The sequence below is a fragment of the Arvicanthis niloticus genome, chromosome 2 (genome assembly GCF_011762505.2).
Source record: "Arvicanthis niloticus isolate mArvNil1 chromosome 2, mArvNil1.pat.X, whole genome shotgun sequence".
NCBI lineage: Eukaryota > Metazoa > Chordata > Mammalia > Rodentia > Muridae > Arvicanthis > Arvicanthis niloticus.
Window position 1 is genome coordinate 84007135 of NC_047659.1, and position 59133 is coordinate 84066267.

Here is a 59133-nt window from a genome sequence, read left to right on the forward strand (position 1 = left end):
AAAGCAGATTTCGAGTCTCAGGTCTCTGCCATTTGCCACCACACCGCCCAGCCTCTCTTGAGGTAGGGAACGTTTCTTACTCTCTTTATTCTCCTCTGCAGAGGGCCCAGTAGTAATCTTTATTGCATAGTGGGCCGTCAAGAAATTCATGTTTATGATGATGAAGAAATACCTTGAGAGAAAGTGACTTCATGTATGCTACGTTTTTATTTTAAAACGCCACCACCTACTTGGTAGTAGTCATGCTCAGGAAGTATCCTTTCTTGCCGGGTTCCTTTCTCTGGCTCAGCCAGCTGGCGCTAAAAGGTGTGGCTACACATGGAGGCATGCGCCTGCTTGTGCTTGGTATCATCTGAGAAGCTCTCAAAGACGTTGCTCACACAAAGTATTCTAAAAATATTTTTCCACTCCCATAACTGGCTGCTTCGATTTTTTTCATTGTTAGTTACTTTTTGGATTAAGCAAGGACCCTGATATTGCAGAGGACAGATATATTACATTATACTTAATTAATGGCCTCTTAGCTCTAAATGTCCACAGCATTTAGAATATACCTTTCATGACTTCACTCAGTGCACTGTATTGGGAATATTACTCTTTCTGACTTTCCAACTCACTTTCTGTTGTCTTCAACACCTGAAGACAAGTCTGCTAGGTGCATAGGGAGTCCTTAACTATGTTGTTGAAACTAATTTAAGCAGCAGTTTCCTTAAGGTCTAAGAGTTCCTACAGGGGCATCTAAAAAAGTGAGCCACGGGACGTATGAGGAAGAGTTCCATCAAATGCCCGACTTGCTTGGTTTCTGCATTGGGGACAACAACCACAGAAAACAAATTTAGTCTCGTCTTTGTTAATTTTGACCAGTGATTTACCCTGAGCAGGCTCTGGTCAACGGAATTGCCCTCAGAAACTGAAAATATGTCATGGACAGAACCAATCCTAATCACATAGTCCTGTTTCCATCCCAAGGACACTGAACTTGCTTTCTGAGGAAAGGACCTATATTACACACATTTGTCTTAAGATTCTTGCAGGAGTCTGTGAGGTTTTTTTGTTTTGTTTTGTTTTGTTTTGTTTTGTTTTCGGAGTGGGGAGGCTAGGAGTTGGAAGTTGTTGGTTTTTCTTTTAATGGTTATAAAAATTGTTAAGAGATTCTGGAAGTGTGGCACATAACAGAAAACAAGACAATTAGCGGTTATGTAGAGCTTTCCAGGTGCCAGATGCTCTCCGTATCATTTTGTATGCATTAACCCATTTGCAACACTAAGAGGCAGCTACATTTTTCTCATTTCCATTTTACAGATGAGGAAATCAAAACCACACAGTTTTGTGACTCATCCAAAGTCGTACAGTTCCAGAGTCCACGCTTTTAAGCACTGTATCCTGGTCGTTTAAATGAGAACGAATATTCATCTTCCCCTGGACGTATTTTAACAGCAGATTGCCACAAGTGTAGTTCCTTCCTAGGGTATCCCTAACCTGCAGGGTCGCTGTTCTTGTAGCAAAACGTCGGGTACACCTGTGGTCACGAGGGGGCGCTGCTGTCACGCACTGTGGTCCCCCTCCGGCAGGCATCCGAGGGGCGGAGCCTGAGCTGGGCGGGGCCCGGCAGGACGCCCACTGGGTAGCTATCCCGGCGGGCCGCGCGCGGCGGTGTTTGAATGGCTCTGAGTGGGGCCCGGCTTGGGATCCGGAGGACGCTCTGAGCTGCCGGGCGCGGTTCGTCAGCACAGTGCCCGGGCTCAGGCGCTGCGGTACCATGAGGCACCGGTAAGTGACGGCCGGACTGGGTTGGGACCTTCGCTGCTGCTCTTGTGGCAGGCTTCTGGAGCAGCTGGCCGGGCCCACCCGCAGGCCCCGCGGCAGCGGCCTTTCCCAAGCTGGGCGGCGGGGTCGGGGCGGGGCGCAGGCGGGTGGGGCCCCGGTCTCCGGCGGAGCCCCTGGGCGAGCCGTAGCTGGGAGGTTGGAGCTGCAGGCCTCGGGGGTCCTGGCCGGAGAGGCGTGGGTCAAACCTGCTGTCATTTATTTAACTTCGGGTGGAGTCGACATCTACACCCCACGGGGAAAGACGGGACGCGTGAGAAGATTGCTGTGCGAGGATAGGTTTTCCCCAGAGCTGCCTAGGCCCGGCTGAGGCATTTCCTTATTTTCTGAGGAATTTTTGATTCCCGGACAGATCGGCTTTTGTTTCTCAGGACAGAAACCTGACATAGCTGCATAAGAATCGTTGACTGCAACTTTTAAAACCGCGTTGTGCTTTCTGAAAACTTATTCTGTTATTGTACCTAGGTGCTTAACTGAGCTTGTGCATGCAGATAACAAAGAGTCGATTTGTTTTGTACTGGCTTATAAAGTTCCTTGAAAACATATCAATTCCTTGGCATATCTGGAGAAAAAAGTAACTGGAAAAGATATTAGTTCTATAGTTATTGCCAATTTCGTACTTAACGAGCATTCTGAGACACCAGACCACCTAATATCTGAAACTTACACAAAATCATTCAGGATTTTTCTTCTTTCTTTTAAATCAGCTTCTTCAAGTCAAAAGTTTATGCATGGAGGTTTTTACTTGGCTAGTAGCTGGACTTGTAATAAACCATAACAAGTGATTTATTTGGGGGTGTGCGTGCGTGCGTGCTAAGGGTTGTTTTAAGACTGCTGCTTTGGAATAGGTAATAGTATCATCGTTTTGACAGGGGAAAAAGGCACAGGCAAGTTAAGTACCTTGAGCAGGGTTACATAACTATTTGCCCCATGGAGGCTGTACTGCTGCCTCTTCTGCCTTGCTCTTACTAATGTCCAAAGTGTTGTTTCATTTACTTGAGCTTCGGAAATATTTATGTGAGTACACCTTTGTGTACACATGAATAAATCCACACACCAACCACATTCTCTGCTCGTGTTGATCACACTTAAGTTTTGAGTCTGAGCCGAAAAAAAAAAATGTTACTAAGATAAATAGAAATAAGGTTTATGGGTTCGTTTTTCAGAGACTGTAGAGAACAGCTGAAACATGATTCTTTAAAACTGGGGTACTATTTAGTGTTTGGAATGAACACCTTGCAGAGAGATGCACCTCAAGAACAAGCTACACCGAGTAGTCAGCACTTATTTATACGGACCTTTTAACTTCATTCAGTGATTACCGAGAGTTTGATTGCCTAAGTATACAGCTCAGTACTGAATCCAGTCAGCTGTATGCAAGAAATGTGCCAGGCAACAAATCTTAGGGAAGTTAGTTTGGTGTGAGATTAGTTACAAAGTAACATACTTATTCATTGGTGCAGTGATTTATGATGATCTGAACTGAGTAAAGCTGCCATAGAGCTAACAATTGAAGGACTTATGTAAGACATTTAATGGAAGGGGAGGCAGGGTATGTTACTGAGGAAACTGTTCAAAGACTAGGAATTCAGAATAAAAATTACTTTTATTGGGAACAGTAAGCCTGGGCTTTTAAAAAGTTCATGTTGGTTAACATATGAAACAAACAAGACTGGGGAATGTTGTAAATGAGGCATGTCATAGGGTCTGATAGAGACACAGAGTTCTCCAGCACGCAAATGGTGTAAATGAGACATGTCATAGAAGCCTGATACAGAGTTCTCAGGCACACAAAGATTAGGGAATTTGTAAAATTTTGTTTCAGTGGCTCTCAACTGGGTGAAATTTTCTCCTCCATAGGATATTTAGGGTTGTCAAACTTAAGGAAAGGGCGCTACTGTCAATCTACTGACCATAGGCTGCATTACTTACAAACATCCTACATCAGACAGACCCCCAAGAAACAGTCACTCCAAGCATCAGTGCTGCTGTGGCTGTGAAGCCCTGTTGTACGTTGGTTGGTTATGTGGCTGGCTTCCACTCGCATATGCTATAGGTAAGTATGAATGACAAATTTTAGGAACACAACTAGACTTTATAATGACATTAGGAGCTGGTTTAGAGCTGTTCCAGTCCTGGAGGAGAGATATGTAGGAGATAGACAGGAGCATTGAGAATGCTAAATTAAGGTAGAATCATTTAAATATTATTTTATCTAAATGTAAAAATAATAAAACTTAATTTGAAATAGAAAATGAACATAATAGAAAATAGAAAACAGAACATAAGCAAAAATCATAAGGCCCAGCAGGATGGTTCAGTGGCCAGAAGTGCTTGCCTTACAACTCTGATGACCTGAGTTTGATTCTGGAACCCACATTAAAGAACAAAAAAGACCCCAAGAGGTGGATGAGGTGTTACAAGTCTATAATGTCAGTCAAACACTCTGATGGGAGGCTTAGGCTAGATGGGAGACAGAGAATTCCCCAGAAGCTTGAGGGCCACCTCACTTGCAGTATTACTGCAGCATGGTAAAAACAAGAGGGACTCTTAGGGGCTGGAGAGATGGCTCAGCAGTTAAGAGCACTGACTGTTCTTCCAGAGGTCCTGAGTTCAATTCCCAGCAACCACATGGTGGCTCACAACCATCTGTAATGTGGTTCAGTTCCCTCTTCTGGTGGGTCTGAAGAGAGCTACAGTGTACTTATATACATAAAATAAATTTAGAAATATTTAAAGAGAGAGAGAGAAAGAGAGAGAGAGAGAGAGAGAGAGAGAGAGAGAGAGAGAGAGACTGACTCTTCTTCAGCAAGGTAGAAGTGAAAACCAACTCCCTAAAGTTGTTCTTTGACCTCTGTTTGCACTCTGGCATGTGTATGCACACACAGTATTTAATAAATAATCACTTATAAATACCCCAATAGAATAACTGTTAATGTTTTGACGTATGGCTTCTTTTGAAACTTTTTAAAGGCTGATAACTACTTTTCTTTTTATACAATTGGGATTATGGTCTAGAGAGACAGCTCAGCAGTTAAGAACAGTTGCTGTTCTTGCAGAGACACCAGATTTCCAACACACACATCAGATGGCTTACATTGCACTGTACTTCCAGCCTCATTACATGTATGTGGTGCACATTTAGGAAAGCCCACACACATACATTAATAAAATAAGTACATTCAAAATAAATCCACATCTTTCCATTGTTTAAACAAATGCTCTTTAGGGGACTGGAGACATAGTTGATCAGTGAATAGTGCTTGTTCTTGCAGAGGATCTGGGTTCAGTTCCCAGTACCAATGTGGTGGCTCACAGCCATCCATAATTCCAGTTTTAGGTAATCAGATGGCATCTTCTGACCTCTGTGGGTGTCAGGCATACATGTAGTACACATACATACATTTAGGCGAGTCACTCATGCATATAAAATAAACCTAAAAGAAATTAAAAGTTAACACTTTTACAGTCATAGTATTTGTATGTATGACTGCACGTATACATGTGCTGCTTTGAAATTGGAAATTTTGCTTTACATTCAGAAAAGACATTCAAAGGAAGAAATACTGGAACACAGTGATTGAACGTGTGTGTGTGTGTGTGTGTGTGTGTGTGTGTGTGTAAAATAGCTGGAGATATGGCAGAATGCTAGGTACTCATCATTGCCAAAGGAAAAAGAAAAGAAAAGATGATTTGACAACTGGGGTTGTCAAATAGTGAGGCCATGTATAAATAAATAAATAAATAAATAAATAAATAAATAAATAAATCAGGATTAAAATCTTCAGCATTTTTAAGGTTTTATGTTTGAGAAGCCAATAAAAGAACAGTGGAAACAGTAAAGTAAGTTGTATACTTATAATTTTCATTCTGGAATGTGAATTGTATTCGCATACACAACATAATGAGAATGTTTGGTCTGTAACTCACTATGTAAATGAGGCTGGACTGGAATGCAGTGATCCACCTGATTCTGACTCCCAAGTGATGAGGTTAAATATATGTACTACATATATTTACATACACACACCTGACTCCTACTGAGATTTACTGAAGACCCTTATATATCAACTTAATTTTCCCCCAAACTCCTGAAATCAGTTTACATTTCAGATGGCAAGCTTTCTGCTTTACCCTCTTTTCAAAGGTTTGTTTTTTGTTTTTGTTTGTGTGTTTGTTTTAACTTTTGGTTATGAATCAAAGAGTTTAAAGGGCTAATTTTGAGTTTTTGTTTTTTTTAATGTATGGATTACACAATTTTACAAACTGACTATAACTCCTACCCCCACTTTTCCCAGGGGAATGGGAAATTATTTTTAAAACTATATGGTTCATACAGAATGTCATAAAATATGCCAGTCAATATTGCTGTTTTATCATTCATTTTGCTTGATTGCTGTTATGTAAGTGACCCCTTCAAAACCAATCTGTGATTGTAATTGTTAGTTTTTTGGTTGCTGTGACAAATACCTGAGAAACAGTTTAAGAATAGAAAGGTGTGTGTGTGTGTGTGTGTGTGTGTGTGTGTGTGTGTCTGTCTGTCTGTCTGTCTGTCTGTCTATCTGTGTTTGGATATGAAGTTTCAACTAAAGGTTGGCTGGATTCACAGCTTGGGTCTGAGGTAAGACAAAATATTGTGACAGTGATTGGGGGAAGACAGAAACAGCAACATGTACAGAGACAAGGAAGGGGCTAAGGACAAGATGGAGTGCCAAATGATAGGCACCCTACTTCTCCTAGTCTCAATCCATCTCCTGAAGTTTTTCAGCACTTTCCAAAATAGCACAGCCAGCTGGGCTCAAGGCTTCAATACAGGACTCTGTAGGGAACTGTTCCTGTACAAACTGTAACACTGACAGTGTAACACAGTGTAAGGGTTGTAGCCTAATGAGAGGTGTTTAAATCATAAGCTCCATGCCCCTGAGGAGGTTAATGTCATTGCCTCGCTAGTGATTCTGATGAGTTCCAACTGTGTTCTACCCTCTTTTGCTCACCTTTCCCCCACTTTCTTATTCATATTCCCCTCCCCCTGTTATTGTAGGAAGAAAGCCCTCACTAAAGATGGCCTTTGAATCTTGGCTTTCCCAATCTATAAAACCATTTAAAACTTACTTGCTTTTTGTGTTGTTTCTGTTTGTTTTATAACAAGGCTTCATTTTTGTGGGATAGGCTGGCTTGGACCCATGACAGTCTTTATGCCTGAGCATCCTAGATGTGTATGTGAAGGGTAGAGGTCAGCTTTAGATGTTCCTCAGAATCTGTTCACCTTTGTTTTTTTGAGATAGGTCTGTCACTGAGACCTGGGGCTTTCCAGCGGAGCCCCAGAGACCCACCTCTCTAGCACTATTTCAGTTGGTATTGGGTATCAAACACAGGTCTTCATGCTTGCATGGCAAGCACTGTACTATTACAAGCTATTGCCTTATCTTCAGAAAGGCAGACTTTTAAAGGCGTACCTTAAGCTAGGAGAACACTCTTTGATGATTGGATAGGATCTAATTTGACTTTTCCTTAGCAGGTTCAGTTAACACTGTACTTGCTATTTCTTGTTCTCTCTAAGTATGTTCTTTGTAAATATTTTTGTTAAATTTATTATTCTTATTTTGAGTCTTTTTGAGTGTAGAGATGGAATAAGGACTGCTCTGAAAGGTCCTGTTTGACTCCTTGCCCCTGTGACTCCTTTTTCATTCATGTGTTATTCATTACCTGAAATTCTTTTGCCTTGAACTAGTTTCCCAGATGCCTGTGACCTGCATGATTCTTCTCTCACTCCATTTGTGGACCTCTTGGTAGGCATTCTTACTTGTCATGGCTTCAAGCCTGCCCTTCCTGTTAGTGTTCTTGGGCAAATCACTTGATCTCATCTATAAACTGAAATTACTCTGCGGTGACTATTCCTGGTTGTCAGCTTGATTATATCTGGAATGATCTACAGTCCAGAATTGGAGGATACACCTGTGATCCAGACCTTGAGCCTGGAAGGCACAAGTTTCTGACATGGATCTTGACATGGAGATCTTGGGGTATAGTGGCCATGAAAAGCTTGGGCCCTGGCAAGGTAGTACATGCCTTTAATCCCAGGAGACTGAGGCCAGGAGATCTCTAAATTCAAGGTTAGCAACAAAACAAGTCCCAGATCCAGGTGTGATGGGCCACACCTTCTGCTGGAAGCCCACATAAGGACATTGGAAGAAGGAAGATTCACTTTTCTTCGACTGCTTGCACTTACTTGGCAGCACATCTATTAGAACCTGCTTCTACAGAAGACCGGCTCAAACAACTAGCTTCCTGGGACTGAGCAGCTACTAGATTTTTGGACTTCTCATTGTTGGGTTAGTTGAACTGTAAGAAATAGTCCCTTTAATATAGAGAGACATTCCATACATTCTATAACTGTAGAGAACCCTGACTAATCCAATCTCTAAGGTCTTTCCGATTATGAGAAGCAGTGGATTTGTAAAATTCACTGAAATTTTCAAGGGGAGACTTTTGGAAAGGAAAGAAAGAAATAGTTTTTCATGTGTGAATGTGAATTAGTTACAATGATATCTTCTGAAGTCATTTGTAAAAGTCTACCTTCATAATCGGATTAGGGAATGAATCATAGGATGGAATTTTTTTTTTTAAATACCAAGTATCCTTTTCTATTTTTTTTTCTTTTTTTAAAGACTTATTTATTTATTTTATGTATATGAGTACACTGTCGATATTTTCAGACATACCAGAAAAGGGCATTGAATCCCATTACAAATGGATGTGACCACCATGTGGTTGCTGGGAACTCAGGACCTCTGGAAGAATAGCCAGTTCTCTTAACCACTGAGCCATCTCTCCAGTCCTAGGATGGCATTTTAAAGCCGCTAGAACATAGGCATCTTGAGAGCAAGGATCTTTGTGTTTGTTACTTTCAGACATTTCCCTGGGGCCTACAGCAGTAATTAACTCAGCATGTGCATTTGATACTTGGTTAAGTGAATGAAGAAATGAAGGAATGGGTGAATGTTGAAGAAAAGCAAGCTTGTAAGAATAGTATGCACATGCTCCAATTACCTGGAAAGAAATCAGAATACAGACCAACCAGAATACAACCCTGTGGTATACAAATATGCAGTGGTAGTAAAGCACCCACTCTTCCTGTGGCTACCTTTCTGAACTATTATAAAAGTATTTCCCTGTCTGCTCCTCTTAGTCCCCAAATATACTTTTGTTCATCACTAGAAAAAAATCTGATCATTGTCTGTTCCCTATACCATTTAATGAGCATTATCAACAGAGTATACTATTGGAGTAAGAAAAATCTTACATAGTGACTAAAATTTGGCACTTTATCCATGAAGGATTCATAGCATAGTGGCTGAAAACTAATATCCCTGGCCCTTTTGTTTTAGACATCCTAATTCTCAAGTAATAATATTATTTAAGAATAGTTTTTCTTGGAGCTAGAGAGATGGTTCAGTGGTTAAGAGAAGAGCACTAACTGCTCTTCCAAAGGTCCTGAGTTCAATTCCTAGCAACCAGATGGTGGCTCACAACCATCTGTCTTGGGATCTGGTGTGTCTGAAGACAGCTACAGTGTACTCATATAAAATAAATAAATAAGTTTAAAAAAAAAAAGACTAGCTCTTCTTTAAACCCAGTACTCAGGAGGCAAAGGTAGGCAGAGCTCTCTGGGTTTGAGATCAACCTGGGCTCATACTAGATTTCAGGACAGCCAGGCTGCATAGTAAGACCCTGTCTTTAAAAAAAAGAATATCTTTTATGTGATCCTAGACTAGGCCTAATGATTACCTAATGGCTGACATGGGAAAAAAAAGTGATTCTCACCTAGAAAGTATGCTTTGAGATGAAGAAACATTAGCAGACTAATTCTCAGCCTTTATGGGATCACATTCATTGAGTGAATTATCTGTTTACTGAAACTACATATAAATAATTTTTAATCTTTTTGAGACGTGTTTGGAAACTCAAGTAATACTTAGAAATTATTCTATTTGGGAGCATCAATTTAAAGCTCATTTAATGGACTGACTAAATCGTTCTGTACTCACATTACCTGTATGTCTCACCAATATGGAGACTAAATTATTTTGCAGTAGCAAACAGTTCCCAAGTCTTGGGCTTAAATAACAAGGCTTTGTTCCTCCTTGATTCATGCTACATATTTGTTTAGGGGTTTTGTTCTATGTTGACCTTGCTCAGGGATGTGTGTCTGTTGAGTTCTAATTTTCTGACCTTTGGCTGGCTATCATGATAGAGGTACAACAATGATAGTAAACCACACAAATTGGCTTTTTAAATTTAAAATGGGGTGAGGTGAGTTGACTTCTGTAATCCCACCACTCGGTAGGCTAAAGCAGGATTGAGTGAGTCCAAGGCTAGCCTAGTCTCAGTAGTGAGTTACAGACTAGATTGGGGTATGGGATGAGGCTTTGTGTGTGTGTGTGTGTGTGTGTTGGGGGGGGGGGAGGGTCTAGAGAGATGGCTCAGTGGTTAAAGAGAACTGGCTGCTCTTGTCTTGAGTTTAATTCCCAGCAACCACATGGTGGCTCACAACCATCTATTGTGGGATCTAGTGTCCTCTTCTGGCACACAGGTGTACATGCTGATAGAGCACTCATATACATAACATAAATAAATCTTTTTTTGGGGGGGTGGTTTCAAGACAGGGTTTCTCTGTGTAGCCCTGGCTGTCCTGGAACTCACTCTGTAGACCAGGCTGGCCTCGAACTCAGAAATCTGCCTGCCTCTGCCTACCAAGTGCTGGGATTAAAGGCATGCGCCACCACCGCCCAGCCCATAAATCTTTTTTTTTTTTTAAAGCCTTTTAAAAATATTTCATTTATCAGAGCCACTTGACCATATTTAACTTCAAAGTTAGTAAGAGCCCAGACTTGGTAATACCTAAAACCCTAGCACTTGGGAGATAGGAACAGGAAAATCACTTTAAGGTTCTCTTTAGCTACATAGCCACTTGGGGGGCCAGTCTGGGCTACTTGAGACCTTGTCCCCCAAAACAAAAAAACCCCAACAGGATGATAAACCAACTTGTCATCTGAAAGTAAAACTAAGAACGTTCCATGGCACAGTTTAGCGTTTACCATATTTATGTACTTATAATTTAACATTTCCAAATGTCTTTGAATTTTCTTAGTATTCTTTCTTGACTTATCACTGTCTATCATTTTTGAGTGTACTGTCCTGTGAGCAGCCCACTTCCCACTGACTTGTAACTAAAAATACCTAAGGAAGATTGGTCAAATCTAAAGAATGGTGCAGTCTTTTTAAGTCTGGCTTAGTATTAAACTCTGGGGAGTTTTTTGTTTTTTTTTTTTTTTTTTTTTTTTTTTTTTTTTTGGTTTTTTTTTTTTTGGTTTTTTTGAGACAGGGTTTCTCTGTATAGCCCTGGCTATCCTGGAACTCACTCGGTAGACCAGGCTGGCCTCGAACTCAGAAATCCGCCTGCCTCTGCCTCCGAAGTGCTGGGATTAAAGGCGTGTGCCACCACGGCCCAGCTGGAGTTTTTTGTTCTTAAGGATAAATTTTGCTGCTCTGAACTGGGATGCATATGTCTGCTCTGTTTTAATACTTTTATAATTACAAAAGTAAACTTTACACATTGATAAAAAATTTAGTAAAATAATCATTGAGAACCACAGGGCAAACCCTGTTCAATAGAAGCTGTAAGATGATCTTATAAGCAGCTAAGGAATACTGAGAGTTATGGAGTATAGATAGTATGTGTATGCCCCCTCCCCCATGATGAGCCCCTTAATTGGCTATTTGGTACCAAGTAGTTAGGCTTGAAATCATATACATCCAAGTAACACTACACAGACTAAAGCAAATAGTGTTACTGTATTTAGGTATGTATACGTAACAGTGACAACAACAAAAGAGGCCAGGACTTGAAGAGGACACTGCATGAAAGGTTAGAGGAAGGAAATGGTACATATACATAAAATAAATAAATCTTTTTTTAAAAAGCCTTTTTAAAATATTTCATTTATCAGAGCTACTTGACCCTATCTAACTGTAAGATTAGTAAGTGCCCAGGCTTGGAACCTTTTTGAATTACACTTTAATTCAAAGTTTTAAAAAGATGAATTTGTAAAGGACTTGCTTTAAACTTATTTTCTATTTATTTTTCTTTTTTAAAAAAAGTAATTTAAAACATTTATTTTGTGTGTATGGGCATTTTGTCTGCATATATGTCTGCACCCACCTGTGTGCCTGGTGGCCACAGGGGCCTTTGAAGATGGCTTTGAGTTACAGATGGTTATGAGGTATCATGTGGAAGCTGGGAACTGAACCAAAGTCCTCTAGAAATGCAGCTAATACTGTTAACCACTGAGCCATCTCTCTAGCTCCATTTTGTATTGCATAGTTTAACTTAACAGTTTTCATGGTAGGCGTGGTAATCCACATCTTTCAGCCATTATTCAGGAGGCAGAAACAGGAGGTCCCGTGAGTTCAAGCCAGCCTAGTCTACCTAACAAGTTCAGAACCACCAGGGCTACATAGAGATGCCTTGTCTCAAAGAAAAACAACAAAACCCACAAAACAAACAAACAAACAAACAAACAAAAAGCCCAAAGGCAGTTTTCTTGCCAAGCTCTTGGATAATATCATCATGCCTAGCATATTGCATTATAAGTGCTTGTTTGTCTATTACTCATCATGCTATACTTGAATGATGGAATTCCAGAACCAGAAAGGTTGGGAAGTTTAAAGCTATAACCAGTAATGAGGTAAGAAAGTTCTAGTTGCTGAGAAGGGGGCTGGGGGAGCCACTATATAACACCAAAGTTCTTAGAATGGCTTCACAGTTTTCTTTTTATAATTTTTTGTTTTATTTATTTATGTATTTGTTTGTTTATTTTTGAGACAGAACTTCTGGCTATCCTGGAACTCACTATGTAGACCAGGCTGACTTCAAACTCAGAGATGTACCTGCTTCTGTCTCCCAAGTGCTGGGATCAAAGGTGTGCTCGACTTCATCCAGCTTTTTATAGTTATTTTGTATTTTTGTTTTTGTTTTTGGTTTTTGGTATTTTGAGACAGGGTTTCTCTGTGTAGTCCTGGCTGTCCTGGAACTCACTCTGTAGACCAGGCTGGGATTAAAGGCGTGTGCCACCACCACCCGGCTAAGAAAAATATATTTTACTACTTTCATGATCTACTTCACAAAGCCAGATAAATTACATAGCTATTCTTAGATCTTTTTGTAATTTTTCTTTAGTGTTTATATTCCTGTCCTAATCATATATAAACTCCTTGGGAGCAGAAACAGGGCTGGAGAAAATGGCTCAGTGGGTAAATGAATCTGACCGGCTTTATTTTGCATTCTTTTACGTGATTTTTTTTTTATTATTATAAGAAACGTCACGAAAAAATAGTTTATTTTACTTACTCACTGCAGTACTACTGTGAAAATAGCAAGTTAAGTAATATCATACACCTAATAACTGACTGTAATAAAATTTAAAAGCAGTAACTCTGACTTTGGGATTTGTTTGTTTTTAAACAATTTTCTGCTACCTGAGCCCTCCCTTCACCGAGATTACACTTGCCTTATCTGTCCTGTATTTGTATTTCCTGCTGTACTATGTTGCCTTTTCTTTTTAGCTTAGTAATACAAGAAAATTATAACTTCACACTATTTTTTTTTGCATTTAGTGTGTGTGCCCATATGTATATATACCATGATGCACCTCTAGGGTTCAAAGGAAAACTTGCAGGAGTTGCTTCTCTTTCCAGTTATGTAGTCAGTTTGGCAGCAAGCACTTTTAGCCAGCCCCCTTACTTAATCTTTGATCAAGCTAAAATTTTATATTTATATGTCAGTTTTTGAAGATTAAAGGACTGATAATACAGAATTACGTTTTAAGGGGATGTAGCTCAGTGGGAGGGCACTTGACTCGCATGTGCTCCATCCGTAATAAGCACACGTCTTATTACAGATGGAGACGGTAACTTCCACCTTTACTAACTTCGTAGGGACAGCTGTCAGTCCCTGCATATTTGCCAAGTTTATTTTGTTATGAATTTAGTAAATGTGACAGTTTAAAATGGAGTTGCTGTTTATAAGACCGAACAAAGAGCCACAAAAGGCCTGTCGTCTCAGCTCTTCTGGAGGCTGTGGCAAAAGGAATCCATATTGGGTACATTCCTCAGGAGGAAGTTAAAACAAGAAGGAAGAAAGGAAGGAGAGATAGAGATTAAATAATTCATATTTTAAAAGGCCTGGGACCATAGCTCAGTGATAGAATACTTAATTGCCTGCTGTATGCAAGGCTGAGGTTCAGTGCCCAGGCTGAACAAATGAATATAGTTTTTGTGAGAATGATTGGAATATTGCTTTGGCTAATTGTAGTTAGCACAGACCTAGTCATCTGGGGAGTTCGAACCTCAGCTGAGAAATTATCTCCATCAGATTAGCCTGTGGGCAGTGTCAATCTTAGGCAGCTAAGCCTGGGCTGTCGAAGAAAGGTAGCTGAATGTGAGCCTGGGGGAGTGATATTCTTCTGTGGTTCTGCTTCAAGCTCCCATCTTGGCTTCCCTTAATGATGGACTGTAAAGTGGAAGATGAAATAAACTCTTTTCCCAGTTGCTTTTACTCCTGGTGTTTATGACTACAACAGAAAGTTTAATCAGGACAACTGTGTTGTATAGTCTATTTGAAAGTAAATGGCGTAAACATTTTATTATTAAAGTAGGTACTTCTTAGAAAATTAAAACAGTAAAACTAAGTCCTGTCCTCAGATATTTTCATTTTCAGGTTTTTGTGGTTGCTTCTTATAATGGTTAATATTGATTACCAAATTGACTAGGATCCCTTAGGAGGCAGGCCTCTGGGCATGCCTGTTGAGTGATTATCTAGATTATGTTAATTTAGGTAGAAAGACTCATCTTAAATGTGGATGACACTGGGTTCTGGTACTGAATCAAAAGAAGAAGGGGACCCGAGCAACAGAATTCCTCTCTCCTCCTTTCTACCTTTCACTGCAGTGTGACCAGCTCCCTCAAGCTTTTGCCACCGTGATTTCCAAACATGGTGAACTATACTTCTGAACTGTGAGCCAAAGTAAACCTTCCTTAACTTTGCCTTTTGTCAGATATTTTGTCATAGCACTGAGAAAAGTAACTACTGATATTTAAAACTTTTATTTTTATTATTTTAAATTATATGTGTGTGTCTGCATGGCTATGTGCACATGACTGCAGAGGGCAGGAGTGTCCAATATCTCTGGAATTGCAGTTACAGGTAGTGATGAGCCACCTGTTGTAGGTTCTGGAAATTGAACTCAGTCCTCTGGAAAAATGGTACACTTGTAAATGTCCCATTTGTCATGAGGATACAGGTGTAATTGGGATATATTCCAATGCTTCAGTGCTCCATAGGATATACTGCTTCTGCCTTCTAGTAATTAGTACCAACCATGGCTTTTTTGTTAGTATAATTAAGTTCTACTGGCTTGTCACTCTTCTCAGAAATAAGACGTATGCTACTTGTTCATATTTTGACACATAGTAGGGAGTGAATTAAGTGTGAACTATATATGTTATGTTTTTCTTTTCAGCTTTTGTTTATTTTTTTCATTAGTTGAGATCTGGAAAGGCTACAGCATCACATAGATTTTTGTGTCCAGTGGCCTTTGTGGGAAGGTTGCTTTGGAATTTGGCATGAACCTGCCTTTGTTCCCACGGGCCAGAGTTACTTTTCTTTTTCCAGATCAGTCTGGTTTGGTTTGGTTTGCCTCCAGGAGTCACTGTTGTTTTTTGCTTGATATACATAAGCACATTTCTTAAGGAGAATGCAGCTTCATCTTGGGCATAAACACTTTCAACTCTTTAAGATCTCTGTGCTCTCTTTGGTGTTGGAGACCTCACTTAGAGCCGACAAAAATGACCTTGCACCACAGCCTTCCAGATATAGTTGCCTTTTAGAAGTTTTATTCCCCGGGCCGGGCAGTGGTGGTGCACACCTTTAGTCCCAGCACTTGGGAGGCAGAGGCAGGTGGATATGTGAGTTTGAGGCCAGCCTGGTGTACAGAGTGAGTTCCAGAACAGCCTGGTCTATACAGAGAACCCTGTCTTGAAAAACCAAAAAACCAAAAAAAAAAAAAAAAAAAAAAAAAAGTTTTGTTCTCAGCAGGCCTCTACAGGCACCAAGGTGGCTATTTTTATCATTTAAAATTAAACCTCAAAATACCAGTGTTTTGTGATTACACATGTTTGTTCACTCAGTGGGGTGTGTATGTGCATGTGCCTGTGTATAGTATATTTTAAGTAGTAGTTGTGAAATTGTATTTTAGGTAGTACATGTTGATGTATGCAATCCCTGTCTATCAGAAGTTTTATAGTGTAGAGATGGCTCAGTAGATAAAGATGCCAAGTCTGACAGCCTGAGCTCAACCCTGTGACTTACCTAGTAAAAGAGAAGGCAGTTTCCACAAGCTGTCCTCTTGACCTCTACACACATAGTGGCATTTGTGTGCACATACAGACACATAATTTAGGAAAAATTTTAAATGTTTTAAAAAGCTTTGAAGTTCATTTGGCCAGAGGAGACAGACTAAAACTAGCTAGTGCTCAGTCATGTCTTACATTTAAGCCCTCATGTATTTGTTATCTGCCAAAGGCAGAAACTGTGCAATATAAAACTGAGTGTTCTGAGAGGTATAGGAAGCCTTGTACCAACACCAGAGTCACGAAATGCTTTGGAAAAAAAAAAAAAAAGATTCAATCTTCATAGTAAGAGAGGCTGTGATAAAGCAGAAAGGGAGAAAGGAAATAGTTTCTGGAGAAGAAACATTTTGTTTCAACAAAAAGGCAACATTGACAGACAGAATGTGTCTATTACAGAAGCTTGGAAAGTGATACTTAATGGTATGCTTTCTGTATTGGAGGATGCATACAGTAGTTAGAGGTCCCTATCCTTTTCCTTCGTAAAACAGCTTTAGTGTCCTCAGAGTTTGTTCATGTCCTGTGTCTCTCCCCCTAGTCTCCCCTAATCTCATGTAATTGTCGTCCCCCCAGCCCCCATCTTTCCTTTTGCTTTCTGTGTAATGTTCAATATCACTCTTTGGACAGATTGCCTGCTACTTTGGAATCAGTTTTGACCCTCAAAATATTCTCTCCTTAAGCCAGGCATGATAGTATGTGCCTGTAGTTCTAGAAACTAAGAGCTTGGAGCAGGAAGATCAGGAATTTGAGGAGTAGGAGGAGGTGCTGCTTTAAGATTGCTCAGTGTGGGTAAAAGCACGTGTCTGCATAAGCCTCCATAAAATTGTCCTATGACTTCCACCTGAGTGCCTGTGTGTGTGCATGTGTGTGCACACACGAATGTGAGAGAGAGAGAGAACACACAAGCAACTACCAATAATAATTTTAAAGTAAATTTGTACTGAAGAGATGCCTGAGGACTGAATTCAGATGACCTGAATTCAGTCCTCAGGATCCATATGCCAGCCATAGCTATATAACAAGTTCCAGGTCAACCTGGGCTAAATAATGAGACTCTTATCTCAAAAAAAAAAAAAAAAAAAAAAAAAAATCTCCTAAGATCCCATTTCTCTTTCTTTCAGTTTCTCCTCTATTAAAACAAAGGTCCCATTTTGTTATTTGCAGGTTTTTTTCATTCTTTTGGTATAAGTCAAGGCAAATTAAATATATAAACATTTTTACTTTTATTCATGAAAAAACCTAAAACAGCTAGTTCCCAAGTTACACGGATAGTTAAAAGTGGAAGCTGGGAAATTCCGCCTGGTTCTTTTGAACCTGATCTTTAAGTTTCAAGAGACTCTTTAGTTTTTACTCAGTGGCACATACTAGTGCAGAGTGTGCAGTAAGGTTCCCAGAGAGTTGAGAGAGCATGGGAAGAGCCTAGAGGTCTCTGCTGATTGAGCTTTTTAAACTCCCACATGCCATTGCATACAAAGGGCACTGAGGGCATCTTCAGCTTGGTCTGCAGAGTCAGATCCAACCCACACAGTTGAGTACTAGAACCAGTTGGTCTGGCTTTGGTAATTTCCATTCAGAACATATGTGTATTCTAGGTGTTTTAAGGAATATTTCAGCTTTCAGGACTCTATTCTTAAGAATAGACAGGTTTCCTAAAGGGAAGACAATGGATATGAGCCCACAGTTCCTCACTTTTATCAAGCAAGTGCCTAATGTCTAAGCATGCTAGTGAAAAGCCATAGATTCTCTCCTTGTTTTTCCCTTGTGCTGGGGATTGAGTCCAAATCCTTGCAAACTTTCTACTGCTAAGCTATACAACAGTGTTATTCCCTAATTTCCTTAAAGGCAGTTATTGACATACTGTTTCTATGACTTGTCACTCCCATATAGTGACACAATCATTACTATATTAAAGTATGTAACATCTCTCTACCCCACAAATTTTCTTATTTCTTTGGAGTAAACTTTTCCCTGCCTGCAGTGTCTGGGTATTATTGATAACTTTTCCTTCCACACTTATATTTTTGCTGTTTAGAATGTCATGAAAATAGCCTTTTACATTTTAGTTTCCTTTACTTAGCATAATACAGTTGAAGTTTATTCATGTTGTATATGTCTGTAGTTATTCACTTTGTCTATAGTTTTATAGTTGATTAGTTGATGATTTTTATAGAAAGAAATTATCAAAAAATAGTTGTAGGAGAGTAAACATTAGAACTGACTGAGGTCAGACATCCATACATCCTGATTGTGTGGGACAGACATAGTTTGTGCCTGTTGTCCAAGCATGCTTTTTCATAATACTTCCTCTAGTTCCCAGCAGTGTCTTGGTTTGAATGGTAAATTAGTTAATCCAAATGTGGCAGGACAAGATGTCGTCATACTTCATAAGCTTTCTGGTGGTGTTTAATTTGCTTTCCAAAGAACTAAATCATACATATTTATGTTTTGTGTAAATGTTATGAGTGTTAATAGCATTAATGTATATAATCTCAATTTGATCTTCACAATAATATTTATATTTTACATGTGAGAAAATAGATTCAGAATAGAAGGTCCTGAAAACTCATAAACTAGACGGTTTATTTATTCCAAAGTATATGCATCATGTATATATGTATTCACATCTGTTAACTGGGAGGCAGTGTAGTTTATTAGTTAAGATTATAAACAGTAGAAAGAGAATCCCTAGAATCCAGCCCCAACTCTTTGCATTTCTGCTGTTGATTTTAGGGCAAATTCATCTCTCATCTATATAAAAAAAAGTATAAATGTATTTATGTGTAAGTGTGCGTGCATAGAGAGGTCAATGCCTGGCATCCAGCAGATTTCTTATAAGATTATTTAACATCACTGAAGTGGTGCACTTCTTTTCCAACTCTGCTCCTCTCCCATTAAAAAGTAACAGGGACTCATCATTTGTATTTCCTCTTTTTTTGAGGGGTTATCTGTCGTTATTCCTGACTCCCATATAGTTTTAGCAATAGACAGTCACATTGATAGACTTTCACATGAGAGAACAGAATAAGGCAGAATTGTAAAGGGTTAAAGACAAATTGGAGGCTAAAAAGCACTCATTGTAGAAATTTGGCAGGAAAGGAAAACAGAAAGAGTATAGGAGCTGATAGGAGAAACTGGAGCATGCTTGAAAGCAGGCACAGAAGAATCAGTTCAAAGTGAGAAATCAAAGAAAAAAAATGAAGCAAGTGGGCAGAAGTAAGAAAATTAGATTATGTTGTCCTAATTTTGGAAAAGTTAAGAGGACTGATCTCATAAAAAAAAATCATTCTTTTAGAAAATAGAAAAACCTGTTATTGAGAAGATGGCCTATAATCCCTCCAGCAATAACTTTAATTAAAGCTTTGTTTTGTTGTTTTACAATGGTTGGGATTGATCTTAGGGCCTCAAGCATGCTAAGCCAGCACTCTACCATAGAGCTATGTCTCATCCCCAACTTAAGTTTAGAAATTTCTTTTAATGTTTTTAACTAATCAGGTGTACTTTTAAACAGATTTGTAACATAAAAATCCATAGGATACATGTGTTATTTTAATGCATGTATACATTTTGTGTTGTTGAATTAGATTGCACATACCTCCTCGAACACTTACCCATTTCCTTAGGGTAAAAATATTCAGAATCTCTTCTGCCTGACTGTTGAGATACACAGTACATAATTGTTACCTACAGTCACTCTGCTGTACTCTGACATCCCAGAACTTCATATCTCATATCTACCTACAACTTAGAGCCTATTGATCAGCCAGGCCATCCTTCTGCTGGCAACTTCTGTAAAGTCAGCTCCACATAGGAAATTATAAGTTACTTGTCCTTTTGTCCCTGGTTTATTTCACTTACAAAATCTCTGTTTCTATACAGGTGTCTTAAGTTGTAAAATTTCATCCTCTGTAGTATTCTGTTGCTTATATTTACCACATTTTCTATTATCTATTCATTCACTAATAAACAGATTATTTCCATTTACTGGCTATTGTGAATAGTGCTACAGTAAACAGAGAAGTACAGTTATCTATGGCAAACTGAATTGTTTCTTTTGGATAAACATCCACTAGTGGAACTGCAAAATCATCTGCTAGTTTTTGATAGTTTTGAAGAATTTCTGTACTGTTTTCTGTAATGATTATATAATATACATTTCCTTAATTGGTGTGTAATGATCTCTTTTCTTTTATAGACTTTTTAGTGTGTGTGTGTGTGTGTGTGTGTGTGTGTGTGTGTGTGTGTGTAGGAGGTTGGGGGTTGAGTCCATGTATGCCGTAGTCAGAGGATAACTCTTGAGGAATTGGTTTTCTCCTTCTAACTTTACATGGATTCTGAGGATATATCATGGAGGTTTGTGTGGCAAGAACCTTACTACTTAGCTGTCTCACCAGCCCAAGGGGGTTCCCTTTTCTATATTTCCTTGCTAGTGCTTGTTTTCTGTACTTTCTGATAATAGGTATTCCTAATGGAATATAGTAATAATCCAGTGTGATTTGATTTGTATTTCCCTCATGATTAGTGATATTAGCTAACACTGTTTGTCGGTGTAGGTTATGTTAGCTTACCACTAATGTGACAGAATACCTGAGAAAACTATCTGAAAAGAGCAAAAATTTATTTTGGCTCATTTTAGAGGTTGTAGGTCAGGATTACTTGACCCCATTGCTGTGGTCCTGTTGTAAGACAGAACATTTTGGTCTGCAGAGCCTTGTAGAGCAAAACTGTTTATTTCTCTGTGACCAAGAAGAAAGAAGACAGGGGAGTGACCAGGGGCAAAGAGGTAAGAAGTATGCTGCCAATGACCTACTTCCTCCAGACTTCACAGTACTGCCCTATCTCCTTCAGCACAGAAGACTTTCAGGGACATTCTAGGTCCAAACTGCAATATGATTCAGAGCCCACTCTTAATTGAGCTGCTTGATTTTTTTTCTATTTCTTTTTGCTATTGCACTTTTGGAGTTCCTTATTATTCTGAATATTAGCTCCTCATCAAATTATATAATTTGCAAATATTTCTCCTATTCTTTAGGTTGTCTCTCTGATGAATGCGTCTTTTGTACAAAATCTTTTTGATTTGGTTTGATCTTACTTGTCTTTTTCTGTTTTTGTTTCATATGAGGGTGAGGATTAAAAGAACTTTTAAAAAATAAAATAAATAACCCGGTGGTGGTGGCACATGCCTTTAATCCCAGCACTTGGGAGGCAGAGGCAGGTGGATTTCTGAGCTCAAGGCCAGCCTGGTCTACTGAGTGAGTACCAGGACAGCCAGGGCTATACAGAGAAACCCTCTCTTGAAAAACCAAAAAGAAAGAAAGAAAGAGAAAAAGAGGGAGAAAGAAAGAAAGCCATGTATATTATTCAGGGTTCTCTAAGGGAACAGCACTGATAGAATGAATATTATATATGGGACTTAATTGAGTGGCTTGCCGATTGTGGTCTGAGAAATCCAACTACAAATGTCTCTAGAGGGAAAGGCAAAGGACCTTGTCATTGTGCAGTTCACAGGACTGGGTTTCTCAACAGTCCCAATCTGGTGCTCTACTCTAGGAGGCTGCCATCCTCAGTCTCTTGGCATCCCTAAGAGTTCTAATCCCTAAGTAAGTTCTAATACCAGCAAAGGAATGTCTCAAGAACAGGACAGAGGAACTTGCCAGTGAGAGTCAGGGCAAGTAGGCAAAAAGCAAAAGTTTCCTTCTATGTCATTTCATGCCACCTGAAAGTATAGCCCACATTTAGGGTGACTCTTCACTCATTGATCTAATCAAGAAAATCTCTCAAAAAAGATTGTCCAATTGCTTGGGTTTTAATTGTTTACAGATGTAATCAATTTGATAACCAAGGTTAACCATCACACCAAGATTATATAGTGCATTGTTTTCTATACTGTTTTAATAGGCTTTTGTTGTTATTTTTTAAATTATTAAGTTTTGTGGATGTAGAGATTCAGACTCAGGGCCCTGTGCATGCTTGGCAAGCACAGTACCATTGAAGTACACCCTCTAATGCCCTGTGCTTTAAAAAGCCAATTTTTAGAAATTGTACTTTTCAGGACAACTCTCTGGAAGTGATTTGATTTTTTTTTTTTTTTTTTTTGAGGGTCTCTCTGTGTACAAATGGACTCTTTCTGCTTCTGACTCTGAGCACTGGGACTATATGACAAGGTGACCAAATGGATAAGGCATTGCATTACTGAACTTATTTCTTGCTTATGTATTTTATTATTATAGGGCAGTGATTTTTTTAAAGCTCCAATTAAAATGTATTTAAGAGGGAGGGAGGAAGGAAGGAAGAAAGAAAAAGATAGTGGCTAAAACCTGTTTTTATCCTCATGACTCTTAGGAGATAACCACAATGGAGGGAATTCTTGTATAAGGAGAAGCATGTCTTTCTCAACAGCTTGCCTTGTTTTGGTAGAGAAATTGCCTAGTTGAATTACAGAGCTAAATACAATGTGAATAGTTAATATAGTATATGAATGTAAAGAGAAAGCTAACTTGGTCTTGAACTGTCCAGGCATGTTTCATTCCTGTATAATGAGTTTCTCTTGTTGTGAGAAAGCAGGGAGTATCTGAACACTTTGAGCTGCTTAATCTCTTGGTTTGGCAGCCATTATAAGAGTATATGAATAGATCCCTTTTTATCTTTGAGGTGGAAGACAGTTACTGTGTAAAGAGAAACCATCCCATGAGCTTCATTATTATGCTGTTGTTTTTCTCAAACGAGCTACTGATTGAAAGCATTGTGTTATTATAAGAAAATGTATGCTATATCTGATGTTTAGAAGTTGAACATAATGTTAGAATAGCTGTCTCTTCTCTGCTTTTATTCTTTTAGGGCCCTGCTTATGTTCTTTGCTTATTAAGAGTTTTTTTTTTTTTTTAAATGAGTCTTCAACATTTCAGATTCTTCTCTTTTTATGCCTTATCAAATAGAACTTCAAAAACACAGAAAACTTGAAACTAGTTTCAGTAGCATTCCTAAGTGCCTTTGAGGGAGAAGGACAATTCTATATTATGGCTCTAGAAAGCTGCTATTAATTGTATGATACGAGGGTAAAACAGAGTATGTAGCTTACAGAGCCTTTATAACAAGTCTTTGCCTTACAATTTTAATAATTCCCTTTATAAAGCCTTATTGTGATATGAAGTATACATAATGAGACATATAAATGTGCAATTCATTGATTGTAAGGACAGAATAGAACATTCTCCAGTCCCAGTAGATCTTTAGAGCATTTCTGTCACTGAAAAACTTTGTGCCCCTGTTTAGTTACTTCCATTCCTACTTCAGCTTGAGAAGCAACAAACAATTGGTTTTCTGTCTATGTATTTATTTCGTATAAATGGAATTTTGTCACAAGTTGTGTCATGGTCTCTTGTACTTACTGTACTGTTCATGTGTATGCTGACTTATGAGTACTTATTTCCTTTTTGCTGCTGAGTAGTGTTCTATATAGATATGCCGCACTTTATTTGTTAACTGGGTGATAAACATTCACCAATGTTTATGTCTCTTGGCTGTGCTCAATATTTGCATACAAAATTTTGTATAAATATGTTTCCTTCCTCTTCAGTATATATGTAGAAGTGGGTATTTAACTTCAGAAAATGCCAGGGGCTGGAGCTTTAGCTCACTGGGAGAGCACTTGCCTTACATACATGTCACCCTAGATGTTCACCCCCAATACTGCCAAAGGGAGGGAGACCATGTCATGTTACTTTATATGATGCCTGAAAGTCCTTGGTTTTCCATATCTTTCTCAGCACTTATTTTTGTCTTCATTGTATGGCAATCTAGTGAGTGTAAAATAGTATTTCATGTAGTTTTGATTTTGTTTTTCTAGTGATTAATGTCTTTTATTTAAAAAAATGCTACATGTGTGGTTGGGATGTAGCTCTTTGAAAACTTACCCATTTCCTTAGGGTAAAAATATTCAGAATCTCTTCTGCTTGACTGTTGAGATACACAGTACATAATTGTTACCTACAGTCACTCTGCTGTACTCTGACATCCCAGAACTCCGTATCTCATATCCACCTACAACTTAAAGCCTATTGATCAGCCCAGCTCTCAACTTCTGTAAGGTCAGCTTTAGGAGAATCCACATAGGAAATTATAAGTTACTTGTCCTTTTGTCCCTGGTTTATTTCACTCACAAAATCTCAGTTTCTATACAGGTGTCACAAATCGTCAGATTTCATCCACTGTTTTAGCACTTTAAAGTATGCCATTTCTTTCTGATTTTTGACAGTTCTCTCTCTCTCTCTCTCTCTCTCTCTCTCTCTCTCTCTCTCTCTCACTTAATGGGTACCCAGTATTTTATTTATTTGTTGTTTTCTTTGAGATAGGATTTCTCTTAATCCTAGAACTTGCTTTGTAGACCAGGATGGCCTCAAACTCAGAGATCTTTGCTTCTTGAGTGCTGTGATTAAAGATATGTGCCACCATGCCAGCCCAGTTTTTATTTTAAACCCATTTCATTTTTGTGAATACTTTTCTTCTAAGCTTTCTAACCTGTTCCAGTATAGATTGGAAAATTTCTTCCTATCTTTTGTGTTAAAATCTATTTATGTTGTGTTACTGTTTTTCACTATTGCTATTGGGAAGGAGTTTGTTTTGAACTTTAAATGATTATCACACTCACATTTGACTAAATAGGACATTGTAAATTGCCTGAATTTGGAGGAAGGGGAGTGTTTTGTTTTGTTATGAGACAGGGTCTCTCTTTCTGTCCTGAAACTGTGTAAACTGAGCTGACTTCTAACTCACAGAGATCTCCTGCCTCTGCTCTTCAATGTGCTGAGATTAAAAGTGTGTGCCACCACACCCGGTTATGCTACCTTCTCTAGTTTTTCATAATTCTCTGATTTTGAAGGTGATGTACCTTCTATATATGCTTTCATTCATTTTGGTGACTCAGGTGGAACCCTTTTCATCTAGAAATTTGTGTTCTCCAATCCTGTATCTTTTCTTAAGTCTTCTCATTGGTCTCTAATTAGTCTCTCTAGTCTTCCTTGTACTTCCCTTTTGTTTGAATGTTGGTTCCTCTAAGCCTGTCTTTTGATTCTTTTTATCATTTGCTTGTATGTTCTGGAAGATATCCTCAGATTTGTCATTCAGCTTCTGCTGAGGTTTAGTTTTGTTTGTTTTTTGTTTCATTTTGTTTTTTAAGTTTTTATTGTGTTTGAGTGTTTTGCCTTCATGTACGTCTGTGCACCACAGGCATGCAGTGCCCACCAAAGCCAGAAGAGAGTGTCAGATTCCTTGTAAATGGAATTGCAGACCATGTGAGCTACCATGTAGCTGCTGGGAATTGAACCAGGGTCATCTGGAAGAGCTGCCAGTGTTCTGAAGTGCTAAGCCATTTCTACATTCCCATCTATTTGGGTTTTTTTTTGTTGTTGTTGTTTTGTTTTTGGCTTAGTATAGCTTGTTTATGTTATGTTAACAGTAGTTTTATTGCCTTTTTTTTTTTTTTTTTGAGACTAAGTCTCATTTTATACCCCTGATTGGTATTAAACCTAAAGAGATCTTGTCTGTTTCTGCTCTCAAATGTGGGATTGCAGGGATAAGGTACCATGACTCACTCATGTATGTGTGTCTATATCTGTGTGTAGTTTTGTTAGCTTTGACAGATGAGCACCACTGTAAACAACATACAGGAACTTCTTTGGCCACTTTGACTATCATTGTATCTGTATTTTAAAGGGATGTGTATGTGTGCCCACAGGTTTGTGTGTATGTATGATTTACTGTGGTGCTGGTCAGAGTTCCCAAAGAAACATCTTGTGAACTCCCCTTGAAGTATATGAGCTTGACTGCAAGCCTTCATAAGTCAAGTGGAAGAAAGAAGATAAAGGCCTTTGAAATTTAATGTGTAAAAACTTGGGTTTATATTTTTCATAGAATAAAATTGTAGTCCTGGCACATATTTGTAACCCTGATAGACAGGAGACCCAAGGAGGAGGATCAGGAATATGAAGCCAGTCTGGGCTACAAAGTAAAACCTTTTCTCAAAAAGGAAGCAAGCAAACAATAAAAACTACTTTGGCCTTCTACTGGGATGGGGAAAAGATTTTTATCAACCTAAGTGACTTAAATGGATATTCAGTTAGTGTATTTGGGGTTTTTTGGGGGGTGAGTTACCTTTATCCTGACTTCTTGATGTCCTTGGTAGTGCCAGATTCTAAACCTTTGGTCATTCAGCTTTTCATTTGCTGATTTAGAGTTTTATTATGTATGTTAAATTGAAATACAGAATTTCATGTGTGTTATGTTGAAAAGACCTATGAAGTTAATTACCAGTTTGGCTTTGAGTTTCTAAATTGTTGCTCCTATCTCTTCTTCTTCTCCATAATGGTAACATTATGCCTTTTAACACCTCTTTGTTTTTTTCATTTTAATGATGTTTCAGAAGGACAGCAGTTGAGACAGGGTCTCTCCGTGTAGTACTGACTATCCTAGAACTTGATTTTTAGATCAGGCTGGCCTTGAACTCAGAAAGCCCCTGTCCCCTCCCCCGCCCCCGCCCCTTGAGTGCTAGGATTAAAAGCATATACCACCACTGCTTGGCTAGTCCACTATCTTTAACTGAAGGTATTCTTTCTTTCTCTTTATAAATAAGGCTTATATTGTGGAGCCCTTTTCATCTAGTGTCTGTGTTTTTTTCTTGCCTTGTTTCTCACTCTACAGCAGAGCAGCCTCCAGACTAAGCTTTAACCATGAGAAGCTGAAGAGCCTTTATTTTCTGGGAAATAAATAATATGTTGTGCTTTTTCTGTGTTTCGGGTTTTAGAAATATTTAAAACAAGGCTTATATTTGTATTTCTAGAGTTTAGGAGACAGTGGCAAAGTTTGAACATTGAGTTTCAAATCAACCTGTACTTGGTTGAGTCTCAGGAAAACAATAATCTGTGTCTTACAGATTTGTTATACACACACATGAAGTATGTCTTTTTTTTTTTTACTGTTAAGCCTCATTTGCACAGCACAGAGCTGTTAATATATGTGCATATACATGCTATAAAAGATTGGATTTTTTGGAATTTTAAATTTTCTATATTTTTATTTTGTTTAGGCACTTAAGAGATTATGGCATTTGATACTCACCATGTTAAAAAACGGAACTTCTCTAATAGTATTGATCTTCCTAGAAAGAGGATCTCTAATTTCACCAGGAAGAACATGAAGGAGGTAAGTACAATAGTTTAAACCATCAGATCTGTTTAATTTCATAGGTTAAGTAGAATTATTGAAGCATACCTATTGTATTCCTGAAGTTATAAGAAAATTTTGGCAAATATACTGTTTTTATAAGCTGTGATATAAATATTTTAGTTGATAAGGAACTCAGAGATGTATTTTGTTCGTTGAAAGGTTGATTAACAATGAAATATTTTTTTAAACCACATTAAACTTGAACTGACTTATTATAAGCACCCTTTAAGTTCATATATGACTGGTATTGTTTTAAAAAAAGAAAGATAATATATTACTTTGCCAAACATACAAAAATACAATATTGTACCTATTGGTTGTAAACATGGTATTAAGACAAGGAAAACACTGACCTAAAAAATACCTACTGCGTTATTTAAACTGCGTTCAGTCATAAAGTTTGTATAACTCTATTAAAAAACTGAAGATGATACCACTGTTTATTTTTGTTTTCAGGTTAAGAGATCTCCAAAACAGTTGGCTACTTACATAAGTAGGTAAGAGCTTCTTTAAAATTTGTAGGAGAATATTGAAGGTAGTTAGAAATGAAGACATAAAACAAGTAAATACTCTTTTTATTATGATTATAGTTAACTTTTTATCAAATAGTTCCTCTGTGTAGGCTCTGCCCTAATGCATCAGCATCATCTATTCCTTAATAGATGCCATTATTCCTAAACAGTGACAAGAACACTAATAGTCAGAGGAAATATGTGGTTGTCGGGATCAGATAGGCAGAAAGCTATATCCAGTTACCAAGCTCTAAAAGCAGCTTTCTAAACCATGGGTATCCAAGGTGTGACCTGGGGTCCCTGGAGCCCAACAGGAAGTGTTTGAAGTCCTTGTTCGTCTTGTCCATTTCTACTCTTTTATAAGTGTACAGTATGAGCTGTTCAGAAATAGCATAATATTAAATAACGACAGAGACAGAAATGAGAATGCAGCTGTCTTCTGTTAAACTGAGAATTAGAAATGGATAAAAATGTGAAACAGCTATTTCTGAAGACTTTCTGTTTGCTCAGAAAAAGGTGCTTCTTTTGGTAAAATATTCTATGATAGTATGTTTCTTTCTTTTTTTCTTTTTTTTGGTTTTTCGAGACAGGGTTTCTCTGTATAGCCCTGGCTGTCCTGGAACTCACTCTGTAGACCAGGCTGGCCTCAAACTCAGAAATCCGCCTGCCTCTGCTGGGATTAAAGGCGTGCACCACCACTTAGCTTCCCAGGACTGTGACTTTTTATTACAGGGAAACATTTTGGGGGCTATTGTAGTAGTGCATGCCTAAATTTCTAGCACTTGGGAAGCTGAGACAGCAGAATTGTCAATGCAAACTTAGCCTGAGCCACAGGGTGAGAGACCCTGGTTCAGGAAAAACATTTCTTTTGGCTCATGGTTTCAGAACTTTAGTCTCTGACTTGTTGCCTTTGGGTCTGTGATGAGGCAGTCCATTGTGGTGAGAGAAAACTGCTTCTCTATGATGGTAAGGAAGCAAAAAGTAATAATAATAATAATCCCCAAAGCTTCTGGAAACTGGTACTCTATAAGATTTTGTTTGTTGTATTTTTCATACACAAAATTAAATATGTTCTAGCTTAAAATAAATAAACTTAAATATCCAAATGTGAATAATTTTTCACTTACTAGAAAATGAGTTAGTTGTTTAGAAAAAGCTTAGATGTCTGAAAAGTGTTCCTATTTTGCTGTTCCCGTGGTTTTTAATATTTCATTTTAAAACACAGAAGCTATTATGTCCTTTTGTTTTTATTTTGTATAACTCGCCACATTTTTATTGCCTTCCAGATAATTTATAATTTTTATTTTCCTCTTCAAATTAAGACTTGACTTTTTAAATTATTTTCTTCTAGTTTTAGTGGATTATAATTGCAAAATGTAGTTGTTTAAATTTTCATTTAAAACATTCTCTTTGCTTTTTTTTCTTTTTTTATTTAAATTCTTTTTACAGAACAGTTGGACAAGCAGTGAAAAGCCCAGATAAACTTCGCAAGGTGCTCTACCACAGAAAGTTAGTTCGTCATTCCTTCCCAAATCTTTGTTACAGAACTAAGCAGTCCCCTAACAGTGGGGGCTGTGACATGGCAAATAAAGAAAATGAACTGGCTTGTGCAGGCCATCTACCTGAAAATTTACGACACGATGGTCGGACATTTGTGATTAACACCAGTGATTCTGGGTCTTCACAGACAGAAAACCCATCATCAAAATATAGTGGTTTCTTTTCTGAGGTAAGTCAGTTTTAGCTTAACTTTATTCCTGTTGTACTACTAGTTGCGTTGTTTTGCTTTTGATTTCCTTTTTTCCCCCTCTTTCTTCTTTTAGCTGATAGCCACTTATTGAATACATATGTATTTGAATTGTGTTCACTGCCTAAGACAGATGTACAGATGAACCCCTGTCTCTAACAGTGTCTGAAATAGAATGAAATGCCTGATAGGCTGTTGTAAATATCCAAAGTGACAAGTTGGCAAGGAGAAATTTAAAGGAAGACAGGATAGAGACCTTTTACCTTAAAAGTAGATCAGTGAAACCTGTTATCTAGTCAGTTTTGCTGGGTTCTTTGAACTACCCAGTGGGGACCTGATTCAGCAAACCTGCTTCTACATCTTTTAAATGTTACTGTAAAATTAACCCTAAGGAAAGTAACTATGCAAATATATGTGTTTACACACATCACAGTGTTTACAGAAACAGCTTTAATAGAAAAATAAGAAATAATCTAAAAAAAATGGTGATATATAAAGACTAAAAATATGTTACTGTTTTTTGTTAAATGAAGTCCATATGTGTTTTAGCATTGAAAATGCCCATGGATTCATATGTTTATGTATAGACAAAAATAATTTTTTTTAAATAAAATTTTAAACTTTTTGGTGTGTTACTATATGTACCTATTTGTCATTGTCTAAAGCATGATTTGGGAAGACACATTCCAGTTTAGTGGCTGTAATTGCTCTGGACAATGATGTCAGATACTTTTGCCAGTAGGGTATTCACTTTTTGTCTTAAATAGTTTTGAGCTAAAGTTTTCATAATAGGAATGTATTACCTTATTTAAAATTAGATGGCACATCTGTCGTGGTTGTAACAGGACCACACTCTAGTCTGTGCTCCATCTCTCATGCTGTTTATTTGGTAATCACTAGCCTATGTGCTTACCTTTTCTCTGTCCACATCCATAAAATTCGGATAGAAATAACTTGCTGTATAAACTACTGGGATTTTTGAGGGAAAAAAAAAAAACCAATAGCAAGGAGAGAGGAAATAAAAAGTACTAAATTTGTTCACATCATTCATTCACTGAATTCAACTGTAAACTACAGTATTCTTTTTTGAGGGCCAGTATAAGGAGTTAACTTTGCATAATTTAAGGCTGTGTCTACCAGACCGTTTTTATTATTTAAAAAAAAAAAAGTCTGTCATGTTTCAGTGTGGTTTTTTAACAGATTAGATTATTGCTTTTCAGGTTTCTCAGGACCATGAGACAATGGCTCAGGTTCTATTCAGCAGGAATTTGAGATTGAATGTAGCTTTGACTTTCTGGAGAAAGAGAAGTATAAGTGAACTTGTAGCTTATTTAGTGAGGTGAGTATGACATTTTTGTTTCTGTTTAACATGAGTAATTTTTAATGAGATATGAAAAGTGACTATTTTATTTTTTTGAAAAGTGACTTTTAAGAAAGTTTTTATTGGTTAAAATTTAAACATTGTATTTAGCATCCATAGAGACACTATCGTTTAAATTACATTCATCACCAATTTAAGTGTAATAAGGATACAGAAAACAAAGCTCTTACTTTTTCTGGTTAGGATTCTTTTCTTATCTGTAAAACTAAATGTGGGAAACCTACCATTTGAAAAAAAATTCCCTTTGGGAATTTTAAGCATTGCCCTCGTCGTTGTACTTAAGTCTCTGAAATACTGCATTACTGATGCCTACTCCATGCCTCACTGAGTACCTTCTTTAAAAAGATGTGGTTCATCCTTTCCCGTGTCTTTTTCTGTCCCTCTGTAGCACTTACCGTCAGCATCCTGCTCTGTGTGTTTATTCTGTGTTTACCTCTCTTTGATCCACTGTTGCCTCCTACACCCACTCAGGCACTCGACAGCAATCCCTGTCTCTGTTTCCCTTTATATCCCCAGTACTTGACTCATGATAAATACTGAAGTTGTTAAATATCAAATGCCTTGAAAGGAGGATGGAGATTGTAATATGAATGTAACTAAGGACACTCTAAGCAATGGTATGTGTCTTGTACTCGCAGGATAGAAGACCTTGGAGTTGTGGTAGATTGCCTTCCTGTTCTAACCAATAGGTAAAAACAGTAATTTTTTTTTCCAGAAAAAAAAAGCTTTAAGGAAAAACAATTTTTAATCAGTTCATATTTTATAACTTTATAATTTCTTTAGTTTACAGGAAGAAAAACAATATATTTCACTTGGCTGCTGTGTAGACTTATTTCCTCTAGTAAAGTCTTTACTTCAAAGCAGATTTGAAGAGTAAGTGCTAATTTAAATTTTAGCTTCCTTTTTCTCTCTTAACAGTCTTGATTTTTTTGTTTTGCGAGTACGTGGTAGGAGACTGGGAGGTACATAATGCCTGGTTTTTTTTGTTGTTGTTGTTTGTTTCTTTTTTTTTTTTTCCTTTTTTTATTGGATATTATATTTACATTTCAAATTTTATCCCCTACCCCATTCCCCCCAGTTTTGTTTTTTTTAATTAAAACATCTTACCTACACTTTATTTATTGTGACAGTGGGGTGAGAGAACAGCCTCTAGAAGTTGGTTCTCCTTCAACTGTTGTCAGCTTTGTTGTCAGATTCATTTACCCACTGAGCCATTTTCTCCATCCCTGTTTCTGCTCCCAAGGAGTTTATATATGATTAGGACAGGAATATAAACACTAAAGAAAAATTACAAAAAGATCTAAGAATAGCTATGTAATTTCTCTGGCTTTGTGAAGTAGATCATGAAAGTAGTAAAATATATTTTTCTTAGCCGGGCAGTGGTGGCGCACACCTTTAATCCCAGCACTTGGGAGGCAGAGGCAGGTGGATTTCTGAGTTCAAGGCTAGCCTGGTCTACAGAGTGAGTTCCAGGACAGCCAGGGCTACACAGAGAAACCCCTGTCTTGGGGGGTGGGGGGGTGGGGGGGTGGGGGGGTGGGGGAGGGTGGGGGGGTGGGGGGTGGGGGGGGAAGAAAAGAAAAAAAAAAATATATATATATATATAAAATAAATTAAATGCGTGCGCCACCACTGCCCAGCAAATATATTTTTCTTAAGAGGAGTGATTAGTGTATGTATATCTGTGGGAGCTTTTGGGAGGTATCATTATTATTATAGGCTTATATGAAAACACTTACATTTTGTCACAATATTTTATTTCAGATATGTAATTGTTGGCTTAAACTGGCTTCAAGCAGTAATAAAAAGGTGGTGGTCAGAACTCTCATCTAAATCAGAAACTATAAGTGATGGGTAAGTATAGCTTTAAAGATAATTTGTAGCGAGCGTGCGGTTGTGCACGGCTTTGGCGCCTGCCGCCAGAGGGCCGACTGCGCCCGAGTTCGAATCCCGTGTTCCCAAGTCTCATGGGGCAGGGGGAAGATAATTTGTGCTGAAATTTATATGGAAAAGTATCTTTTTTGTTGTTTTTTTTGGGGGGGGGGGTTGTTTTTTTCAAGACAGGGTTCCTTTGTGTAGCTCTAGCTGTCCTGGAACTCATTCTATAGACCAGGCTGGCCTTGAACTCAGGGAAAAGTATCTTAATTAAACAAAGTAGTGAGTTTATTCTGTGATCATCATATAATTTTATTTTCTTCATTTTCAGAGAAATATTGAACTGAGGTACTTTTTATTTATGAAAAACCATGCAGAATCCCATAACTCCTTATAGCTCTGCTGCCAGTACCTTACCTCTTATGTTTGTTTTGTGACCCTCTCACTATGTGTCTTCAGCCCCAACATCCTCAGTGCTGATAAAAGGCAGCATACCTATCTCAGCCCTTCCCTCACGAGGGGTAACAACATAGCAGGGGCATAACCTTCACATGCACTGTACTAGTAAGGTAGAAGAAAGGAGCTGCCCTTGGTGCAGTAAAGAATGAAACTGTCCTGACAGGTCTCTGAAAATGGTTATAATTAACATGATTTGATTATTGCCTTAGTTTGAATATATGTGAGGATTCTCCTAAATGTACTGAACTCAAGCCAGGTATGGAACACGTCTGTAATCCCAGCACAGGAAGGCCAAGGCAGGAAGAACACAAGCTTGAGGCTAGCCTAGGCTGCATAGCAAAACTTTGTATTAAAAAACAAAAAACAAAAAAAGGAACAAAGAACAAAGAGCCAGACAATGTTGAAAACAACACAGTCTCTCTCCCCAATTCCCTCTTAAATTCCATAGTCTTTGTGGACTCAACAAAATTTTCTACCTCATACCCAAGAAAGTTGTCCACTTACTTCATATGCCTACTTGCTGTTTCATCTACTTTGACAACCAAATATTCATGAATTTCTGTCTGGCATGGCATATACTCTTTCAAGAAGTTGCTTGACTTTAGTATATGGTTTTCTGCTGATATAAATAAGTTAAGAGCAAGTCTGTATCTTACTATTTGCTTTCTTGTTTTTCTTTTTTTTTCTTCAGAAATATTAAAATTTTAAAGCAACAGTTGAATGGATTATGGGAACAGGAAAACCATCTTACTTTGGTTCCGGGATATACTGGTAATATAGCTAAGGTAATCTATATTTGTAATTTAAGAGTTATATGTGAATTTAATATTGATTTGTATTGATATGCTTATCTCTCATAGGAAAAAGGCACATTACTAGTTGGGATTTTAATATTTAAACTCCTAGAGGACATTGATAGTTATAATTGCAGAAAGAATTGGTGGTAAGAAGCATTTCCACCCTGCTGCTGGTTGTCATGAATAGTTATTTGCCAGAAAATAAAAACATTGTATGGTTTAAGGAAATATTTATGTTACTGGCTCATGGAATTTTCTTGTATACCTATGTAAAAAGAAACAAATGAGATTGAGCATTAAATATATCACTGTATATTTCCCAGCCCCCTACTGCATCCCCTTTTCTCCCTCCCTACCTTACCTCTTTGTCTGTCTTTGTTTTTGCTCAGACAGTTTTACTATGTAGCCCTGGTTGGCCTGGAACTTGCTTTGTAGGCTAGGCTGGCCTCAAACTCACAGAAATCTGCCTGCCTTTGCCTCCCAAGTACTGGGATTAAAAGTATATATCATCATGTTTGGCAAGAATTCTTTTTTGATTCACTACTTTTACTATGATTATTGACACAGTGAGTTTTTCTTTAATGTTTTGTGTTACAGTCACACTTTTTTCAAATTCATCTCCAATATTCTTCAGAATCTTTCATTTAGATTAAAGTCTTATAAACAGCTCTATTTTTCTGAAGTTGTTTGTTGCTTATAGTTTTAAAGTATACATAACACATTACTATGAAGACTTTAGTAGAGCTGAAAAGCATTGTTTGCCAAAAATTTTGATTTTTTTTTTTTTTTTTTTGGTTTTTTGAGACAGGGTTTCTCTGTGTAGCCCTGGCTGTCCTGGAACTCACTCTGTAGACCAGGCTAGCCTCAAACTCAGAAATCCACCTGCCTCTGCCTCCCAAGTGCTGGGATTAAAGGCATGCGCCACCACCGGCCGGCTTGATTTTTTTTTTTTTTTTAAATGTTATGGTTATTGAGACAGGTCTGTATAGTCAGGGCTATCCTTACGTCACTGTGAAGCCCATCCTGGTGCTGAGATAAACCATCCTCTTGCCTCAGCTCCCAAGTGCCAGGATCAGAGGAGTGTGCTGCCATGCCTGGTTAACTTAAATTCTCTTTTTACTAAAAAGGAAAAGCTTTTTTAGAAACATAGCCTTAATATACTATGGTGATCGTGAAAATTGTTGAGTAATTAAAGTTTCAATATAAAGTCTATAGTAAAATCTTTACTGTGATATCAGCCCCCAAATATGTTGCTTTAAAAATAAATGTTTTCAGGGAGCAATGGGTGGTATATAAAGTAAATAAGGAAGAAAAAAAACATTAGAAGCTATACATTTTCATTAAAAAAATCTTAAAAATAAATGTTTTCTTTGACCCATTCATGTGTATAGTACATTCTGGTCATACTGATCTTGCCCTCCCACTACTTCCAGTCACCCTTCCTCCCCCAAGTCCCCAGTCCACTTTTAGATCTTTTGGGTTTTGTTTCTTTGAGACATGGTTTCTCTGTATAGTCTTGGCTGTGCAGGAACTCGCTCTGTAGACCAGACTGGCTTTGAACTCAAAAAGCTCTGCCTGTCTCTGCCTCTTAAGTGCTGGGATAAAAGTCAGGTGCCACCACTGCCTAGCTTACTTTTATATCTTTTTGCTTTGCTTTTGTTTTTGTTTATGTTTTTGTTCAACATTATTGAACATGTAATATGTGCCAGGACCTGTGGTAAACAAATGCATATCAAAATTTTGAATAAGATTTCTTCCTTCTTTTTAAAGGCTTCAAAGGAAATTAGGGCAAATTAAGAAGCAAGCAGAAAAGAATGCAGGTTAAGTGTGTTTGTATTTGCTTAATTAACTAATAGGATCTTTCTTTCCTCCTTTAAGGACGTAGATGCTTATTTATTACAGCTGCATTGAGAGATTTCATCTTCTAAAGAGTATTTGGTTATTCAGACAGCGCTGGATTATATGATTTCCAAAAGTAGGTCTCTCCTGAGAACCGAGAACTGTGGAAGAAATAAAACCATTTTTTTTTTCTTTTAAAAAGCCACATAATAAAACCACTAATGAAATCCTAACAATCTACTTCACATTGAAGTGGAAATATCCAGAAGGAGCGGCTTCAACTTCAATGAGGTGAAAGTGCACTATGAAGACTGTTTGCCCTTGCTGCATGCAGAATTAAATGGCCATTTGGTAGCGCTGTTTAAGAACTACTGGGTCTTAACTCAGTCCTGCATAAGAATATGATTTATAGTATGTAAAAATAAGATAGGACTTATTTATTATCAGGAACTATAAAGACCAATCATTAAAATTTTTATTGTGTTTTATGAAGAAACACTTAAATGTGTGCAGCTATTTTCTTCTGTCGGAAAGACTTCGAAAGTTTAAAGCATTATAGTAAGTAATATTAAAATTTTTTTATCCACACTGATACTGTATACAAATGCCTTAATTATTGATAAGCCAATGTGTTATAATACCAATATATCTTTTTAAAAAAATTAAAAGCAGCCATGCTTCTGGCATGATAAAATCATGGAATTAAATCAGGGGTTTACATTCATGTAGAATGTTGTTGAAATATATATCAACACCTTTTTTTTTTTTTTTTTTCAGTTTTTTGAGACAGAGTTTCTGTGTGTAGCCCTGGATGTCCTGGAACTCACTCTGTAGACCAGGCTGGCCTTGATCTCAGAAATCCACCTGCCTCTGCCTCCCAAGTGCTGGGATTAAAGGCGTGCGCCACCACTGCCCGGCTAACACCATTTTTTTTAAACTTGAGAAATTTTTAGCATCTCTGATTTTTTTTGGCAAGAATCTTCATGTTATGTTTGTATGTATGTGTTATTCTTACATAAAGAAAAAAGGTGAATATGTATTTGTATGAATGCTTAACTGGAAATGTCCATGGAGTTGGCTAATTTATATTCACTGTTTATTGTATATAGAGTTCTAATATTTTTCATTTCTGTAACATTTAAACTTCCTTTAAGTAAATTTACTAAATATTTCTATATTTTTGCTTTTTTAATTCTAATTTTATATGAAATCTAGTTAATTCCTTGTCACTAAATGTGTTCTGAAAAGTTCCATACAATGTTTCAGAATTGTTTACAGTTAATGCTGACATTGTACTTTAAGTTCCAACACAATGCATCACTACCTCCTCTAATGGTTAGTATGAAATCCCAGCAAACTATATGCAAGCGTTTTTGTGTTTTGTTTTTTTAACATGGCCATTTGAAGCATCAGTGTACTGAATTTTGGAATGTCTTAACAGTTTGAATCGTACCTGTCTTAGATGGAATTGCAGTTGACTACCACTCCTGCTGGCCCATTCATCATCTTTCTGTAATAAGGCTTGCAAGCTTCCAGAAAAGAGAAATTGACTTCCTCTTCATATCCCAATGTACATTTTAAAACTTAAACAGTGACTACTGAGAAGCCTCCCCAGCATCGTTTCTTGCTACGGAGATATTGAAAGTGTTACTTTTCACCGAATTCTGTTTTGTATAGCTATTATTCCAGGTATCTATGTACACCACAGAATGAATATCCGTTGTAGTAATTGATTATTATATCCTCAGAGTCATTCCAGATGACTAGTTTTGTGATTGTGAGGTGAGGTATGTAAGAAGTCATTTTTCAGAATGTGGGAATTTCATAAACCTCCATCATTCTGAAACCTTAAGATGGGAACTACAGCCTTTCTTTCGTCTTAGTCCTTTAGTTTTCACTGTCTTATTGAGCCATTTGGGCAGTTAATATGGTTTGCTTGGCGTGTGATGCTGATGAGACTAAGGGTTTGAGTCTGATCTTTTAAATTCATTAAACTCCTCACATGCACAAAGAAATTCTGTGGTTTCTGATTGTATATTCCCTTCAGTATACGCTTAATAAATTCAATTTGTGATCACAAGGAATGTGGTGTTTACTTCTCAAAGAGAAATAGAATGATTGATTTGTATGATACTAGAGATTCCTAGGTTTGAAAAGAAAATATTCAAAATCAGACTTTATCATTTTTTAGTTGCACAGTATCAAATAATATGAATCCGATTATTGACTCAACAGTATCTTTTAAAAAAATCAAGATTCAAGTAAATGAAGTATCAATAACAATTAAGTATAGTAAGAAGCAGTACTATTGTTTTAACAGAATTCTTATGCCTAAATATGTTTGTTGACATTGAATGAGATGGCATGCTCCATTTTTTATGCTTGGGGCAATGAAAGAAGCAGCCTTACCTCACAGCACACGCTTCAGTTCTGTCCTTGGCCTTAGCACCCCAGCTACTGAGTGGTGACCTTAAGCTCCTTGGACAACAGGTGTATGAAATAAGGATTTTCGAACATTTCTGTTACTATTAAAGTCCTTTCATACTACATTTTCATTACGATAGGGTTATCTCTACCAAACAGCCAAAGGACATTAGGGCCACTCACTGTGTTGTCCTACTTCAGGTAGGACTGTATTCAGTTGCTTTGTTGTTGCTGCGCTGCGCTGCTAAACAGAATACCATAGTGGAGTTGCCCAAGGTCTCTACGACTTGTCAACTTTTCTGCCTTCTTAAATTGTCTGTACTTTGGTAACTTTGCAGGTTTAGGGACAGCTAGATTATTGAGGTGATAGATAATCATAATTGAGTACTTTGTACCTGCTACAGATAAAATAAACAGATTTTTGTAATGTGTGGTCATGATCAGAATAAGCCTTAATATTAGGAAGAAAGTATTAGCAAATAGTTTTTTAAAATATTTTTGGCAGCAATTTAAAAAGCAGTTGGTATCAATTTTATGTATAAATTCTGAAATGTAGGAATTTGGATGTAAGTGGGGAGTATGATACTAGAACTAATCTCTAAAGTCTACTATTGAATTAAATGCTAGTGATTCTTGGTGTTTGATCTATACCTTATAAGAATCTTGGACATGGTTATATGGCTCCATTACTACATTTCTAGCCACTAAATTGGTAGTTTTCTCAAATTTATTATTTCCTTGTTTTGTAAGTTGTTGAGATGATAAACAATAGCCATAATTAATTGGAAGGATTCTTGACTATTAAATACTAATAATAGAAGTCATATTTAAGTGTCTGCTTACTTACATTACTGAAGGAGTCTGGAAAAAAACAGTCTTTAAGCTAATATTTCATCAGGCATCCTAGTCTTCTTTCTACTTAACAAAATGGTCATATCAGTTGCCTTTGTCTGTTGGAGGAAGAACCACAAATCTGACTTACCTACAACTTACTACATGACTGCTAGTACAGACATTTTCTGGGTTCTTTCAGATGGAAATAGTGTCATGTGTTGACAGGTGTTTACAAATATATGCATTTTCCTTTTATTTTTCTAGTCATAAGATTGTAAAAAAAATCTTTGTAATATTCTACTCTTCTCCCTTCTTATTTTGTGACAGGAGTATACAGGAAAAAGTTTATTCCTAAGCCTTGCATAGTGGCAGTACAAGCCTATAATCCCATCACTTGGGCAACAGGCAGGTGATTTCTGTAGGTTCAAGGACAGCCTGATCTATGAGGCAAGTTCAGACCAGCCAGGATTACAAAGTAAGACCCTGACTCAAAAAGAAAACAACAGAAAACTTTCATCTTTAAACATTACATGCGTCCAATTTGTAATATATATATATATGGAATTACTAACAACACTGTAGCAATAGAAATGAATATTGCATTGTAGCTAGCATGCTGGGTACATTTTCCAGTACTACATTTAACATATTTTTTAGTCATTATATTAAAATGCTGTATTTATAATTTTCTCTGGGTGAAGCCATTGAGCTAACAGTGTCTATTAAGAACCAAACTTTAGTAAAAAGTAAGTACAACTACATTTAGAACATTAAATCACCACATTGTCTTTTGAAGATTAAATTAGTTACAAAACAAAAAGATACAGCTGCTGTTTACCAGTATTTTCAGTAAAGGCAATAGTAAAGTAAACCTGCTGATGAGATTTTAAAAAATCTGTCATAAAAATATTGCTTTGATATTGCAGAATTTTTATTCTTCGAACCATTTTCAGATGAGAGTTTCCAAAATCTAGATAAGGATTTGGCCCCCAAATACTTCCTGAAGTACTGATTCTTTTCCTATCCCTTTTTTCTTTTCTATCTCTTTCCCCCTCCCTTCCCCTCCCTCTCCTTCCCTTCCTTCATCCCTCCCTCCTTTCCTTCTCCTTTTCCTCCTCTCCCCCCCCACCCCCTCTCCTTGATTCATTGAGACAAGACTTCTCTGTGTAGCTTGCCTGTCCTGGAACTCACTCTGTAAACAGGCTGATCTCAAACTCAGATCTGCCCACTGAATGCTGAGACCATAAAGACTCATGCCTCCACCTGGCTCTGATTCTTATGTTTTCATTCAAATTGTATTAATTTTTATTTACACCAAAGCTCTAGGAAGAGGTGAGGTTTTCTTCTTTTCAAGGTAAGAAAGTAACTGAGTCCCAGAATATGTTGAACCACGAGAGGTGTGTGCTTCCAGACACTTACTGTAGATGGTGTTCGAGGTCTTGGCTTATGCCCTTGAGATTTGAAAAGCACCTTGAGAAAACATCTTCAAAACGCCATTTGTTCTGATGTTTCCTTTGGCATCTGCATTAATTGTTCTTATTTGGGGTGCAGAAGAGAAACTATTATTTTGGTTGACCAAATAAATGTGTTTTTTAAAGAAAACATTGTTTACTATTATGTATGCTTTTTTATTTTTTTAAATTATAATTATTTTTATTTTGTATTTATTAATAAATAATTATTATATTTATTTATATCTCAAATATTGCCCCCTCCTGTTCTCCCTCACAAAGTCCTCCCCCCCTCCGCATACCTCTCCCCTTCACCTCTGAGAAGGTGCTCCCCCCTCCTCAGGCAACCCCCCTTCTGGGGAATCAAGTCTGTAAGATAGGCATGTCCTCTCCCGCTGAGGCTAGACAAGGCAGTCCTCTGCTACATATATTATGTATGTTTTCTTAAATGTCGCTCCAGGATTTAAAGTTGTATATTCTGTTGCCCATTGAAAGCATCCACTGGGATATCTTAAGACATCTGGATTCAGCTGTTCCAGAGTTAGCCTTATTTTGTATTTGTTTCCCTTCATCTACTGTGCATACAGACTCTAAGTCTTCCTGGGTCCTGGATTAGCATTCGTACCGAATATCCCTAATATCAGTTCTTGCTGAGATGCAAATTTCTTCTTAAACTATTTCTAAATCATTAAGTACTGTTATTGCAACCCCTAAATTTTTCTCTGCTTATTACCTTTCTTAGTTTCTCCTTCCATTAAACTAGAGGGATTGATTCCAGCAGACATTTGTGCCTTTCATTGATCCCGCATCTCTACAACCCATTCTGTATACTCACTGCATCAAGGTAATTTGTAAGGCAGACATCCTACTGTCACTCTTAAAGGTCTCTTAAGAGAGTCTACAGAGATAGTTCAGTCAATAGAGTGCTTGCTCTGCAAACACAGCGACCTGAGTTCAAATCCCAGAACCCTTGTTAAAGACCTGAACATGGTGGTAAGCACAGGGGAGACAGGTGCACTTGGGCTCTGGCTAGTCAGCCAGCTTAGCCTACTTGGGATCACTGTCGGGGAAAAAACAAAACAAAACAACCCAAAAACACAAGCACACACACACACATACAAACCCCACCATTTGTTCTGACATTTCCTTTGGCATCTGCACTAATTGTTCAGGTAGACATTCCTTTGGGTTTTGTTTGTTTGTTTTTTGAGACAGAGTTTCTCTGTGTAGCCCTGGCTGTCCTGGAATTCACTCTGTAGACCAGGCTGGCCTCGAACTCAGAAATCCGCCTGCCTCTGCCTCCCAACTGCTGGGATTAAAGGTGTTCGCCACCACTGCCCGGCCAGGTAGACATTCCTGATAATGACACTAGAGGCTATCCTCTGACCTCTATACACAGTCTTTTAAGGTATTATGTCTTGTTACCTCTTAAAATACCCAAGACTAACTTGTAGTTTGTTTTGAGACAGTGTTATATTCCCACACTGTCCATGAACTTGCTAAGTCGCTATGGATAATCTTAAACTTTGTTGTTGTTTTTACATTTTGGGAGGAGTAGGAAATGTGGAAGTCAGAGGAAAGCTTGCAGGAATAGGGTCTCTTTTGCCATGTGGGTCCTGGGGATTGAACTTAGTTTATTTATTAGGCTTGGTGACAGTGACATTCCCTATTGAGACATCCAGCCAGTGCTGCCTAGAACTTCTGATCTTTCTACCTCAACTTCTCAAGTGGTAGGATTATAGACAAGTTCACCACACATGGTTTTTTACAGGGCTAGAGATCCAAACCAGGGCCAATGGCAAGCGCTCTGCCACCCAGGCTTCTTCGTCAGCTCCACAATTGATTTTTTACAGTTCAGGAGGCTGAAGAATTTAAGCATGGTGTGCCAGCCTCTGCTTAGTGAGGGTTTTCATGCTGCCTCACATTGTGGTAGCCCAGGTCTTTCTTCCTGTTCTCATAAGGTCACTCACTGAAGCTATCATGGGGAGGCCAGCCCTCATGACTTCACTGAATCTTTATTACTCCACCCCAGATTTCCCACCTCCAAATACTGTTAACTATGAGCAAAATTTGAAGCATATGAACTTTTGAGGCGCCCATTTAAACACTGGCATACTTACATTATCTCAGCATCTCCAGTTCAAAAAGCACTAGGTTCAATTTTTGGGTATATTGTGCTTCTTCTGAAAATACTTTGTTCACCTCAACTCTGCACTTCCCTTGGGAAAGTCTCTAGCTTCTGTGGCTAGTGCAGGCCTCCACTGGGTACTCATTAGCCCTGGTTTCTTACTCCAACTTACCAGTTTTCTATGCTTGGCTGTCTTCTCAGCTAAATTGGTAGGTCTGCGAGGCCAGGAGACTGGTCCCTCTCAATCCCACAAAGCCTGGCAAGTAGTTGGAATTTTTATTTCTTACACAATTAAGCAAATCTGTGGGCTCTTCGGACATAAATTGTATAAAGTAATTTAATACTCCAGAGTTTTTTCTCACAGCTTGGCAGAAAATAAATAGTTTTAGAATAAAAATAATCCCATCATCTCCCTTTAGTTTTAGGAAGCTGGGTTATGAATGCACTGCAACAAAATCAAACCACACAAATAAAACATATGACTCGTAAAGGTTATGTTTGTTTTCTTTGCTGTATGGTCTCTGCATTCCACATAAAATCTGTGTAAGTGAGATTACTTATGTAGTGGATATTTTCATATAATGTGTGAAATATGTAAATTCTCAGAATTGAAGAATGTCTCTTGGGTGTTTTCCATTTTTATCTAAAAGTAATTAAGAATCATCACAATGATTTTAGTATATTTATCTTTAAAATCACTAAAGAACATACTGATTTCTGAAAACAGTCCCCCTAAATTTTTTAAATTTATCCTTTCATATCTTTGTTCCCCTCTCTAGTCTCTCTCTCTCTCTCTCTCTCTCTCTCTCTCTCTCTCGTCCCTCTCCCCCAGATCCACTCCTCCATTTCCCTTCAGATAGGGCAGGCCTCCCAGAGATGTCAGCCACACATGGTTACAATAAGATTAGGCGTATTCCCTCATATCAAGGCTGAATGAAGCAATCCAGTAGGAGGAAAGGGGCCCCGAGCACAGACAAAGGGTCAGAGATACTCTTCGCTGCCACTGTTAGGGGTCCAACAAGAACACCAAGCTATACAACCATAACATATATACAGAGAACCTAATTCGGGCTCCCTGATTACCAGTTCAGTCTCTGAACCCTACATAGTTGACTCTGAACTGTTTTCCTGTGGTGTCCTTGATCCCTTTTGCTCCTATAGTCCTCCCTTCCTGTCTTCTGAAGTCTTCCCCAAGTTCTGTAAAATGTTTGGCTGTGGCTTTCAGCATCTGCTCCCATTCGTTGCTGGATGAAGCTTCTCTGATGGTGATTATTGCTAGGCTTCCATCTGAGTGTAGCAGTGTATCATTAGGAATCATTTCATTTACTTTTTCTTTTTTCCCTTTGGTACTGTTTGGTTCTGTCATAGGTCTCTGGGCTATCCAGACTCTGGTTCCTGACCCTCCAGACAGTGTCAGGTGTGGGCTCCCTCTTGTAGCACGGGTCTCAAGTTGGACCAGTCATTGGCTGGTCACTCCCTCAAGTTCTGCACCATTTTTTATTCCAGCACATCTTGCAGGCAGGACAAATTGTAGGTTGAAGGTTTTGTGGCTGGCTTGGTGTCCCAATCTGTCCACTAGAAGCCTTACTAGGAGTGTTCTCTAGGGTCACCATTGTTGATTCCTGGAAGTTTCCATTACACCAGGTTTCTACCCAACCTTTAAAATGACCTCCCAATTCTAGTCTTTTCTTCCAGTATTCACTCCCTCCACCCCCTCACCTGATACCTCCTGTTTCTATCCCCGTCTGCCTCCATTCCACCTGCAAAATATTTCACCTTCCCAGGGAGATCCATGCATCCCTCATTGAAGCCTCCTTATTACCTGGCTTCTCTGAGTCTGGTGATTGTAGCAAGATTATTCTTTACAGCTAATCTCCACTTAAAAGTGAGTACATACCATGTTTGTCTTTCTGGGTCTAGGTTACCTCACTCATGATGTTCTTTTCTAGTTCCATCCATTTGCCTGCGAATTTCATGATGTCTTTGTTTTTAACAGCTGAATAATATTCAATAAATGGTGCTGGCCTAACTGGATATCAGCATGTAGAGGAATGCAAATAGATCCATATCCATCACCCTGCACAAAATTGAGTCCAAATAGGTCAAAAACCTCAACATAAAACCAGATAGACTGCACCTCATAGAAGAGAAAGTGGGGAATAGTCTTGAATGAGCTGGCACTTCAATGAACAACAACAGGAAGATTCAGTTGATTCATGATTCTTTTATTTCTTAGTAAAGACTTAGATTTTTTTTTTTTTTACAATTCATTGTGTATGTGTGATGTGCATGGCCATAAATGCATTGTGCATACATGGCAGTCCAAGAGCAGCTGGATGGCTTTCTCCTTTCACTTTCACATGGGATCCCAAGATTAAACTCAGGTTGGCAGACTTACAGTATCAGACACCAAATGCCTTTACATTCAGAGTTTCTGACTTACCTAAGCCAACAAATAGCAAAATATCAGAAATGTATTAGTACCTTAATACTTTAAAAATATTCTATATTTTTTGTTTTATCATTTATGAAAATCTTTTTGAAAATAAAATTCACTTGTTAAGAGTGACTAACTGCCTGGAAGTATAGCAATTGAAACAAACTAATTTGTTAGGCTTTGGTAGATATGATAGCTCCGTAAAGCGCTTGCTATGCAACCATGGGGACCTCAGTTCAGATTACAAACACCACATGAAAGCCGCCTGTGGTGATGCTTGCCTGTAATCTCAGCAATAGGGAGGTAGAGCCAGAACTCAATATTTTTTTGAAAATATAGGTTGATAAGGGAGTTTACAAATTTCGTGTTTGATTGACATGAAGTGTGGTGCTTTCTTTAACTGCTAATGCAGCTCTTGTCTACTGTGATATGACAAACTGCACTGTATCTTTGAAATCAAGTACTTTAATTAAAGGGTATTTATAAAATATATAGTTTCTGTGAGCTTCAGCAGCTGGCACTCCCATTTGTCATATCACGTGCAGCTTGAGTTTCTAGTTAGATATTATCTCTTAAACTATCTCCTGCTCCATCTTCTGAGAATAAAAGACACAGCTGACTGCTCAGACCATTTAAGTGTGATGTTGATTAACAGGAATCTGAGGGCTAACGTACGAAGCTTATGAACATCTAAATGCTACTGGTATAAGAAATGCTAATGATAGCAGTGAAATGTTTGGTTTGTCACATAGTAACTAAGTTCAGTACAGGAACAGAGTCTCAAAATTCAGATAGACTAGATTTTTTTTCTTCCTTCCAGTTGAATGAATACAAACCTTTTTTTAGTCATTCTGATAAAGTTCTCTAAAGGCATACTTCAGGTTTCCTCAAATTTTTATTGGAGAATTAAGATGGTTTTGCACCCCATTTTGAGCTATCTGGTACAAGAGCATGTTAATATCCTCTGCTGTGTGCCATTACCTGTGGCTGTGGGGCACAGGCATTGAACTGCGAGGTTATCAGTTACCAACTAGATGACGATGGGGCTGTCCATAGCTACCAATTCCTTGCTGTGTGTTGACACACAGCACAAATGGTAATTAATCTCCACGTCATAAAGCTGTAAGTGTACTATAGTTCTAAAACCATAGTTTGGAAGTCTTTGCATTTTAACCTCAGTCTTAGGAAGCTCCAAAAGTAAGCAGTTTCATACTCAAATGTAAAACTACTGCACCTTATTAAAACAAATGTTGGGTTTTTGTTTTTTCCTTCTTGTTTTTGTTTTGGGTTTTGTAGACAGGGTCTCACTGTACAGCCAAGTCTCAAAATTTCGAGCTTCCTGCCACAGCTTCCCAGCTGCTGAGGTCGTCCTAGTCCTGGACCACCACGTCCAGCGTAGCTTTTTTTTCAAACTAGAAGAGAGAAGTTGTTTGCCCCTTGTGTCAGTCGGTACCTGGAGACTTTTATAATCAGAACTCTTGTGAAATTTTATTTTAATAGTGAGATTGATATACCATGGTCATCCTGTTCATTTTTATGATGTTATCTAAAAGGATTGGGTATGTGTGTACAAAAGGACTCAGTGGCAGAGCACTGGTAAAACATGTGCACAGTCCCTGTACCTGTACCACAGAAAACATATGTACGAACTAGATATATCCATTCTTATCATTATCACATTACCCGCTAAGTTATCCTTTGGGGATAGCAGTGTCCAGTGGTTTCTGTGCAGCGTTTATTTTATGCTCCTTAATTGTGCCCTGCGTATTTGTAGACTAGGAGTTCCTGGGGAGGATTTCCCATGAGAACTCCATCCACAGTTTTATTACAGTATTTCCAGATCATTATCTAGTTAGAGCTAAGGATTTCAAAACTTACTGATAGCCGGGAAGTGGTGGCGCACACCTTTGATCCCAGCACTTGGGAGGCAGAGGCAGGCGGATTTCTGAGTTCGAGGCCAGCCTGGTCTACAGAGTGAGTTCCAGGACAGCCAGGGCTACACAGAGAAACCCTGTCTCGAAAAACCAAAATAATAATAATAATAATAATAATAATAATAATAATAATAATAATAATAAAATTGTTGTCATGTTTAATATACATGATAATAAGCCTGCTAGACTACACACCTTGAATCCTACTAAGTAAATGGCTACTTGGTAAGTTCTAAGTATTGTCCCCCCAAACCCCCCCCCGCCTGCCCCCCCATACTCTTTTTTTCCTAAATTGTGGCAGTAAACATTCTTCCTAATTGCTGTTTTTGGCTCTTTAGGGGAAACATTTACATTTATGTATGTCAAGAAAACCATAGGGCTGTTTGATATTTTCTTTAAAAATCTATTTTTTATTATGTATATGAGTGTGTCTGTGTGAAATGTGAACATGAATACACATGCCTGTGGAGGTCAGAGGACGACATGAGCTACCCTGGAGCTGGAGTTACAGGTGTTAGTTAGTAAGCTACCACGCATGGCTGCTGGGAGCTGAACTCAGGTCCTCTGCAAGCACAGTACAGGCTTTTAACCAGAGCAGACTCTCCAGCCAACCTCTCCTTTGTGTTTTTGATGTCATCTTTCACAGAAAAAAAAGTATAAATTATATAAAACCAGTCTTTAAATGAGCATGTCCCCATCTTCTCCTTTTATGATGCTTTAAACAAAAAATATTTTTACTTAACACAATTGGCACTGTCCAGTGGTTTTGTAATGACTACAGATTACATTTCTAACACAAGCCATATGCCAGAAACACTCCTGTATAGGGGTGTGGTTAACTGAAAAGAAATAAATTCCCTGAACTGTCTCAGAGGAAATTAAGGAACTTTTTGCATCAGAGTTGTTTATGTAGTTAGGTAGAAATTGAGGGGTGGGTGGGTGGGTGGGTGGGTCTGTTGGTTGGGTGATTTAGGGTGCTGGTGGTTTAATACAGGGTTTCACATACTGATCTCACTTTTAACATTGAGCTACAACAACAGCTAAAGTCTTCCCTTTAATGACTTAGAGGAAGCGTTCCTCAGTACAAGCAGAGCCACAAATAATGATTAGAGGAGACACGGGTTGGGATCTGGAGACCTAAGATTTAAACACTTCAAACTTGGGCACAGAAGGATTTTTCATGTGAAGTATATTTTATTTACATAGATTTTGAGATATGAATCAAACTTCACTTTATTAAAAATAATTACCAGCTCTAATCTATGATAACAAGTCCTCAGAATACCGAACAACCTCTGTGTAAAATACCACAATGGAAAGGTGATCTTGATAAAACTGCTTAATATGCCTTGACATATTTGGTCAACGTTTTGTCACACTGAAAGTTCTGCATTCCTGAAAACCAGGAGCTGAAGTAAATCCTTAATCTGCTATAGGCTTAAGTGCCTTCACGGCAGCCCGATCTGACCTTTTGGATATTCAAGATCTTGAATATTGCCATACAATACTGGTAGATTATTTGCTTTGACTTTCTGCATCCAGAGGAACATCACATCCCTTTATTTGAACCAGCATCCTCCCTTCTGACAGAGTTTGCTGAGTCACTTGCAGTTTGTGATCCAGTCAGCACTTTGAGACCGATTCATGTGAGGCACAGCAGAGCTGCCTCTGCACAGGAGCCTTTCAGCATTTTAGCAACTCGCCTAGGTTAAAATTGCATACGTTTTCTCCCTTTATTTTCTCCCAAGAGTCATTAGTGATTTTATGATATGTAATGTATATTAAGGAATATTTTTCTAATTCTTTTTGATAGCATACATTACTGCCTATCAAAGACTACTGAAGAAAAACAAACACCTCGCTTTTTCTTTAAAGAAGGAAGGCCTTAGATAAAATTGAGGCCTCCAGCAGGGGAAAAGAAAGGACTCTTGGAGATTACAAAATCTTAATGCTTCCTCCTCACCAGGAATGGGGGTGGGGAGCATGGGTAGGTACTACAGTTGTTTGTGGGAGGAATGAAAGAACATAAGAGTAACTAGTTTGCCCACAACCCCACAGCTAGGACGTAGAAAACCAGGCAGCCAGTCTGACACCACTTCCTTGAGCTTCACCCTTGTAATTCTCATCCAAAATAGCAGCAGCAGAGGCGCAAGGAAAACAGCCTTTGGATACACATTGAATAAAATAGGCATTCCTATTACCCCTTATGTGTGTACATTTTGTGATTTTTTTCAAAGAATTTTCTACTCAGGTTATGTCTAATGTGTGTTTCTTTTGTATAAAACATTAAATCTTACATGAATGTTTTGATCGGCTTTTGTGAAGTCCCAGGTGTTCTGATAGCAGTCTAAATATATCTTATGTGTCCGTGCCTGCTATGCATGGGCTTTCAGCCGGAGCTTTGCTACAGCAGATCCACGGTATGGTTCTTTACAATTACAGACAAAGTAGAAACATTTAAAATACTATTTAGATAGTATTTTGACAAATCTAGGGAGGTTCTTTACAATTACAAAGTAGAAACATTTAAAATACTATTTAGATAGTATTTTGACAAATCTAGGGAGACACTGAAGGTTGTCCCTCATGTCTTCTTAATAGCACAAGTATTATTTTGATCTAAAGTTTTACCAGGCACGATGGCACACACGTGTGATCCCGTAAGAATCACACAATGAAAATGAGACTCCTAATTTGAATATGAAGTTAAGAGATAATTCTAGCCTTCTTCCTAATGAATTTTTTAAATCTGGAGGCTTACATCCCCCTTCTTAATATGTTTAACATGAGCATGAAGCTAATTTTCCTAGGAACTCTGCTGTTGGGCATGTGTTTCTAGAGACTACAGGAGGCTGCTTCTTCTGTGGGACATATAGGAAGAGTAAACAAGTTTTTCTTTTTCTTTGTCATCCCCCAAAATCATTTAGGAGCCTGGTCTCTGAACGCAAATCAACTATATTTTAAGCCTAATGGTCTTCCCATCTCTATGGATATTTCAGGCCTCATCTTTCAATTCTTTTTAATGTCAGAATATAAAATAATAGGCTTCATCGTGGCGTGGTCAAACAGTTGTCATCAGTTTCCATGTCCACGGAGGGTAGAGGACAGAAATTAGTTGTGTGCCTTCATCTGTCTTTTACCTTAGTTTTGGAGACTTATTTTCCTACCAAACCTAGAGCTTGCTGACTGAGCTGGAAAAGCTGGCCTGCGAGCTTTAGGGATCACATACCTCTGCCTTCAGCGCCGGGATGACAGGCGCGCGCCACCACATGCAGCTTTCATGTGGGTTTGTGGCAACGAGACTCAGTTCCTCATGCCTGTGCATCAGGTGCGTTGCTGACCGAGTCATCTCCGCAGGCCAGCATTTACATTTTTTTTTTTTTTTGGAGTAGTCATGAATGGGATTGACCCCGATTTATTTCTCAGCAAATCTGTTATTGGGATACAGCAAAGCTGTTGATTTTGTGTCTGTTTTGCATCCTGCTTACTTAACTGAAAGTGTTTATTAATTCTAGGTTTTCTAATGGAGTCTTAGTGTTTTAACTACTAGGTTATGTTTTCTAAAAGAAGGGATAAATTAATGTCCTTTCCTATTTATAACCTTTTAATTTCTCCTGTTCTAGCCAAGACTTTGAGCACTAAATTGAATACCAAAAAAAAAAAAAAAAAAAAAAAAAAAGGGCATCCTTAACTCATTTCATATTTCAGAAGAAATGCTCTCATTTCTTTCTATTTAGAGTTGTGCTTGCTGCTGGGTGGTGGCGGCGCACGCCTTTAATCCCAGCACTTGGGAGGCAGAGGCAGGCGGATTTCTGAGTTCGAGGCCAGCCTGGTCTACAGAGTGAGTTCCAGGACAGCCAGGACTACACAGAGAAACCCTGTCTCGGAAAAAAAAAATATAGAGTTGTGCTTGCTATAGGTTTTCACATGTGGCCTTTATCATGTGAGGTGTATTCCTTTTACTTCTATTTTTCCCCACTTGGGGTTTTATTATGTAGTAACATTGAACTTATATAAATTTAAATCATCATATGGCTTCTATCCTTAAGTCTGTTTCTGTGCCAAATTACACTTACAGATCTGTGTGTGTTGAACGACATTCGCATCCCTGCAGAGACACTAACTTGATAAGAATCCTTTCTGTTTACTTGGCTGGAATTTATTACTATTTCACTTTCCATTTCAACACAGAAGTGCAAGAAATTATTAACTCTGAATTAATAAAAATATATGAACCTGTTTCATAAATTGTCTTGTTAATAGATTCTGTGCTTGTAAAAGCAGAGATTTAAAACCATAATGTCAGGGCTAGAGATATGGCTCATTAGCTAAGAGTGCTTTCTGCAGTCATAAGGATCAAAGTTCAGATCTCAAAACCTACATAAGCTGGCCATCCTGTGCAGACCTGTAACCTCAGCTCTAAGAAGGAAGAGATGGGAGGACTGTTGGAGACTTCTGGCTTCTTGCCTAGGGAAGAAAACATAAGCCCCAGTATCAGGACCCTGGGGCTTTGAGACCCTACCTCATAGAACTTAAGTGGAGAGTTCTAGAGGACACCCAAAGCCGTCTTCATGAATACATGTGTATCTATTCTCCATCCTCCTCACATAAATAATTTTTTAAATTATGAAAATTAATTTAAAAATACTATTAAGAAAAAAATACTGTTAGATATCCTTGCTGTGTGCATGTTATAAAGTCTATGAATAGGTGCACACATTTTAAGGAGAAACGAAAATCAGTGTCTTAAAAGAAGGTGATCTGGAGATGTGGCTGTGTATCTGTGATTTCTACAGTTTCTTTTGAGTGGGTACAAGAAGTTACGGTTGATTGCTTCAGAATGAAGGATTGGTGACTATCAGTTTTAAATAGCACACATTAAATACAAAATCCATTCAGACAAATACTTTATAAGCTTACTAATGCTTTCATCACTGTTGCCTCTTTGGAATTATTTCACTATTGATGTTAACAAAACTACTATATTTTGGAGTTAGATATTAGATAAAAAGAAATGACAGCATCCTCACCTATGGTAGAAGTCAGAGGCTAACTCACTTCATTTTGCCCAGGGCCTGTTCAGTGTTAATGACCTTTGCTAATGACTGCGGCTAGTGACCTGACTGGAATTTCTTGATGCTTTAATAAAGCTGTAGTAAATTGAGAAAATAACTATTTTGATGATGAAATCTTATGAATCTATTTCACAAGTAGTCTTTGAGGCAGGAATTTAAAAGAATTACTATAGTCTCACGCATCCTTTGTGATCAGCTGAAAGAAGCTTTGCAATGTGAGTGATGTTCATATCACCCCAGGCCTCCTCTCAAGATCATGTGTGTGAACACACACACTGGGTGTCAGAGCACTTTTCAAGTAATCCACCTGACCCACTATGCAACTTCACTCTCAGCTTTCAAACTCTGTGTTGAAAACGTTTCTTCCTTTCCTGTTTTTCTTTTAACCATCCTCCCATTTCATCCCCAAATAGTCTGTCTTTGAGCTTCATATCTTAGTTTATTCTTCCCTTATGGTGTACTCCCTTGACCATGGTGTAGACTGGAAGCACCTTTATTGAATTTAAATTTTAAGTAGTGTCATGGTTTGAGTAAGACTAGCCTCCATAGGCTCATAAATTTGAATACTTGGGCCCCTAATTGGTGGAACTGTTGGAAAAGACTAGGAAGTGTGTCTGCAGGGATGGGCTTTGGGGTTTCAAAAGCCCACACCATTCCCAGTTAGCTTTCTCTGCCTTCTGCTTGTAAATCTAGATGTAAGTTCTCAGCAGTTTCAGTTTCGTGCCTGCCTACACACTGCCATGCTTCCTGCCCGTGATGTTCATAGACTCATCATTTGAAACTGTAAGCTCCAAATAAACTCTTTCTTCTGTAAGTTTCCCTGGGTATGGTATCTTCACAGCAAACAAAAACAAAACAAAACAAAACAAAAACAAGTAGCCACTCTGTTATTGCTAGCTCTTAGGTCTGTGCAACCTGAAGAAGAAATGTTCAGGCTGGATGTGGTAGCCCACACTTGTGATCTGAGCTACTTATAAGACTAAGGTAGTTTGAGTGCAAGTTCAAAGACAACTCGAGCTACACAGTGAAACCCTATCTTGAAATACAAATAAGACTAATAAGGGAGGAGTCAATGTGTAAGGTAGAGGGGGAACACTTGACTGTATGAGGCTTGTATTCAATCATCAGAACTAAAAAAAAACAAGCAATAAAAATTGTTGAATAATTGGATAGCAGGAAAACAAGCTATTTGGGTATTTAAACTAAACTAAAACATTCAGATAAGAACCAGGTGCCTGTTCTTACCAGCCATTCATACTTCTTACTTCTGTCACCAACTAGCACCAACAAACCTGGGATGGAAATATTGAATTTCTCTGTTGGAAACAGTTTTTAAAGCTTGTTTACCTGAAAAATTATTTTTACTTATATTCTATCAAGAGAATATCTCCTTTAACAAGACTCTGCCACACTGTCAATGAGAAATCTACAAGTCCTTTATTGTCACTAGGATTCACTTCCATACACGTGGGTCTTTAATTGTAAGACTTCATGTTTTGTTGCAGAATTAATGTTAGATAATTGTTTACTATCGATACCCAGCACAATACCTTTAGTTCATCATTTCATAAATGTGTGTTGATATTTACAGTAGCATCTGGGGTACCTACAGTAGCTCATTATGATCCTCACCAGTGGACTGAGCAGCATTCAGAGAGGGACAGGAGAAGGGATCTTGGCAACGCTCACTGTCCACCTCTGTTCAGAGACTTCACTCTTAAGGACGTTTTCTGTCCTCAACTCACTTCTCTTATCCACAAGAAGTCATGAAGAGTGAAATAGAAGGTTGTTATTTGAGAGCATTGAGAAGAGTTGAACAAACCTGGGATGGAAATATTGAATTTCTCTGTTGGAAACAGTTTTTAAAGCTTGTTTACCTGAAAAATTATTTTTACTTAATGTGTTGGGTTTTAGCTGCAAAGAACTAACTGAAGCTGGTTACTGCTGGTATTGCTTTTTCTGTCTCATATTAAGTCATATGCCATAATATTAAGTCACTAACATGAAATTGTTTATTCATTTAGAGTGTGTGTGTGCACATGTGTACACGTGAGTGTGCACGCCTGCCTGGGGGTCTTCTGTGTGCACACACAGAGACCAAAGGTGGGTCTCTCTGGCTTTTCTTCTTCTTTTTTAAAGACTTATTTATTTCTTTTATGTATGTGAATACATTGTCGCTTTCTTCAGATACGCCAGAAGAGGGCATCATATCTCATTACAGATGATTGTGAGCCAGCACGTGGTTGCTGAGAATTGAACTCAGGACCTCTGGAAGAGCAGTCAGTGCTCTTGACCGCTGAGATATCTCTCCAGCCCTGACTTTTTTCTTTAAGGTATCTCCTTGAACCTAGATGTTACAGGATATTTGGTCACAATTATCCCTGAGATTGTGAACCTGAGATTGTGTTATTTACTGAAAACAAAACAAAACTGTTTCTAGTTGTGGTGTGGCTCAGCCCTTAGCTCACACCCTTAATCTCTCTGGCTGGGTGACGGTTAATTTCTGAATGACATTGAAAAACAGATTAGTTACTTTAAAATAGATGAAAGATTTGATGGTGGTGTGCAGAATGGAAAATGTAAATGTTCCACGCATTCCTGGAATAAATGTATGGTCACATTAAAGCTCATTAAATTAATCCTATTTGTAATTTTGTGTCACACTGAAGCCATCATAGTGACAAGTCACCACAATAGTAATAGTACTTCCATTTATTGATAATTTTCTGCCTACTGCCTCATTTACACCATCTCATTTAATGCTCACAATGACTCTTATGGCATAAAATAAGCAAGCTAATCCCTTTTCTAAATGAGGAAACCGAGGGTGAGCAAAGCAAAGCCCCTTAACCTAGATTCTATTGTTAGCAATTGACACAGCTACAGTTTCAAATCCGTTTTGACCCCAAAGCCTGTGTGTGCTCTAACATTGTTTTAAGCTGAGTCACAGCTATACATAAGTTTGTTATTACCTTCAGAACAACACCATTTCTACTTCTAAAACTTTGCTACGGACTGATAAGCACACTGGAAACATTGTGTTTAAAAATAAAGCTTGGGGCTTAGAGTGCTGTCCCAGTGGTTGAGAGCCCTGGCTGCTCTTCACAAGGGTCTGCATTCAGTCCCAGAACCCATGTGGAGGCTCAGAACCATCTGTAACTATATCCAGAAGCTCCAACACCGTTTTCTGTTCTCTCCATGCACTCCGCACAAAGGTGGTGCACAGCATGTAAGCAGCCAGAACACCTTATACACATAAAACAAATGTCCAAAAATGATATCAAATAGAGCTCAGCATTTATATTGTTTTCAATGAATATTTTTACTAGATTACTTATTATGTAATGCAAACAAAATTATTCTCCAGAGCTAGATCACCAGCCCTCAAACTTGAAGGACATTAGACTCACTGGCGGGAGGATCTTATAGATAGGGAAGTGCATAGGGCAGGTCCCAGCCAAACTAAGTTAGTCTCCTGTGGGTGCGGAGGAGGCTGAATAACCTCCCATGGTGGCTCTGGTCCTCACTTAAGTCTGAAAACTATGTCTGTCTTTCTGTGCATGGGAAGGTTTCCTTTAGGAATGATAATTGTCAGGGCTGCATATTTACTTGGCGATTCACAGGAAGTTTGGGAATAACTTCATTATAACTCGTAATTCTGAATCACCTTTTGGTATGCACTACAACTGTCAGTGCAAGACTCTGTGGTATGACTTACTGTAATGGCCCGGATTGCCATCTAATTTTCCTTTTTATGTTGGAAGACTGTGTATAATAATAGCTCACATGTGTTTTTAGTCCTTTTCCTTTGGCATGTGAAAATATGATGGTTGTTTTTTTCTGCAACCACTATTAATAAATCTGGAGCAGGTGAAACAACAGCTGTTAATACTCCAAATAAAGAATCACAAAGTCCCAGGATTAAAGTCAGAATGTCCAGCCACACACTACTTGAATTCTCTTTTACAACCTCTCTACCAAGTGCTAAATCTTCTCTTTTTAAATAGCAGGTCATTCCTTAGGCATAATTTCTTCTATCTAACTAACAAAATTTCTCTTTGGGCTGACAAGATGACTCAGTGGATAAAAGTGACTGCCACTGATCCTGACAACCCCAGTCTGGATCTCAGAACCCATGACAGAAGTAGAGAAGCAATTCCTGCAAGTTACACCACATAAAGCATGGTGATAGCATGCATGTACAAGGATGTAAGCATGGTCACAAACACACACAAAATAAATACATGTCATTTTTTTAAAAGCAAGGTCACCCTTGTACAAAGAGGAAATTAATTTCTCTGGTGCTTCTACATATGAGTCCTTTCCCAACCTCATCTGAACTTCTCGCTCAAATCAACCAAAGCCTTTGAATGACTGTTCCGTTGCTACTTCTGCAAGCTGACAGGATGCCTCATTATCTGATAACATCTGTGCTTATTCCATGGCAAACAGATTTATTATGGAGAATTTACATATGGTGGGAGCAAAATGGTAGAAAAAAGAAATAATTTTGTTGAACTATTCTAAGTGCTCAACTGTATTAACATCATTAGTTTGATATGTTGAGTTTATCAACCAGATTTAAATCAAAGAAGTTGTTTTATTTTCTCTGTGAGTTATTCAGAACCTTCTCATCCCCCTGGAGTGGTTAATAGTTCTCTTCTAAATAAAAAACATACCGTACGACAGGTTCCACTTGAATATGTGTACCCTTGCTATCTAAGAACCTCCCTGTAAACATCGCTCTCACAGACTGGAACTTGACCAGGAGCACAGTCTAAATCTAGAAGATAGTCTCTTCTCATATGTACCTGCTGCTGGGGTACAATGAGGGGTCAGCATTCAACTCTATTTTCTCTGAGGTTTCCTAAGTTTTGTGCAGTCATGGATATTCTTTTCCGGACGCACAGCATATATATCACCCCTCCCTCATCTCATAGTCGCCAAGGCATTTTGCATTTTGCCACTACCTCCTTCGTCCCTGATTTTAATTAGTCCCCTGCCAGCAGTAATTAACTTCAACATTCAAATGAACTCTTCAGATTTCAAAAAAGTGCAAGAAACATGTGAGTCACCTGTGTTTATTTTATAAAAGAAGACAGTGAACTATTATATCCATGCTCTGACAACCAAAAATTAATCCCATGGAGGAATATATATATATATATATATATATACATGCTTTGAATTTTATGCTTTATTAATAAGGGGGCTGAATGGTTGACATCTGCATTTCGGTAATATCTGCCTTAAATATGATAAATGTAATATGGGTAAATATATATTTAATTTTATCATTAAATTTTCTGGGATAAATCCCATGATAATAGCAGGTAAAATATGTCAACAGTATTTTATATTTCAAAAACAGAAAAACAGCTATTAAAAGAAATGATGAGCAATTCACAGCACACTGCTGGTACTGTGTTTAAAGAGCATCCTGTCTGAACACTGGAGGAATTCTAACTATCTGCTTCTGCTTGTTAATTGTGGAAACTCAATAACCTGCCAGACATTGTACAGTTGCCAGTCTTGTGGAATTCTGAATTAGTCCTCAATAACCATAGCCAACTTATCATTAAGCATGGTAAGTACATGCCTAGGGTCCATGACACACTTAGGAGGCCACAAAAAATGTATTATTTTTATTGAGTAACAAGGAAATAAACTGAATGAATATAAAATAATGAATCTGTCTTTATTATATGTGTCTTTGTACTAAGATTGTCATGAAGTATGTTTGGGGTTTTCTGGTTAAAGAAGAGGACCCTCCAAATCATAGGGTGGCCTGTGATAAACTCTAGCTTGTAGAACTCATGAATAACACATTCTAATGGCCTTTGTGGTGGTTTGAATAAGAACGGTCTCCATAGGCACATATACTTGAATGCTTAGTCCCTAGTTGGTGGTACTGTTTTGAGAAGGATTAGCAGGTATGGCCTTGTTGGAGGAAAAGTGTACCTGCCTACTTGCTTCCATGCTTCCTGCCATGATAGTCAGCCTTGAAATCACATATACACAAACAACTAACAGGCTCAGCAGATTGTATTCATGAATTTGTGTGTGTGTGAGAGAGGTACTTGTATATGTCTGTGTGTGTGTAGGATGTGCACGGTCACACACACACATGTAACAATAATAATCAAGGAAAAAGATTTGAGAGTGAGGGTAGAGACATGGTAGAGGTTGAAGAAAGGAAAATAGGAGAGGCTGGAAAGAAGAAAGGGAAAGTGAGATATTTAAGTTTAAAATGTATTTTTTAAAATAAAATACATTTTAACATTTTAAATACTAACATACTAACATTTTAAAAAATATGCAGTAACTCTAAATGGGCATTTTTTAAAAAGACATATAAATAGCCAAACTATTGTAGTGACGTTTCTGGAGCTTTGTTTTTTCACTTTAGTCCCAGGGGTAGGAGTGTAGGGCTGCCTCGGACTGTCACCAGCAGCTATGATTTGCCTCGTCCTCTAGCAGAGGCATGCTTTTGCCAGCTGCAGATATTTTCTGATTGTATGACATTTTGGATTCTGGGAAATTTTCAGAGGGTGTATAAATGCTAGGGCCCTGAGAGGTGGGGTTTGTGATTGCTGGTTGTTCAGGGGCATTGGTTATAGTTTGTTAGTAGTTGTGCTCAAAATATTTTAAGAAGAAATTCAATTTAGGGATCTCCCTCTCCTCTCTATCCTTCTTTGTCTTTTATCTAGTAACAGAAGCTGAAATCAGGGTA

At 38.1% G+C, this 59133-nt stretch overlaps 1 protein-coding gene across 3 annotated transcripts; it reads left to right on the plus strand.

The window, feature by feature from the left end:
- Positions 1 to 1630: 1630 nt before the first annotated feature.
- On the plus strand, positions 1631 to 38197 carry Katnbl1 (katanin regulatory subunit B1 like 1). 3 transcript variants are annotated; one of them, XR_013108744.1, is made up of 11 exons: positions 1631 to 1770; positions 27368 to 27483; positions 27964 to 28004; positions 29469 to 29748; positions 30987 to 31105; positions 31786 to 31836; positions 31931 to 32020; positions 32912 to 33001; positions 34173 to 34266; positions 36157 to 36675; positions 37559 to 38197. XR_013108744.1 is itself a non-coding variant. In XM_034496685.2 (10 exons), exons 2-10 carry the CDS (start codon positions 27382 to 27384, stop codon positions 36187 to 36189), a joined length of 900 nt encoding a protein of 299 aa, XP_034352576.1. In that variant the 5' UTR covers positions 1631 to 1770; positions 27368 to 27381; the 3' UTR covers positions 36190 to 38197. The 3 variants fall into 3 exon arrangements, 2 of the variants coding, with proteins under 2 accessions (XP_034352576.1, XP_076785570.1); XM_034496685.2 differs by having other exon boundaries at positions 36157 to 38197; XM_076929455.1 differs by lacking the exon at positions 31786 to 31836 and having other exon boundaries at positions 36157 to 38197.
- The last annotated feature ends 20936 nt before the right edge of the window (positions 38198 to 59133 follow it).

Excerpts from the sequence above, each read along its gene's own strand:
- Katnbl1 (XM_034496685.2), top strand. The coding sequence starts at position 27,382 with ATGGCATTTGATACTCACCATGTTAAAAAACGGAACTTCTCTAATAGT. Across the intron at positions 27,484-27,963 it reads CCAGGAAGAACATGAAGGAG|GTTAAGAGATCTCCAAAACA; the intron begins GTAAGTACAATA and ends TTTTGTTTTCAG. Across the intron at positions 32,021-32,911 it reads CTTCAAAGCAGATTTGAAGA|ATATGTAATTGTTGGCTTAA; the intron begins GTAAGTGCTAAT and ends ATTTTATTTCAG.